This window comes from Lampris incognitus, chromosome 3 (genome assembly GCF_029633865.1).
Source record: "Lampris incognitus isolate fLamInc1 chromosome 3, fLamInc1.hap2, whole genome shotgun sequence".
In the NCBI taxonomy this organism is placed as follows: Eukaryota; Metazoa; Chordata; class Actinopteri; order Lampriformes; family Lampridae; genus Lampris; species Lampris incognitus.
Genome location: NC_079213.1, coordinates 81482750 through 81540898, shown reverse-complemented (window position 1 = coordinate 81540898; position 58149 = coordinate 81482750). Strand labels below are relative to the sequence as shown.

General features: G+C 45.6%; 1 protein-coding gene and 1 long non-coding RNA gene across 3 annotated transcripts; one reads left to right on the top strand and one right to left on the bottom strand.

Moving 5' to 3' along the window:
* Positions 1-4090: 4090 nt before the first annotated feature.
* Positions 4091-18633, top strand: LOC130110594 (histamine H3 receptor). The gene is made up of 3 exons (XM_056277752.1): positions 4091-4322; positions 16846-17012; positions 17809-18633. The coding sequence occupies exons 1-3, from the start codon at positions 4091-4093 to the stop codon at positions 18631-18633; spliced, it is 1224 nt and encodes a 407-aa protein (XP_056133727.1).
* Positions 18634-31627: 12994 nt separating this feature from the next.
* Positions 31628-45952, bottom strand: LOC130110634 (uncharacterized). 2 transcript variants are annotated; one of them, XR_008810050.1, is made up of 6 exons: positions 45402-45952; positions 45120-45211; positions 44866-44970; positions 44602-44715; positions 39194-39346; positions 31628-32006 (listed from the first exon to the last, which is right to left on the bottom strand). It is a non-coding gene; the product is annotated as an uncharacterized LOC130110634 (long non-coding RNA). The 2 variants fall into 2 exon arrangements; XR_008810051.1 differs by having other exon boundaries at positions 44607-44715.
* Positions 45953-58149: the final 12197 nt, after the last annotated feature.

The window sequence follows — 58149 nt, the reverse complement described above, 5'->3', positions numbered from 1 at the left end:
TGAATGGGTGTGTGTATGTGTGTGTGTGTGTGTGGAATAGGCTCCAGCATCCCCGTGACCCTGAGAGCAGGATAAACGGTTAAGACAATGGATGGATTTTCCAGGTCTGATGCCCCCCGCCCCCAGTTGTGCTCCTCTTTCCCATCTTTACAAATGCCCAGAAATAATACATTTCAGGGATTGAGTCTGTGCTACGCTTAAAATCAAGAAGAGGGGAGTGGTTGGTTGGTGATGTTCATTTTTACATGTGTCAAGTCTGTGGAAATAATTGCTTGGGTACATTAGCGTTTGGGACTGGACTGCATGCATATGGCAGATTTCAGGCAGCAGGGATACAATGCTGGGTGATTTATTCCAAGAAATGAGGTTATAATATTTGCATAGAAATGACAGGATTGAATGAAAGGATGTCCTACCTTGAAATTAAGCCCTATATTTCCGTAATCTTTCACTCAAAAAGGTGTGCAGTTACTTTATAAGTTTCACTCACGGTAACACCCATTATCTCTCCCATCCAAGTTTATTTAGTCAGTAGGACCATAATTGACAGGCTGTCACCTGCTGAACTGCATTGTGTGTCTTCTGAAAAACTCATGCAGCTTAATTTGTTCTCGTCACTCAACAGCACAATTAACCCATTTATGCGATATCTGAAAAGCCCAATTACCTTTCTTGATTCGATTTTTTTTTTTATCCATGCAACCCCGAGGACTGTTTATTCTGGTGACTGTAATACCTGGATTTGATGAGGGGAACAAAATAATACAGAAAACACTATACACACACACACATATATATATACAGTGCATCCGGAAAGTATTCACACCCCTTCACTTTCCCCACATTTTGTTATGTTACAGCCTTATTCCAAAATGGATTAAATTCCTTTTTTTTCTCATCAATCTACACACAATACCCCACAATGACAAAGTGAAAATGGTTTTGTAGAAATTTTTGCGAATTTATTAAAAATAAAAAACTGAAATATTGCACGTACACAAGTATTCACACCCTTTACTCAGTACTTGGTTGAGGCACCCTTGGCAGCGATTACAGCCTCAAGTCTTCTTGGGTATGAAGCTACAAGCATGGCACACCTATATTTGGGGTATTCCTCCCATTCTTCTCTGCAGATCCTCTTGAGCTCTGTAAGGTTAGATTGAGAGTGTCGCTGAGCAGCTATTTTCAGGTCTTTCCAGAGATGTTCAATGGGGTTCAAGTCTGGGCTCAGGCGGGGCCACTCAAGGACATTCACAGACTTGTCCCGAAGCCACTCCTTCGTTGTCTTGGCTGTGTGCTTAGGGTCGTTGTCGTGTTGAAAGGTAAACCTTCGCCCCAGTCTGAGGTCCTGAGCACTCTGGAGCAGGTTTTCATCAAGGATCTCTCTGTACTTTGCTCCATTCATCTTTCCCTCAATCCTGACAAGTCTCCCAGTTCCTGCCGCTGAAGAACAACCCCACAGCATGATGCTGCCACCACCATGCTTCACTGTAGGGATGGTATTAGCAAGGTGATGAGAGGTGCCTGGTTTCCTCCAGACGTGACCTTTGGCATTCAGGCCAAAGAGTTCAATCTTTGTTTCATCAGACCGGAGAATCTTGTTTCTCATGGTCTGAGAGTCCTTTAGGTGCTTTCTGGCAAACTCCAAGCAGGCTGTCATGTGCCTTTTACTGAGCAGAGGCTTCCATCTGGCCACTCTACCATAAAGGCCTGATTGGTGGAGTGCTGCAGAGATGGTTGCCGTTCTGGAAGGTTCTCCCATATCCACAGAGGAACACTGGAGCTCTGTCAGAGTGACCATTGGGTTCTTGGTCACCTCCCTGACCAAGGCCCTTCTCCCCCGATTGCTCAGTTTGGCTGGGCGGCCAGCTCTAGGAAGAGTCCTGGTAGATCCAAACTTCTTCCATTTACGAATGATGGAGACCACTATGCTCTTCGGGACCTTCAAAGCTGTAGAAAATTTTTTGTACCCTTCCCCAGATCTGTGCCTCGATACAATCCTGTCTCGGAGGCCCACAGACAATTCCTTTGACTTCATGGCTGGGTTTCTGCTCTGACATGCACTGTCAACAGTGGAACCTTATACAGACAGGTGTGTGCCTTTCCAAATCATGGCCAATCAATTGAATTTACTACAGGTGGACTCCAATCAAGATGTAGAAACATCTCAAGGATGATCAGTGGAAACAGGATGAACCTGAGCTCAATTTTGAGTGTCATAGCAAAGGGTGTGAATACTTATGTACATGCAATATTTCAGTTTTTCTTTTTTAATAAATTTGCAAAAATTTCTACAAAACCTTTTTTGCTTAGTCATTATGGGGTATTGTATGTAGATTGATGAGGAAAAAAGGAATTTAATCAATTTTGGAATAAGGCTGTAACATAACAAAATGTGGGGAAATGAAGGGGTGTGAATACTTTCAGGATGCACTGTGTGTATATATATATATATATATATATATATATATATATATATATATATATATATATATATATATATATAGGGGCCTCCACCAAATGTTCCCAGTTCACCCTCACTACACGTTTGGGTTTGCCAGGTTCTGGTACCAAGTACACTTATGAACTACCTTATGTTCGAACATGATGTTTGTTATGGCCAATCCATGACTCACACAGAAGTCCAATAACAAGGCACCACTCAGGTTCAGATCAGGGAGGCCGTTCCTCCCAATCACACCCCTCCAGGTTTCTCCATCATTGCCCGGGTGACCGTTGAAGTTCCCCAGCAGACTATAGAGTCTCGAGGCGGAGCCTTATCCAGGACACCACCCAGAGACACCAAGGAGGCCAGATATTCTGAACTACTATTTGGTGCATAAGCACACACAACAGGCAGAGCCTTTCCCCCAGCGACTCGCAGTCGTATAGAGGCAACCCTCTCATTCCCCAGGGAGAACTCCAACACGGCGGTGCTCAACCCGGGACTTGTGAGTATCCCACACCTGCCCGGCGCCTGTCACCTTGGCCAACTCCGGAAAAGTAATTAGTCCAGCCCCTCTCCAAGTGTTTGGTACCAGAGCCCATGCTATGTGTGGAGGTGAGCCCAACTATATCTAGTTGGTACCGCTCCACCTCGAGCACCAGCTCAGGCTCCTTCCCAACCAGAGAGGTGACATTCCACGTCCCGAGGACCAATCTGCGATGCCGGAAGTCGGCACGCCCCGGTCCCCATCGGGCCTGCATTGCACCCTACCCCAATGCTCATCCCCGCATGTGGTGGGTCCACGGGGCGGTGGCTCCATGTTGTTTTTTTGGGCTGGGCCCGACCAGGCCCCATGGGCCAAGGCCCGGCCACCAGACACTCGCCAGCAAGCTCCCCTCCCAGGTCTGGCTCCAGGAGGGGGCCCCGGTTTCCCTTTTCCGGGTGAGCTGCTTTTTGTTTAATACGATGACATTTTTGTTGCGGAAAAAAAAGTTTCTCGTTTGAATTCAAGTTGCAGCAGCAACTTTCAAAGAAAGCTTGCTCAGAATTTTTAAGCCATTTTGAGGTTGCAGTAAAGTAACAGGTGGCCATGTTCAGTGAGAATATAGTTTATAGGCTAGGCTTTATAATAGAGGACATCATCATCATTGTCATCAGTTCCGTAACCTAAGGAGGTCGTAGGATCACAGCTGATGCTTCAGCAAGTCTTTTCCACCGTTTATGGTGATTGAGTGTGGTTGAGTCGTCATTGTGTGTCAGTAGGGGGAGCACCTGGTGGTCCCTATCTTCTCTCCAGGTATGGATGGCTGTTGGTTCACAGAGGAATTCATCCGCCCTTTGACAGGTTTTGTTTTTAGTCCTGCTGGGTGTCCACACACCCTCCTCACAACAACCCAAGGCTTGAAGTGGGGGTACTGGTTTAGTCGCCGATGACCCGACGGTTGCAGTTTAACGTCGTGCCCATGACCAATAGAGGACACCGTCTGCAAAATCATGACGCCTGAAGCTGCTGCAGCCTAATCTCCAAATAGTTTGGTCTGCACGGACCACAGGTTGCAAGGGTAGTGTGTAGGGTAGTGGACCTCTTCGTCTGTACGGGCGCACCGCGGCGCTTCCCAGAGCAGTTTAAAGGCGGGAGTCCGGATGGCGGAGTCCGATTCAAGCGCCAACTTCACCCCGGTGTCTGCGGACGCCGCGTCGGTGCCCGTGACTGGGACCGGCATCCTGACGATCCTGTCGGTTCTTATGGTGACCCTGGTCGTCGTTATCGTGGCCGGGAACGCGCTCGTCATCCTGGCTTTCGTCGTGGACAAGACGCTTAGAAATCAAAGCAACTACTTCTTCTTGAACCTTGCAATATCCGACTTTTTCGTGGGTGAGTTGGGTTTCTGTCTGCTTTTCTGACTTAAAACGTGCTCAACAATCCCTCGTTCATTCATCATTCCCACCATCACCTTTCACTTGGCGAGGTTCAGGCGCTATAGCGCATATATATAAATATGTAGAGCCGAGGGAACGGAGAAGACCGTAGGTTCACACTTTAGCCGTGTAGGCAACTTTCTTTAATCAACGGTAAATCAGAGAGACAACAAAACCACAGTTCGACTGAGCGGAGGCGGCAAGAATAACCAGAAAACTGGCTGAACAACCATAACTTAACCCTGCGTTAACCTGCCAGGGCAACCCTGACTTATCCCTTAGTTCCTAGGGTAAATTCTATCCCCAATACGTGTCCACCACATGAAATATATATATAGCGTTTTTTCCCCGAAACCGTCAATGGTGTTATAAGTGCTCAACTAATGAGGAGCGGAATATCAACATAGATACAGGGGAGTTTAATACTCTGCATTGTATTAAAACTTTTTTCCTGTATATATATATATATATATATATATATATATATATATATATAGATATATATAGATATACATATAGATATATAGATATATAGATATATATAGATATATATAGATATACATATAGATAGATAGATATAGATATAGATATATATAGATATACACACACACATATATATATACATATATATATACATATATATATACATATATATATATATATATAGACATATAACTTTGTTAAAAGAAACACTAGGAAAGTGCTCAACATATAAGGAGCAAAATAATCCAGTGAGTCAAGTAAATTCTTTATGAGACAGTACAAATCAGGCTTATGGAATGAAACAGGCTTGTTTGCATACACACACACACACACACACACACACACACACACACACACACACACACACACACACACCAAAACATTATGACTACCTGCCTAATATGCCGTTGGTCCTCCGCGTGCCGCAAAAACAGCGTCGACCCCCCCCCCCCCCAGGCATGGACTCTACAAGACCCCTGAAGGTATCTGGCACCAAAACATTAGCAACAGATCCTTCAAGTCATGTAAGCTGCGAGGTGGAGCTGCCGTGGATCGGACTTGTCGGTCCAGCACATCCCACAGATGCTCAATCAGATTGAGATCTGGAGAATATGGAGGCAAGTGCAACACCTTTAACACTTAATCCATCAATCCATCCATTATCCGAACCGCTTATCCTGCTCTCGGGGTCGCGGGGATGATGGAGCCTATCCCAGCAATCATTGGACGGCAGGTGGGGAGACACCCTGGACAGGCCGCCACGCCATCATGTTCCTCAAACCATTCCCGGACAATGTGTGCAGTGTGGCAGGGCGCATTATCCTGCTGAAAGAGGCCACTGCCTTCAGGGGCCATTCATTTATTCATGGCCATTGCCATGAAGGGGTGTACCTGGTCTGCAATGATGTTTAGGTTGGTGGTACGTGTCAAATTGACGTCCATCCACACGAATGGACCGACCCAGGGTTTCCCAGCAGAACATTGCCCAGAGCATCACACTGCCTCCACCGGCTTGTCATCTTCCCACAGGGCATCATGGTGCCATCACTTCCCCAGGTAAACGGCACACAAGTCCTCCATCCACATGATCTAAAAACAAATAAACCAGGCCACCCTCTTCCATTGCTTCAAAAGGTCCAGTCCCGACGCTCACGTGCCCATTGTAGGCGCTTTCGACGATGGGCAGGAGTCATCATGCACGGTGTTGTGACATATTCATCCCATCACCATCATTCAAATGTTCTGTGACGTGTGCCACAGTCGACCTTTTGCCGGTTCGGACCAGATGGAATAGCCATCGTTGCTCTCGCACAACGATGAGCCTTGCATGGGCGCCGAACAGCCTGTCGCCGGTTTGTGGTTTGTCCCTCATCGGACCATTGTCGGTAGGTTCTCACCACTACTGACCAGGAGCACCCCACAAGCCTCGTCATTTCAGAGATGCTCTGACCTAGTCGTCTGGCCATTATAATTTGGCCCTTATCAAAGTCGCCCACGTCTTTACTCCTGCCCATTTCTACGGCACCCAACACGTTGACTACGAGAACTGATTTTTCGCTTACCATCTAATCTACCCAGACCTTGACATGTGCCCTTGTTTGGAGACGATCACATGTGAGTGGCCATAATGTTTTGGCTCATCAGTGTGTGTATGTTCATTCATTCATTCATTCATTCCATCTTCAGCCGCTTCTCCGGGGTCGGGTCGCAGTTAGTGTGTGTATGTGTGCATATAATAATAATAATAATGTAGTGGGAAATGCCTGGGGATGTACTTGGAATGTTGCACTGGGCTCGTGCAGCTAGAGGACCAATCACAGGTTAGCTCGCGCTGTCACAGACGCAACTATATTAGACACCGCGGGAGAGACAAAGCGCCAGAACTGTTTAGTAACCATATCGTAGACTGTCACCTTAGCGTGGGATAGAGCAGGGAAACCTAGCGTATCCTGGGCTAGACAGTAGATACGGTGGCTAGCAGTGGTAGTGTTAGCAGCAGACTGCCTCGGTACCTGTAGCTAGCTGACTACCCCCGAGAGCTTCCCCAGAGAGACTGAGAGAGACATTCACCCGGTCACACCGGAGCCAGAGTACAGAGAGAGAGAGAGACACGCACCCCGGAGAGCAGCCATCCATCTCCCGCCCCGCCTAGAGCTCAGCCGCCCTGTTCCATCACCAGCCCTGGTCCCAAGGTGAGCTTGCTAACCCATTAGCACACGGCTAACTAGCTAACTAGCAGGCTAGCCCTAGCATTGGCGCAGCTATCTAGCTAACGGTGGTGAAGCCCGGTTTGTCGCACCTAAAAGTCCCCGCCTCCATCCATAGTTATCCGGGCTATGGAAAAACCGCGACAAGTGGTGTCAGAAGTGGGATAAAAGGTTGGGATTCGCCATAATCTCAACACCGGAGGATCCTGCCCCGGTCACATGGCGGCATAATTCAGCCTGCACACTGTGAGCTAACCCAGCTAGCAAGAAGCCATTTTGTACTTCTTCGTGAAGTAGAACCCCAACGAAAAAAGTGAATAAGAAACTTCTTTATGAAGTGGAACCCAAACGAAAAAGTGAATAAAAAGACTCATTAGTTTCTCAACGCCATTCACACTGTGAGGATATTGTTTTTCACCGAGTTTCACCCTGAAAGTGCACAAAAGGACGTCCAGTGGCGCTAGCTAATTAGCATTGACATTCTGCAGCATTTCAAAGCAGCATTTAGCAGCTTTTTGGCGGCATCGCTATAGCTAGCTAACAACTGAGTGAGTCAGCCATTTTGTGAAGCACTGTAATTTCTTCAGTAGTCACGTAAATCAGTGGAAAAATAAAAATGTCACAGGACAAAGAAAATGTAAAAGAACAGTCTGAGTTGAGCTGGATGGTGCTGGTGTGGGGACAGAAGACCCCGGAGAGCACGCCTGGATGAAGCTCCTCCTGGCGAAGATGGAAACCATGAACCAGACCCAGGTTCAGATGCAACGCCAGATGGAAAACATGGAACGCCAGACCCAGGTTAAGATGCAACGCCAGATAGAGATGCAGATGGAGGCCCTCACAGCGCGTATCGATGGACTAGCGGAAGCGGTGGCTAAGCGATCTCGTCCCCCCACACCTCCCATTCAGCGCACCGATTGGGCCCGTCATCGTTCAGATATCCAAGGTGAGCCTCCCGGTTTGTCGCCCATCGCTCAAGTAGTGAAGCAAGGGGTTTCTCCTAGTAGCCCTCAAAGCGATAGTGGTGTAGGGTCGGCAGGGGCTGTGCTCGGAGAACGAACTAGCAGAACGGTGCAAGACATGAGCCTACTCTCGCAGTTCACCCCGGCCCGGGAGAACCCAGGGGCCAGACAGCGAGACGGCGCTGATCACCTGTTGCCAGCAGCTATGGCCGCAGTGGCTAACTTGAGCGACCGGCGCAACGAGGAGACGCCAGCCAGGCCGAGCAGCAAAGCGGCCCCAGCAGCCCTGCGCTATACAGGAAATGGACCCAGTGAGCCCGCACCACTTACCAGCACTCCGATCGGTCATGGTGGAAAAAATGGAGCGACTGCCGTACCACCCCCCGACGGGATGCAGGGTGGCCAAATGTCCCTGGACAGCAACGGCGGCCGAAACCTGCTGGATGACAGCGTTGGAGGGCAGGCAGGTTCCTCTAGAGGTCAACAGAGCCAGACAGGAGACCTTCAAAGTCGGAGCGGCAACCGAAGCTCACAAGGTCCCGACCGAGGACACGAAAATGACATCAAGCTCCTCGCCACTTTTGATGGTAAGGGCGACTGGGATAGTTTCGTTGGACCATTCGAACGGATGGCGAGAAAGAGGGGCTGGACCGACGAGACCTGTTTGGACGCCTTGTATCTCCGACTGAGGGACAACGCCATGTCTTTTGTCATCGCGCAGCCGGCTCCGATAAAAGATGACTACCACGCGCTCATCACCCAGTTACGCCGCCGCTACGGTAAAGAGCTGCCTGAGGGAACTGCGCGCCATAAACTCAGCGAGGTTAAGCAGGCCAGAGAGATTACCCTCTATGAGTTTGGCGAGGAAGTGAGGAGACTTGTCACACTGGCATACCCGCAGGTTGGTGTTACACTGCAGGAGGCCTACGCTGCAGAAGCCTTTCTGCGCGGGCTGAAGAACCAAAACATCGCGTATGAAGTCCTGGGGGCAGAACCCAAAACACTAGCTGAAGCAATCAGGAAGGTTGAGGCACGCGAGTATGACTTTAAAGCGACGCTGGGGCGAGAGGTTGAAGGAAAAGGGAGAATCCGGCGAGTAGCATGGGAAGACGAGCGGCGTCGCGATAGCTCTCCAAGTCCTCCGCCGGTAGGAGACAGCATGAGCACCCCCGAGCTCAAGACCCTGGCCAGTGGCATCGACAACATTAACAAGGTGCTCTTAAACATCGAGCGGTACATGGCCAAAGAACAAGTAGGAGTGGAACGGGGAAGGACGCTTGAGCGGGCTACCTACGCGCACACGGGGCAACGCGCGCAGCGGTCCCCGAGCCCAAGTTCCCGCAGCAAAGGGACCTGTTACCAGTGTGGAGAGGAGGGCCATTTCAAGCGAGAGTGTAACTCACGGTCACCAAGCCCGAGGGCTCCGAGGAAGGTCAGCGAGCAGCCATCAGTCAATCTCGGCCGAGCCTCGGGGAATGGACCCAGTCTCGTCATTCCCATCACCGTGAACAGCCTGCAGCTGAAGTGCATCGTTGACACAGGGGCCGAAGCCACGGTGATGTCCCGAGACACATTCCAACGATTAAATCTGGCCGACCAGCCGAGCGTCGGAATCGCCATTCTGCGTAACGCTGAAGAGGGTAAAGACATGGCTGAAACCCCGAAGTATAGGGTGATCATCCGCTTGGGCCCCAAGACCATCGAATGGGATGTGTTCGTCGCGCCCATCCGCGACCCCTTCCTCCTGGGCCTAGATCTCATGTTGGCCGCTCATGTCACTGTATCCGGGGGAGGCCAGGTCTACGTCGAAGGGGAGCCAGTGGCCACAGTTATCGTGGGTACGTCCGTGGGGGAGTACGCCGTCTCTCGCGTACTGCTGCAGGACTCTTTGACACTATCAGCGGAGAGTGAGCAGGACGTCTGGGGTGTGGTGGAAAGCCCCAAGGCAGGTATCTCCGCCGTCCTGGAGCCTGCTGGCCTCACCGAGGGAGTTTCATCTGGCAGTGTGTTGGTCAACGTTGCCCCACACGTCCCTGTGCGACTGTGTAACCTGATGCCGAAAGAAGTTAGGCTGAAGAAAGGAGCCTGCCTCGGCGTGCTAGTGGAGGCGGAAGAGGAGCTTCAGGCCCCACAAGAGGACGACATGAGCCGAAAAAATGAACCAGCCACAGTCCGACGGATGGAGTCGTCACCAACTATGGGTCTGCCCGACCATCTGTCGTCCCTGTATGAGTCCGCCAGTGAAGGGTTGGATGAGGATCAGCGGAGGGCCCTGCAACAACTCCTGATTGAACACCAGGGCGTGTTCGCGGCCAGTGACGCGGACCTGGGGCGCTTCGATGCGGTCCAGCACCGAATCAACACTAGCGAAGGCCAACCTGTCCGACAACCGGCTCGGCGCACGCCCCTGGGCTTTCAACAAGAAGAGGAGCGGCACCTGAAGAGCATGCTAGAGGCCGGAGTGATTACACCATCCACTTCGGAATGGGCCTCTCCAGTGGTGTTAGTTAGAAAGAAGGACGGAGGTGTGCGGTGGTGCATAGATTATAGAAGACTCAACGACCTGACTCTCAAAGATGCATATCCACTGCCGCGGATCGAAGAGTGTCTGGACACCCTCGAGGGGGCCACTGTATTCTCGACTTTAGATATGCAAAGTGGATATTGGCAGATTGGAGTGCACCCGGATGATCGTGGAAAGACAGCCTTTATAACACGCTATGGGCTGTTCGAGTACACCCGAATGCCCTTCGGGCTGTGCAATGCGCCCGGCACATTTCAACGTGCGATGGAGGTGGTGTTGAGAGGGTTACAGTGGAGACACCTGCTTGTATACCTCGACGACATCATTGTGCTGGGGCGTGGAGTCGAAGAGGGTCTGCAGAGCCTGGGGAAGGTCTTGGAGCGCATCCGGGCGTACGGTCTCAAACTCAAGCCATCTAAATGCCACCTGCTGCGGAGGGAGGTCCTGTTCTTGGGGCATGTCGTGAGCGGAGACGGAGTCAGCCCGAACCCGGAGCTTGTGAAGTCTGTGAACGACTGGAGGACCCCAAGAAACCTCACTGAGCGCCAGGCTTTTCTCGGCTTGTGTAACTACTACAGACGGTTTGTGCGAGGATTTGCCCATCTGTGCAGCCCCCTCTACGAACTTCAGAAAAAGGGGGAGGAGTTTAAGTGGGGCGACACACAACAAGTAGTCTTCGAGGAGTTAAAGGCAAGACTCACCACGGCACCTCTCCTGGCATACCCCACTCGAGATGGACTGTTTCTGCTCGACACTGACGCGTCCAACACATGCGTCGGAGCTGTCCTGTCACAGATGCAAGCAGGAGAAGAAAAGGTCATAGCCTACGCCAGTGCACATCTGCAAAGCACACAGCAGCGATACTGCGTCACACGCCGAGAGCTTCTGGCTGTAGTCCGCTTCACACGGCAGTTTCGCCACTACCTGTTGGGCCGGTCGTTCATCATCCGGACGGACCATAACAGTTTGACTTGGCTGTTTCGGTTCAAGAGCCCAGAAGGCCAGCTGGCGAGGTGGATCGAGGAGCTGAGCCAGTACGACTTCAAAATCGAACACCGGCCAGGAGTCAAGCACAGCAACGCGGACGCGCTGTCCAGGTCACCCAAACCCGCCTGTGACTGCTATCATGCTGGGGAGAGTCTGGACTCGCTGCCTTGTGGAGGTTGCTCCTACTGTCACCGTGAACACCACCATTGGGCAAGGTTCAGCGACGATGTGGATGATGTGGTCCCGCTAGCGATCCGTCGAACTGACTCGGAAGAGAACACCTCCGGAGCGGCAGAAGAGGGCGTTCCACCATCGGCTCCAGGAGGAGAGGCAGGAGGCCTAACGATGTCACAACCTGTCAATGAACATCAGAATGGTGCTGAAGAGAGTGAACCACCTGCTATCAACTGGTTAGCCCAGTATTCGACCAACGAGCTAGCGGAGCGCCAGAGGGGAGACGCCGTGCTAGCGAAGTTGCACCAGTGGAAGGATGAGGGGAAGCTACCGTCACAGGAGGAGATGGCGCTGGAAGGACCTGCTGCACGGAAGTACTGGTTGGTCTGGACGCAAGTAGAAAGGCGAAATGGAGTCCTGTACTACCGCTGGGACGAAGGAGCTGACACGCCATCCATCCTCCGTCTCATTGTTCCAACAGCGCTCCAAGAAGAGGTCCTACGTTTGTGTCACTGCGCCCTGCTGTCCGGTCACTTGGGCCGTGAGAAGACCTACCATCGAGTTCGCAGAGAGTTCTACTGGGTTGGTCTGACTGACAGTGTGAACCAGTTCGTCCGACGCTGTCCTGAATGTCAGGCGTGTAAATCCTCTGGAAGAACAGGCAGAGCTGCCTTGCAGATGTACCAGGCCGGCGCTCCTATGGACAGGGTTCACATCGACGTGGTTGGACTGCTCCCAGTATCCAAGATGGGGAACCGATACATCCTTGTGATGGTGGACCAGTTCACGCGCTGGGTGGAGGTGGCCCCGATCCCCGAGCAAACTGCAGAGATCACCGCTCAGAAGCTGCTACAGGAGTTCCTCTCCAGGTTTGGAGTACCCCTGGAGATCCACACAGACCAGGGACGCAACTTCGAGAGTGCCCTGTTTCGTGAGCTCTGTGAACTTCTCCAGGTGGCCAAGACCAGAACGACCCCCTACCATCCTGCGTCGAATGGTCAAGTCGAGAGATTCAACCGAACTCTCCTGCAAATGATCCGCTGTTACGTGGGGAAACACCAGAGCGAGTGGGACCAACACCTCCACCTCCTCGCCGGGGCTTACCGCAGCTCACCCCATGCCTGTACGGGTTACACACCAAACCGGATGATGCTTGGGCGAGAAGTCAACCAGCCGCAAGGACTCACCCTGAGGGTGCAGGAAGCCAACGTTCATCGCACTTCCCCAGCCGAGTACGTTGCTGACCTGGAGGCGAACATGCGGGACACCCACGAAGTGGCGCGCCAGCATCTCCGTGCTGCCCAGCTCAGGAACAAGAAGGACCACGACCTACGTGCTCGACAACACACATTTCACCCTGGAGATCTAGTGTATGTTCGGGACGACACCAGGAAGAAGAGTCAATCTCCAAAGTTGAAGCCACGGTGGAGAGGTCCCGGCCTCATCACAGAGAAGATGGGAGACGTCTTGTACAGAGTCCAGGAAGGTCGTAAGGAGAGAGTCCTCCACCACGATCGACTGCTACCCTACCTCTCAGACGACGTGCCGGTCTGGATTCAGCGGAGGCGCCATGCTCTGTTGTCTGCTCCAGCACCAGCCATAGGGCCGCAGGAAACACCTGAAGGAGGTCCTCCCGCTGCTGACATGGAGGAGCCGGGGGCGCAGAGAACAGAGGAGTACGAAGGAGTGACAGAGCAGGAGGAGATCGATGAAGACCTTGATCTCCGGCTGGAGGACCTGTTCCACGCAAACGACGATGGAGGACCCAGCACACCAGGCTCCCCGGCTCGGTTCCAGCCGCTCCAACACACTGCTGCCAGCTACTCTTCAGGCGAGTCGACAATCACCCAACGTCGTGGGACAGCAGCCTGTGCTCCGGGCGGGCAGTCCAACGCCCCTGACCCAGAAGGAGACGAAGCCGACGCCGCTGAGTCCCATCTCCCGTACACCACCAGACGGGGCCGGCCAGTCCGGAGGCCCGCCTGGCTCCTAGACTAACTTTGACGGACGTGACTAGTTGACTTGGGGGTTACTAGGCTAGTCACAAGAGTCCAGTATGGATAGCGACCACCCACATTTGTTTGACGCCCTTTGTTCCGGGCCTAGTTCATTTCCCGGGTGTTCTGTCCCGTTTATCATGTTAGATTAATCAGACTGATCTTTGTAGTCTGTTGTTCATTTATGTTGAAGGGACTCAACAGTGCTGGAGGGGGGCAGTGTAGTGGGAAATGCCTGGGGATGTACTTGGAATGTTGCACTGGGCTCGTGCAGCTAGAGGACCAATCACAGGTTAGCTCGCGCTGTCACAGACGCAACTATATTAGACACCGCGGGAGAGACAAAGCGCCAGAACTGTTTAGTAACCATATCGTAGACTGTCACCTTAGCGCGGGATAGAGCAGGGAAACCTAGCGTATCCTGGGCTAGACAGTAGATACGGTGGCAAGCAGTGGCAGTGTTAGCAGCAGACTGCCTCGGTACCTGTAGCTAGCTGACTACCCCCGAGAGCTTCCCCAGAGAGACTGAGAGAGACATTCACCCGGTCACACCGGAGCCAGAGTACAGAGAGAGAGAGAGACACGCACCCCGGAGAGCAGCCATCCATCTCCCGCCCCGCCTAGAGCTCAGCCGCCCTGTTCCATCACCAGCCCTGGTCCCAAGGTGAGCTTGCTAACCCATTAGCACACGGCTAACTAGCTAACTAGCAGGCTAGCCCTAGCATTGGTGCAGCTATCTAGCTAACGGTGGTGAAGCCCGGTTTGTCGCACCTAAAAGTCCCCGCCTCCATCCATAGTTATCCGGGCTATAGAAAAACCGCGACAATAATAATAATAATAATAATACATTTTATTTGTGGGCGCCTTTCAGAGCACTCAAGGACACCTTACAGAACAGTTAAAAAAACAAAAAAAAACAAGCAGCACTGTGTCAGACAGCATAAAATAAAAACAAAGCAGGGTAGACAATAAAAAGTTAATAGAACAAATAAGTATAAAATCATCATCAGCACAAAACTCAAAGAAGCGTGGATCAGACTAAATATTCTCCATCCAATATCTGAACCGCTTATCCTGCTCTCAGGGTCGCGGGGATGCTGGAGCCTATCCCAGCAGTCATTGAGAAGCAGGTGGGGAGACACCCTGGACAGGCCGCCAGGCCATCACAGGGCTGATACACACACACACACACACACACACACACACACACACACAGCGAAAAAAATACATAGATATATGTGTGTATATACACTACCGTTCAAAAGTTTGGGATCACCCAAACAATTTTGTGTTTTCCATGAAAAGTCACACTTATTCACCACCATATGTTGTGAAATGAATAGAAAATAGAGTCAAGACATTGACAAGGTTAGAAATAATGATTTGTATTTGAAATAAGATTTTTTTTACATCAAACTTTGCTTTCGTCAAAGAATCCTCCATTTGCAGCAATTACAGCATTGCAGACCTTTGGCATTCTAGCTGTTAATTTGTTGAGGTAATCTGGAGAAATTGCACCCCACGCTTCCAGAAGCAGCTCCCACAAGTTGGATTGGTTGGATGGGCACTTCTTTGAGCAGATTGAGTTTCTGGAGCATCACATTTGTGGGGTCAATTAAACGCTCAAAATGGCCAGAAAAAGAGAACTTTCATCTGAAACTCGACAGTCTATTCTTGTTCTTAGAAATGAAGGCTATTCCATGCGAGAAATTGCTAAGAAATTGAAGATTTCCTACACCGGTGTGTACTACTCCCTTCAGAGGACAGCACAAACAGGCTCTAACAGGTACTATTTAATGAAGATGCCAGTTGGGGACCTGTGAGGCGTCTGTTTCTCAAACTAGAGGCTCTAATGTACTTATCTTCTTGCTCAGTTGTGCAACGCGGCCTCCCACTTCTTTTTCTACTCTGGTTAGAGCCTGTTTGTGCTGTCCTCTGAAGGGAGTAGTACACACCGGTGTAGGAAATCTTCAATTTCTTAGCAATTTCTCGCATGGAATAGCCTTCATTTCTAAGAACAAGAATAGACTGTCGAGTTTCAGATGAAAGTTCTCTTTTTCTGGCCATTTTGAGCGTTTAATTGACCCCACAAATGTGATGCTCCAGAAACTCAATCTGCTCAAAGAAGTGCCCATCCAACCAATCCAACTTGTGGGAGCTGCTTCTGGAAGCGTGGGGTGCAATTTCTCCAGATTACCTCAACAAATTAACAGCTAGAATGCCAAAGGTCTGCAATGCTGTAATTGCTGCAAATGGAGGATTCTTTGACGAAAGCAAAGTTTGATGTAAAAAAAATCTTATTTCAAATACAAATCATTATTTCTAACCTTGTCAATGTCTTGACTCTATTTTCTATTCATTTCACAACATATGGTGGTGAATAAGTGTGACTTTTCATGGAAAACACAAAATTGTTTGGGTGATCCCAAACTTTTGAACGGTAGTGTATATATATATATATTTAAATATAGCGTTTTGTTTTTTTTTGGAAACTGTCAATGGTGTTGGTAAAAGAATATTTATCAAATATATATATATATATATATATATATATATATATATTTAACAAGATGCAGTCACACACCATCCCATTCATTTCTCACTGTTATATATATATATATATATATATATAATTTTTTGTTATTATTATTTTGGGAATTTGCCCCCTTTTTCTACCCAGTTGTATCCGGCCAATTACCCCACTCTTCTGAGCCGTCCCAGTCGTTGCTCCACTCCCTCTGCCGATCCGGGGAGGGCTGCAGACTACCACATGCCTCCTCCGATACATATGGAGCCGCCAGCCACTTCTTTTCACCTGACAGTGAGGAGTTTCGCCAGGGGGACGTAGCACGTGGGAGGATCACGCTGTTCCCCCCAGTTCCCCCTCCCCTCCAAACAGGCGCCCAGACCAACCAGAGGAGGTGCTAGTGCAGCGACCAGGACACACACCCACATCAGCTTCTCACCCGCAGAAACGGCCAATTGTGTCTGTAGGGACGCCCGGCCAAGCTGGAGGTAACACGGGGATTCGAACCGGCGATCCCCTGTGTTGGTAGGCAACGGAATAGACCGCTACACTACCCAGATGCCACTGTTGTAATTTTCTAACTGTCAGATGCAAGTCATCATTAAGTGGCTGTTACAGGTGCCTTCTGCATCCCTGTCTACATCCCCTACAACCTGACAGGCCGTTGGATGCTGGGCCGGGGGCTCTGCAAGGTGTGGCTGGTTATGGACTACATGCTCTGCACCGCGTCAGTCTTCAACATTGTCCTCATTAGCTATGACCGCTTCCTGTCAGTCACCAGAGCGGTAAGTGGGCTGCAGATACTCATAACTACACACACACACAAACACACACACAGAAAGAGAGAGAGAGAGCGAGAGAGAGAGAGAGAATTAGCCTATGTATAACACTGAAAATTTAGTTTTGGAATATGTCATTTTGTAACTAAAACAGTTTGCTGTATAGAGGGTAAATAGTACCTTATATTCAGATCTTCACTCCATTTTTGTGAGATTTAGCTAAGACAGTTTTGCATTTGTCATTTTGGTTGGCACATGTTTTGGATGCAAACAGCAGCAATTTATATCATCCTGCTTTTCAGTGATAGATTAACGCTGAAAACAAAAAATTTAGAGAAATCCTCTGGTTGATTTCAATTATTTACACCATCACAACTATTTTGTGAGCAGTACAGTGGTTAGCACCGTTGCCTCACAGCAAGACGTTGCTGGGTTCGAACCTCAGGCTGTCCCAGGTCCTTTCTGTGGGGAGTTTGCATGTTCTCCCCATGTCTGCCTGGGTTTCTTCTGGGTGCTCCGGTTTCCTCCCACCATCAAAAAGACATACATGTTAGGGTTAATACTCCTGCCTGTGCCCCTGACCAAGGCAATGGAAAGAAGAACTGGAGTTGGTCCCCGGGTGCTGCAGCTGCCCACTGCTTCTATACAATAGGATGGGTTACATGCAGAGAACAAATTTCATTGTACATTTACTTTTAAATTAGTGCATTTTTATTCTGATATCAGTTTCAAATCTATGTCATACATTTATCATGAAGCGTTCATTGTTGCTAATCAAACCTCTGCTATACTCTTCACACAGGTTAATTACAGGGCGCAGCGAAAAATGACACAGCAAGCTGTTACCAAGTTGGTCGCCGTGTGGGTGTTGGCCTTCCTCCTCTATGGTCCTGCCATCACCTTCTGGGAGCTGGTCGTTGGTCAAAGTATTGTTCCAGCCAGTGAGTGTTTCGCGGAGTTTTATTTTACCTGGTACTTCCTCCTCGGTGCTTCCACCTTTGAGTTCTTTGCCCCATTTGTGTTTGTGGCCTTCTTCAACCTGAGCATCTACCTGAACATTCAACACAGAAACAGCTTGGCTGTTTGCATCCAAGATGCCACCAAGATGCAAACGGAGAGAAAGACGCAGCGGGACGGGAGTGTCTGGTCCGTATTCTTTGTTAAGGCCCAGAAGGTATCATTCAGTGAGTCTGCCACCATTTCCACAGTCATAGAGGGTGACGAGATGCTTTCTCCCTCCTCCAGCAGAGAGCCAAATAGCAACCCTGCCTTCAGGCAGCAGAGCAAGTTTTCTGCTACGGCCACCTGCAATGCACCTGGTCGTAGAGCACAGGGATCTCATCTCTACCGTGACAAAAAGCTTGCCAAGTCTTTGGCCATTATTGTCTGCATTTTTGGGATTTGCTGGGCACCTTACACACTCCTAATGATTATTCGTGCTGCTTGCAGCAGTACATGTGTGGAAAACTACTGGTATCAGATTACCTTCTGGCTTCTGTGGTTGAATTCTGCTATCAACCCTTTCTTGTACCCTCTCTGCCACAGGAGCTTTCGAAGGGCTTTCTCAAAGATTTTGTGTCATAAAAGACAATCAGTTGAACCACAGATTGAGAATCAATCTTGCTAGATGAACTCAATTGCGTTTTTCATATTTTATGAATGCAGTAACTACTGGCAGTCAAATACTGTAAAAATCCATCGACTGTTCTTCCATCAGAAATATCACAATAAGAATATTTCAATGAGAGTTGAATTGACAGTCTGTTTTCCACAAGTCAAGTGTAATAATATGTTTGAAGGCAACACAGTGACAGCTAAACAGTCTTAAGGCAACTTGTAATGTGCATAAGAGAAAACGTAATCGGTGTTATAGTTTGTTGCAACTGATATCTTACTTGAAAGTCATGTTGTACTCTTTCTAAATGGTATACATCCTGTTTGGGTGGAAATATTATTTGAAAGTTAATCTTAAACTTCACAGACAGTCTGTATAATATTAATCAGGACAGGAGTGACAGTAGTCATGCTTTTATCTCCTGCCCCTGATTCTTCATCACCGAGAGCTGTGATGGGATGATAGTGTATTTTAAATCCAAGCAAATGTTTTTATGAGTCTTTTGTGACATTCAAGTTACATGATTATGTAACTTGATCCTATGACATGGGAAATTCATTCATTTTGACATCAGAGTCAATCCATGTGGGCGGAAATCCAGCAGAATGGCGATACCTTGTTGTTGTTTTTTTAAGGCGTAAAGCGACAGTGACACTATATAATATTTAGTCAGTAACACTCGGACTTAATCAATCAAACATTGTTAAAAAAATCAGTCACACCCTTGAGATTTTGCTCCGGCAGTAGAAACTGGGCTAATTTGCATAACCATTGCCCATAAGTCTCCCAGTCTAACAGGTTCATGTGTGAAGAGCATCATTAGCTTGCTAGCTGACAGAGACTGTGATGAGTAAATCTCACCATGCCTACTGCTTGATAGCTGCACACGAGTCAGCCAAGTCCTCGTAGAGACTTCTAAATCAGGCACGACTTTGAATTAGATTTGTTTAGTTAACTCTAGAAAATAATGCAGCAGCAAATGTCAGTGTGAATGACTGGTGTATATTCTCCTCACTAAGTGCTCGATTGCATCTTGAATGAAACCAAATGTGCTGGTTAATTGGCAGCATCGCTCTAACAAAGGCTATTAGTGACAACTCAGGAGCCAAGCAGAAATAGCTGATAGGTAAGCAATAGAAAAAGAATATTTGTTTTATGTGATGTATGATTTAAAGATAAAAAATGATTTACTATTTAGTTGTACATTATTGATTACTCTGGTTTGTCTCCAGCTGTGTTGAATTACAGAACGGAGTTGTGATTTGTTTTTGTTTTTTTTTTAAACCACAAGTCAGCAAGTTAACTACAGATCCACATGTGAACAGGTCATGGCTTTGGTGACCTAACTTGTCAATTGACAGCCTTTTGAGCAGTTTGCCAACATAAGACAGTAAAGTTAATGTTAACTTTCCATTTATGGTGAGCTGTTAGTCTGGCCTCGGGGCCAAACTTGCTTTTGCAAACTCCCCCCCAGTTCTGACTCCTCCACCGTCATGCTGGCATTTTAAGTAAGATAACTTGCAGCACTAACCTTCTGCTCTTGGCTTTTGAACCGGCTGTTTGACTATTCATCAGGATCAGACTGTGGCTCTCACACGTAGGTGATCTCACAGTATTACTCTGATCTCCTCTTTTCGGGCTGGGGAGGGGGTTGGCCAGGAAATCCTGAGTACTCAGGTCCAAAGTACTTAAACGAAGAAATGAAAGAAAATAATACATTTCTTTACGGACTACTGAGCGCACGTTCATCCCTGTAATATTGTTTTTATCAGAACAGTGGGACAGAAATGGGTGGGGTATAAAATGAATTTGTTTGCAAACTTTGAACCTGAACGTGGTTTTAAGTTGTCTTAGTTGAAGTACAAAAAAACCCAACAAAAAACAAAAACAAATAAACAAAGTTTCAAAAAACATTACTTTAGCAAAACAGATTTTTCTGTCACTGGTGTAAATATTTGTATTATCTAATTAAACATTCCCATTGGTTTATACTACACAAATAACAACTTGGGAACATGGTATCTAGGCTATGAATGTGTGTCAGAGCAAGCAGGGAAAAGCACAATGAATAAAACTGACTCTGCAATCATGTAGCTTTTGTCATTGCTTATCAAGGTAATCTTTAACACAAGGCATGGGAAGAGCAATAAAGCTTTTAATGGGGGATAAAGGTAGTTTGTTTTTCTTTAATTGAGGTTTCCACCTATGTCAAGATGAGAGATTGGCACAAGTGGGTAGAGTGCTGAACAAGTTTTCAGCTGATTTCATCTCTGAATGCAAGTGGTACTTGCATGTTGTTCGATGGTAAATATATTTCCTGGTCCTTCATATCATGTCATATCATTGTCTGTTTACTATATACATATACATATACATATATATATATATATATATACGTATATATATATACACACACACACACACATATATATATATATATATATATATATATACACACACACATATACACACACACACACATATATATGGATTATTTTGCTCCTTATTTGTTGAGCACTTTCCCTATTGTTGAGTATTTCCTTAACAAATATATATATATATATATATATATATATATATATATATATATATATATATATATATCACCAGGGGGACGTAGCATGTGGGAGGATCATGCTATTCCCCCCCGAACAGGCGCCCCGACCGACCAGAGGAGGCGCTAGTGCAGTGACCAGGACACATACCCACATCCGGCTTCCCGCACGCAGACACGGCCAATTATATCTGTAGGGACGCCTGACCAAGCCGGAGGTAACATGGGGATTTGAACCGGAGAGCCTCGTGTTGGTAGGCGGAACGGGGTAGATTGCTACGCTACCCAGACACCCCCCTGTTTAATATGTATTTATATACATTATTTATATGGACTAAAAAATGAAAATTTAAAAATGTATTGAAGTGTTGGTAATGTTTTTAGATGAATTCAACACAGACCACCAGAGAAGGGAAGAATTGGAATTGATATTTCCAAAAGGAACATCACTGCCAGAAAAAACAAGGAATACTTGTTTTTGGGAATGTTGTGAGGCTATTAATATCTGATGAGAGAACTCCTTCTTTTGGCTGCTCCCGTTAGGGGTCACCACAGCGGATCATCCGTTTCCATCTCTTCCTGTCCTCTGCATCTTCCTCTGTCACGCCAGCAATCTACATGTCTTCCCTGACCACATCCATAAACCTCCTCTTGGGCCTTCCTCTTTTCCTCTTCCCTGGCAGCTCCATATTCAGCATCCTTCTCCCAATATACCCAGCATCTCTCCTCCACACATGTCCAAGCCATCTCAATCTTGCCTCTCTTGCTTTGTCTCCAAACCGTCCAACCTGAGCTGTCCCTCTAATATACTTGTTCCTAATACTGTCCGTCTTCATCACTTCTCATGAAAATCTTAGCATCTTCAACTCTGCCACCTCCAGCTCCGCCTCCTGTCTTTTCATTAGTGCCACTGTCTCCAAACCATATAACATAGCTGGTCCCCACCCTTACAAACAGCACCGTGCCATAACAACCGAGCCAACCATCAGTTTCATATGCAAATTACTGTGAACATTAACTAGAGTTACAGTGGCCAAGTGTATTGTAAGATGATGACAGAGGTAATCTTAGCCCCCCCTCCACACATTGGTTCAGGGATGGCCGTTCCCTCTTCACATAGATAGCCTCTTTGATTCCCCGTTCGTTCCTCCCTATCAAGGATGTGCACATCCTTATCCCTGAAAGGGTGGCCACTGGCCTGTAGATGGGTGTAGACTGAGTCCTGGCCTGATGCGTTAGCTCTCCTGTGTTGTGCCATTCTTTTGGCAGGTGTCTGTTTAGTTTCCTTAATGTACAATTCACTGCAATCCTCCTGGTACTTAACACCACACCCTATATTGCTCTGTTTGTGCCAGGGGACCCGGTCCTTGGGCTGCACCAACTTCTGGCGCAGCGTGAAAGCAACTGAGACACGGTGTTTCTAAAATACGCATCTCAGTTTTTCCACCACTCCCGCCACATACGGAATTAACCACTGGTTTGTGCTTAGACAGCTGTTGTCCTTCTCCTCTCTTCGATAGGCTGGTGCACTGTTTGGGTGTCTTCGTGGCGTTGGCAAACACCCAGTTAGTATAACCACACTTAACCAGGGCCTGTTTAATGTGGGATTTCTCCCCTTCGCCGGCCGCTGTGTCAGTGGGGCCAAAGAATACATCTGTCGCCATCTTACAATGCTGTGATTGCAACTATTCCCCAATCCTCTGGAAATGGCACACATGGCCATCGAAACTCTAGTTAATGGACACACCCATATTTGCATATGAAACTGGTTGTTTCAATTGTTATACAACTGTATTGTACTGTATTGTTTGTAAGGGGTGGGGATACCGGCAGTCAGTGTAGACTGAAGCGGTCCCTTAGTTGAGTGATGAAACGTATCTGTCAATAAACGTTGTGCCCAGATGAACTGATTCAACCTTCTTTGATTTTCTTACCTGGATTATTGAGCATGCATCAAGACGTTGTTAATGGAGATGAACTGGCAACAGAAACAAATTATATGCCGAGAGGTGTGCCAGCCCCAAGGCCCAAACACACATCTTTTCGGACAAACATCACATACTGCCCACGGCCCGTCATGTTCTTACCGACATTTTAACCTGTCATTGTCTTTGCGTGGTTCCGACATCCTTTAAGAAAAAGCTTAGTGTGGCTGTATCCAAAAAAAAATCACATGTATCCTGTCTTAATGACCACAGACCTGTTGCTTTGGCCCCAGTAATAACAAAATGCTTTGAAAAATTAGTTAATACACATAACTCTTAACATTTCTGCCAACTTTGATCTGCTACAGTCTGCTTATTGGTCAAACAAATCTGTGGAAGATGCTCTATCATTGGGTCTGCATACTGTGTTAAAACACCGTGAAGGGAAAAAAAACCTTTGTGTCAGAATGTTGTTTATTGACCATATCTGCATTTATTACCAATGTACCATCTAAACTGGGTGTTAAAGCTTAGGGACCTTGGCCTTTGTAATTCCATCTGTAAGTGGTTATATGACTTTCTGACAGGCAGACCTCAGACAGTGAAAGCAGTTACCAGCTACTCATCTACCATAGTTATCAACTCAGGAGCACTGCAGGGGTGTTGCCTTAGTCCCTTACTCTGTTCACACATGACTGTGTTGCCAAATGTCATGACAGCATAGTGAAATTCCCAGATGACACCACAGTAATTGGGCTGATAAATGACAACAATCAAGATGCCTATAGAAAGGAGGCGAGGGACCTATCCATATGGAGTCAAGATAATAACCTCTCCCTAAATGTTGAGAAAACAAAGGAGATAACTGTTGACTGTAGGAAGCCCGAAATGGTTCAAACACCGGTTTACATCAATGATGTACCTGTTGAAATTGTGAAGAACTTCAGATTTTTAGGCATTCAGACTCCCTCTCCTAGTCTCTAAACACCAGTTGTGTCATTAAGAGGACACAACTGAGGGGCATCCAGGTAGCGTAGTGGTCTATTCTGTTGCCTACCAACACAGGGATCCCGGTTCGACTCTTCCGTGTTGCCGCCGGCTTGGTTGGGCGTCCGTACAGACACAATTGGCTGTGTGTGTGGGTGGGAAGCCGGATGTGGGTATGTGTCCTGGTCACTGTGCTGGTGCCTCCTCTGGTTGGTCGGGGCGTCTGTTCGGGGGCAGGGGGAACTAGTGTGATCCTCCCACGCACTACATCCCCCTGGCAAAACTCCTCACTGTCAGGTGAAAAGCAGCGGCTGATGACTCCAGAGGAGGCCCCTGGTAGCCTGCAGCCCTCTCCAGATCGGCAGAGGGGGTGGAGCGGCAACCGGGAAGGCTCAGAAGAGTGGGATAATTGGCTGGATACAATTGGGGAGAAAAAAAGTCGGAAAAAAAGACGGCACAACAGTGACTCTACTTTCTGAGATGACTTAAAAAATTCAGAGCCTGATCAATTCAGACTACCATAGATAGCACCCTTACTGGAAGCATACTGGTGTGGTTTGGCGACCTGACTGAACAGGACCACAAACAACCTAGAAGCATGGTAAAAATGGTTTCAGATTTCATAGGAACAGCACTGCCACAGCTTCAGGACATTTGCATGGTACTTAAGGAAGGCCTTAAGTAGCTACCCAGCACATGGTCTGTTGTCATTCCTTCCCTCAGAACAGTGCTTACAGAGCGCCAGAGCTCGGACCAGTCACCTCAAAGACAGTTTTTACCCAGGCAGTCAGAGTAATTAACAGTAGCCTCCTTACATAACTTCAGCGATTATTTATTTTGTGGGATTTCTGATTTCTTATTTAGTATTTTTGTTATTATTTCCTTATACGTAGTATTTAAGGGCCAAGAGAGCCAGGGCATATCCATTTCATTGCATTTGAAGGTACGTGGTACTTTTCATATTGATATGAAAATAAAGTAAAACCTGAAGTTGAACTTGATTATGGAATCAGTGAGAAAATCTTGTCTGCAGCATTCTACCAGCTTCGCCAACTACCACAAACAAAAGGGCAGGGACATGCTATCACCAGCACTCAGGAGTTACTATTCCTCATAAGGCTGTACTGTCTTGTCTATGCGTGTTTTAATATTTTATTTCTTTGATTTGGTGGGGAGCCTGTAGGCTGGAAGCCATGCAAAAGCCTGCAGGTTATCTCACTATTTTTTGTCTTGTCTGTGTTTTATTCATTTTATTTTATTTTTTGGACCCCCCCCCTTTTCTCCACAATTGTACCCAGCCAATTACCCACTCTTCTGAGCCGTCCCAGTCACTGCTGCACCCCCTCTGCCGATCCGGGAAGGGCTGCAGACCACCACATGCCTCCTCTGATACATGTGGGGTCGCCAGCTGCTTCTTTTCACCTTACAGTGAGGAGTTTCGCCAGGGGGACGTAGCGCGTGGGAGGATCTGTCAAGCACTGAACTAGAGCAGGACCCAGAATGCAAACACACTCGAGGATAGGGCAAAAATCAAGTCCTTTATTCAGCAGAAGATTCGGTACACAGAGGTCAATCAACTCAGCAAAGGTGTCCAAAAAAAGGCAAAGTCCAAAAACACTCAGGTCTGATCTAGAACACTCACAGGGAAAACACAAGGGAAAAAAGGCTGGAACGCTGTTACCCAAGGATGAAGACGAACTGGCACAGAAGACAGGGAGCACACAGACTAAATAAACTAGGGAGGGAGACAATTACAAAGGTGCAACACATCAGGGTGGGCGCAGGTAATCACACACAAGGGAAACACAGGAGGGCAGGAAGTGAAGGTATTAAGATTGACTGTGACAGTACCCCTCTCCTCTCAATGGCCGGCACCTGATGGCCCAGGATCCTCCGAATGAGAACGGTGGAAGTCCTGGATGAGATGAGGGTCCATAATGTTGCTGGAGGAAACCCAGGAACGTAACCCTCCCAGTCCACGAGGTATTGGTGACCTTGACGTCGGACCGTTAGCAGCGTGCATACTTGCAAACGGGTGGTGGGGGCCTGGAGGCGGGAACTATGGAGCTCTCTTTAACTGGTTTGACTTGGCTGACGTGGAAGGTGGGATGAACTCTCATGGACTTAGACAGTTTCAGTTTCACAGCACAGGATTAATAATTTTGGAAATGGGGACTGGACCAACAAACCTGGGAGAGAGTTTCTTGGATTCCACCTGCAGGGGAATGTCCTTGGTGGAGAGCAACACGCTTTGTCCACTGGTGTAGGAGGGAGCTGGGGTCTGTTATACCATTCAGTGTTGCGAAGAAGAGTGTGTCGAGCCCAGTCCCAGGTGCATTGATATCGGCAGACCATGGCCAAAGCAGACCAAATGCCCACCTCCTGCTGCTCGAGAGCTGGGAATAGGGGCGGCTGATAACCATGCACACACTGGAAAGGAGAGAGGCCAGAGGAAGCACAGGGGAGGGTGTTGTGCACATACTCGACCCAGGTGAGTTGTTTAGTCCATGTGTTGGGGTTCTGGGGGGGCCAAACAGCGCAGAGAAGTCTCCAACTCCTGGTTCAGCCTCTCCATCTGGCTGTTGGTCTGAGGATGATGACCAGATGAGAGGCTGACCGATGCTCCGGATGAGGGTGCAGGAAGCTTTCCAAAACTGTGCCATGGACTGCGGGCCCCAGTCTGACACCACATCCTTGGGGAAGCCATGTAGACAAAACATAATTCAATCAATCAATTCAACTTTCATTGAAATAGTCTCATTCCACCGTACACTCCATTTTGAGCTCTCCACTCAAAATACAGGGCTCCTGTGTGTACCCAAAGTTAAAAAGAAGTGAGCTGGTGGCAGGGCCTTTTCCTATCAGGCCCCGTTCTTATGGAATAACCCGCCTGCTGCTGTCAGACCATCAGTCATCTGAGTCCTTTAAATCCAAACTTAAAACTCATCTTTTCTCTCTAGCCGAATGATTTCTTCTCCTTTCTCTTCTCCTGTGTATGTGAATAGTGTGATGTGAGTCTCTCGTGTGCATGTGTAGTCTGTCCTTTTATCGGGTCTACATGGTGATGGTGGTCATGTGGCTCAGGTCCTAGGCTGTTGCGGTGGAATCTTGACACTGCTTGGTATCCTCCTCATCACATTCTTTATATATCATATAAATCCATTATAATTTTGTTTTCCTCTTTCAATGTTGTATTCTGTAAATTCTGTACAGACAACATCCTTTGCACATCTGTCTGTCTTGGGAGAGAGATCCCTCCTCTGTTGCTCTCCCTGAGGTTTCTCCCCATTTTTTCTTCCTGTTAAAGGTTTTTTTTAAGGGAGTTTTTCCTTATCCGACACGAGGGTCTAAGGACAGGATGTTCTGTTGCTGTAAAGCCATCAGAGGCAAATTTATAATTTGTGATAATGGGCTATACAAATAAAATTGACCTGACTATATTCCATATTGCATACAATTTGTCAGTGTTCCTAAATATGAAATGAAAATATGTGTATCATATGAAAATATGTGTATCAGCATCAAACTCCTGGAGAGGGGCTGGACTCATTACTTTTCCGCAGTTGGCCAAGGTGACAGGCGCTGGGCGGGTGTGGGGATACTCACAAGTCCCCGGGTTGAGCACCGCTGTGTTGGAGTTCTCTACGGGGAATGAGAGGGTTGCCTCTATACGACTGCAAGTTGCTGGGGGGAAGGCTCTGACTCTTGTGTGTGCTTATGCACCAAATAGCAGTTCGGAGTATCCGGCCTCCTTGGAGTCTCTGGGTGGTGTCCTGGATAGGGCTCCGCCTCCGGACTTTATAGTTCTGCTGGGGAACTTCAACACTCACATGGGCAATGATGGAGAAACCTGGAGGGGCGTGATTGGGAGGAATGGCCTCCCCAATCTGAACCCGAGCGGTGCCTTGTTATTGGACTTCTGTGTGAGTCATGGATTGGCCATAACAAACACCATGTTCGAACATAAGGTAGTTCATAAGTGTACTTGGTACCAGAACACCTTAGGCTGAAGATTGATGATAGACTGTGGTCGTATCATCAGATCTGCGGCCGTATGAGCAGAGCCGTAGGAGCAGAGCTGTCAACTAATAATAATAATAATAATAATAATAAAAAAATCTTATATAGCACTTTTCTAATACTCAAAGTCGCTTTACAATAAACGGGGTGAAACAAGACGACAGATAAACATAACACAGACATACAGGGGTGGATGGGAAGGAGGGGCTACGAGAGGGAGAAGCGGCAGCCACACACGACGCCAGCAACTGATCACCACCTGGTGGTAAGTTGGATGAGATGGCGGGGAAGGCTGCCGGACAGACCAGGCAAACCCAAACTTGTAGTGAGGGTGAACTGGGAACGTCTGGCGGAGGCCCCTGTCCATGAGGTCTTCAACTCCCATCTCCAGAAGAAGTTCTCGTGTATCCTGAAGGAGGGTGGGGACATGGAGTCTGATTGGGCCATGTTCAAAGCCTCAATTGCAGATGCGGTAGGCAGGAGCTGTGGTCATAAGGTCATCGGTGCCTGTCGAGGTGGCAACCTAAGAACCCGCTGGTGGACACCGGCGGGTTCCTTTCTGCCCCCAATCTTCTCAAACTAGTTATTCTAAGATACTGAAATAAAATTTTATATTGCTGATTTCTTGAGTTCTTTTGTGGAATGTCTATTAAGTCCAAGTTTACATCTTTCTTTCTGAGGCTTTGAATCAGATTCCTTCTTTCTTTCTTTTTTTTTTTGCCCACAGTAGTCACATCTGCCTGTATTGTTTGCCTATGTTGAATAATGTACCATTTAGTCCAGTGTGTCCTAATCAAAGTCTAGATATTATTGTCTCCTCTCTCCTGTTCCTTCCCGCACTCCTCGTTTCTCCCACTTTCCTGTGAACTCTGTAAAACCATCGTCCTTTCCTTTCTTCCTCCCATTGCGTTTGCCACCTTTCCTTCAATCTCTGCTTAATAATTCTCTTGATTTCTATCTTGCCGAATCTAACTGGTAATTTGATGTGTTTATTTTTTGTAGCCTCCTTTGCAACCTTATCTGCCATTTCATTTCCTTTGACACCAATATGCACCATTACCCATAAAAAAAATTTACCGTCAGAGCCATTATTTGAATTCTGTATCATATTTGTTGTAATTGTATTAAAATAACTAGTCTGCTATCTGAATGACTGTACTGTAAACTGACTAGTGATGAGCTTGAGTCTGCGCAAATGATTGTGCTCAATGGTATTGTTTCTCTATCCACTGCATTGCTAACAATATTGCAATAATTTCGCCAGTGTAGAATGATAATCCCTCAATAATCTTTTTTCCTAATTTGATATGAAAATCTGGAACAATAAATTCTATTTTATCTACTAAACTGTTTGATGCATCTGTGTAGATCTGGCCGTAATGGTGGGAACCATCAATATATGCTTGTGTATGGTATGTGAATTAAAAGGGAACTCCCTGTCTGTTCTTCTTTTCTAATAATGTAAAATCTACTGTGATGTCATAAAGTATCCAATGTGGTATTGCAGGCAATGGTACTATTTGGCTGTTTAATTGAGCTAGTGTAAGTTCTTTCTATGTCATTGTCCATCCAAAGCTTTTTGTCTCTTTCCTCTACTTTTCCCAACAAGGTTTTAAAGTGTCTTGTGTCAGGTGATCTTGACTATGGCCCTATGAATTAACCCAGTAATTCAGTGATAGCTGCATCCTTCTCATGGCTTATGGCATTTCTCCCATTTCCACCTGTAATGCTGCTGCTGGGGTTGTCTTAAATATGCCTGTGCATAATCTCAAGGCCTAGTACTGAATCTATCCTTTGGAGAGATCTGCTTGCAGCTGACCCATACACCACAAAACCATAATCTAATACTGATATAATTAATCCACTGTATATGGCCTTTAAGCAGTTCTTTCTGCCCCCCCCCCAATTTGCTTCCAACTGAACACCAGTTCATCTGGATACGTTTATTGACAGATATGTTTCATCACTCAACTAAGTGACCTCTTGTCTGGACCCATTCAGGCACCCCTAAACCAAGTAAATGCATCCTGAACATTGCTGTGCTACAATAAGCAAAATTAAATTGGCAGGCTGACTGTGCAAGGGTAAAAATGAGGCTAGAAACATAAAATTTCACTTTCTCTTTTTAATGCATATACCTCAACTAAATTGAGACCATATCTTCTGATCTTTGTTTTACCTGTGATACGAAACATCCTGACCAATCCAGAAGTAATCAAAGAACAGAGGGGCATATTGACAAAGCTAGTCTATGAATTAAAGGGGCCTGCAGAAGACAGCCCATCTCTACCACCAGCAACACTTCCAACTGCAACCCTTCAAGGTCTGCAGGTTTTGGAGGTGCACCTCAAAGCAAGCAAGTTTATTTATATAGCACATTTTGTACACAGGGCAATTCAGTGAGCCTTACACAAATAAAAACAGAAAAGAAACAACCATATAAAATATAATTAATAGAGTAAATAAAAACAAATAGGTACAATCATATATAAAATATAATTAAAAGAGTACAAAGTACATAAAATGTACTTTGAAATAGTAATTAAAAAGATTAATATAATTAAAAGACAGGTAACATAAAAAGAAAATACAAACTACAAAAAACATGGAATAAATATAGTCACTTACCCGCCAGGAGTGACTAGTTTTAATGCTCAATAATAGGCACAGGAAAAAAATGTTTTTAACCTAGAATTTAAAAATTGCTATAATTGGGGCACATCCAAGATCTTCTGGTAGCTTGTTCCTGTTGCATGCAGCATAACAGCTAAATGCTGCTTCACCATGCTTGGTTTGGACTCTGGGCTGAACTAAGTGACCTGAGTCCATGGATCTTAAAGCCTTACCCGGTTTATACTCATCAAGCATGTCAGTGATGTATTCTGGACCTACACCAAGATTTCGGACTTTGTCTGGTTTTTTAGAGCTCAAGACTTGGGTTGTTCATTTATAATAGTTCTATTCTCTGTTGCCAAACACAGTAATCTCTGTTTTTTTCCCTTGTTTAACTGAAGAAAGTTTTGGCTTATCCAACCATTTATCTGCTTCAAACAGGGACACAGTGAGTCTATTAGGCTGAGATCATTAGGTGAGAGAGCCAGATATATCTGATTATCATCTGCATAATTATGGTAATCCATCATCTGCATAATTATGGTAATCCATGTTGTCGCTCTGAAGAATTTGGCCTAAAGGCAGCATGTACAGATTAAACGGTACAGGTCTGAGAACTGATCCCTGAGGGATTCTGCATGTCATAGTCACTCTTATCAGATTCATAACTGCCAATGGTGACCAAGTAACTCCGGTCTTCTAAATAAGACCTGAACCAATTAAGGACTGCTCCAGAAAGTCCTACCCAATGTTCCAGCCTGTCCAGCAGTATTCTGTGATCTACAATGTAAAATGCTGCACTGAGATCGAGTAAAACCAAAACGGATATTTTTACCTGAGTCAGTATTCAGCCGTATATCACTTAACACTTTCATAAGAGCTGTTTCAGTACTGTGGTTAGGTCGGAAACCTAAATGATATTTGTCAAAATGACCATTTGGGTTAAAAAAAAATATTGCTGAGTTGATTAGAAACAACTTTCTTAAACCACTGGAAAAAAGCCAATTGTTAACAGAACATTTAGAAATACTTCAGGGACCACCCTCTCCCCATAAAACCTGAGTCCTTACAAGTTCAAATGTGAGTGCTTGCTGTGTCGCACAAGCAAACCCAAGACCCTAGGCTCATTAGGCCTTAGACTTCATTTTCTGGGAAGGCCCGTTCCACTTCCCAGCCTCTTGGCAAGAATAGCCTTCTGCACGTCTGGGATGTAGCTGTAGTTCTTTGTCCTCTTCATGGTGCAGACACTCCAGCTCTTGGATTTCTTATTGTAGTACCGCCCATACCTTGGAGAGGAAATGCAGTTTGTATTACAGTTGTTTCACAATTTCCCAATTGTTTAGGTAACAACTGTATGATTTCTTTTGGGTAGTACACAATGCGGATGCAATGGCACATGGTATGTTGTCGAACCTTTCGGTATGCCCCCCACGGTTCAATACACACACACGTGAAATGCGGTATTACGATATGCCTGTCAGTTTCCTATTATTTCCACAACTTGATTATTGCACTGCAGACTACACAGACATTGTACATTCAGATCCACAGAACATCTCTGGAGCCCATCAGAATTTCCCTGGAGCCTATCAGCGCTCTGTATGCAAACATGAGCTGGAGAAGAGAGGGGAAACTACAAACAAATATTTTCTCAGCTCCAACGTGACAATGGTGAGTGCTAGAGAGACAAAGAGAAGCAAATTTGAATAGGCAACATCGTCTTTCAAAGCCACTATGTGGGAACATTTTAGATTCAGCGTTCAATATGACGATGAGGGTAAGAAGACCGTAAATGAACAAAGTAGTACATTCCGCAAGCATTGCTTTGCCACTGTTGGCCACTCTGGCTACACTGTTGGCTACCCTTCTAACATGATGTCTCATTTACATCACCATCACCCAGCCACATCCCTTGCAGGTGGAGCAAGGAGAGTCCACTCGTTAGCAAAAACATAACAATCTCTCATAAACTGTTGTTGCCTTCTAACAATAATTTATGACAAATTCAGAAAAACATAAAGAAGTAAGGAAAGCAGTGAGAGTGTTCATAGCCAAAGATTTGCAGCTGTATTCGGTGGTTACCATCTCTGGAGTTTGTCGACTAATAAAAAAAAAAAATTGAACTGCATTACAATGTCCCCTCCCACACACATTGCAGCAGCAAAGTAATTCCTGAACTATATGAAACATGACAGAGAGAAACTGTCAACAAATTGACAGACACCCTATCTAGCTTTGACCTCTAGAGCAGGGGTCCCCAACCACCAGGCCACGGACCGGCACCGGGCCGCAAAGCATTTGCTACCGGGCTGCAAGGAAACATGATATACAATATTCAAATAAAAGCCCGGTCTGGACTGTGTAATGCTAGAGGGCTTTTAATTTGAAATGGATACTTACAATGTGTACAATGATGTAATTTTATCACTCATTCACTTTGAATTCAGCAGACAAACCGTAACTAACGTCATAACTCAGAGACACACTCAGTCAGCTCGCTACTAGCAGCTAGTTAGCTACCATGAGTACCAGTAAAAAACAAACGTCGCTTAAGAGTTTCTTCGGAAGAGGTAGGGGAGATAAAAGGTCTAATGACGATGATAACGCAGAGACAGAAGAGGCCGAGACAGCAACAAAAAAAAGAAATAGAAAAAAAAAGCTTCCTTCAATAGGAAATATGACGAGTCGTACCTAAAATACAGCTTTATTGCGACCGGTGACTCACATGCTCAGAGCCCCCTATGTGTGATATGTAGAGACAAGCTGTCTAATGAGGCAATGAAGCCCTCGAAACTGCTTCAGCACCATGAGTCCAAGCACCCTGCACTTAAAGACAAACCCGTGGAGTTCTTTGAGCAAAAACAACACAAGCAAGAGTTGGCCAGGGGAGATCTCTGGCCAGGGTTTTTGAGTTAAGAGAGCCGCTACAGAGATTTCTTTCCGAAAAAAAGTCACCACTGACAGCACACTTCAGTGACAAGGAGTGGATAACAAAACTTGCTCATCTGTGTGACATCATCAACCTCCTCAATGAACTCAATTTGTCACTTCAGGGGAGAATGACAACTGTCTTCAAGTTGGTAGATAAAGTGTCTGCATTCAAAGCCAAACTGGAACTGTGGGGATGGCGAGTGGACAGGGGCATATTTGACATGTTCCAAACATTAGCTGGGATTCTGAGAGACTGAGGCTGCACCGTCCTTCTCCCAACTGGTGCGCGATCATCTGGCTTCACTGTCGACAGAATTTGAGTGTTACTTCCCAACCGCAGATGACCCAAGAAATGTAAAGGAATGGATCCGTGACCCCTTTGTGAATGTCCCCGGAGAATCGTCCATGTCAGCGCGGGAAAATAATAATAATAAATTAAACTTATATAGCACTTTTCTAACACTCAAACTCACAATAAATGGGGTGAAACAAGAAAACATATAAACATAACACAGACATACAGGGGTGGATGGGAAGGGGGACTACGAGAGGGAGAAGCGGCAGCCACACACGACGCCAGCAGTACTCTCCGACTTAGACAGACACAAAAGGGGAAGAAAAACAAACATCATAAATCACATAAATCATAGATGAAGTCTGAAGAGGTGAGTCCTGATTAATGACTTGAATGTGGGCAGATCGCAGCAGTGTCTGATGTGCTTGGGGAGGGAGTTCCAAGAGGAGGGGGCAGCAGGTTCAGCGCTCGGTCCTTAGTCTGCCTCAGATTAGGGGTAGATGAGAGGACGGGGGGGGGGGGGGGCACGAGAAGCCAATGGAGAAGAGGTGTGTCTTGAGACAGGATTGGAAGAGTGGGAGGGATTCCGAGTCTCTAATGATTTGGGGGAGTGAGTTCCAGAGCCTGGTAGTTGCCCTGGAGAAGGCTAGGTCACCAAAGCCGTGGAGATTGGACCTGGGGGTAGAGAGAAGGGAGGCTGAGGTAGATCTGACGGACCGAGAGAGTTGGTAGGGGGAGAGGAGGTCAGTGAGGTATTTATTTATTTTATTTTATTACTTTATTGATCCCCGTGAGGAAATTCTTCCTTTGCATTTAACCCATCCTAGCTGTGTAGCTAGGAGCAGTGGGCAGCTGCTGTGCAGCGCCCGGGGACCAACTCCAGTTAGTCTTGCCATGCCTCGGTCAGGGGCACAGACAGGAGTATTAACCCTAACATGCATGTCTTCTTGATGGTGGGGGAAAGCAAAGCACCCGGAGAAAACCCATGCAGACACGAGGAGAACATGCAAACTCCACACAGAAAGGACATGGGATGACCCCCCAAGGTTGGACAGGTATGGGGGAGCCAGTTTGTGAGGGGCTTTATAAGTAAGAACCAGGATTTTGTAATTGATCCAGTGGGAGATGGGTAGCCAGTGGAGGTCTTTTAGGACTGGGGTGATGTGGTGCCAGGATTTGGTGAAAGTTAAAAGCCAGACGGATGCATTCTGGAAAAAGATCAACTCCCTGAGCTTGCAAATGACGGTGGGCTGAGAAGTATGTTTGACGTAACATCTCTACTGACATTCTGGATCAAAGTCAAGGCTGAATATCCTGAGATAGCCACGAAAGCGCTGAAAACGTTGCTTCCATTTCCAACATCGTATCTCTGTGATGCGGGGTTTTCTCCAATGAATGAAACGAAAACAAAATTGCGGAATAGACTGGACATAAGAAACACCCCTCAGGTGTCGCTGTCTCCCATCACCCCTCGATTGGACCTTCTTGCTGCAGGGAAACAAGCCCAGGGCTCCCACTGATTCAGTGATATTGACGAGTTGCAATGTTGTTATATGTATGTTATGTTAATGCGAGGAAAATATACGCTGTGTGTTTAATATCCAAATGTTACTTTAAATGTTATGACACTATTGATTTATAAGCCTAACCTATATTACGGTCATTATTAACCCACCCCCGCCCCTCCCCCGGTCCGCCAGAATATTGTCAATATTAAACCGGTCCAAGGTGCAAAAAAGGTTGGGGACCTACCCCTGCTCTAGAGCAACTGAAAGCTACCTCACTGTTACAGTTTATTATGTACTTGAATGGGAGTTGAAGAGCTACATGTTAACTCGTCCGCTTTATGAGAATCATACAAGTGCACACTCAGCCCTTGAAATAATGAATGCTGTGAGTGAGTGGAAGCTAGAGAGACCAAATTCACAATCCCAGTCACTATAGTTAACGCACAAAACATTGTGAATGCCATCTGTGAAGCTGATGGGTTTGGGCCCCAAAATGGATGTTTTGCATACATCTTGAACCTCACAGTCAAAAGGGCAGTCTCGCTCAATGTAAGGGCAGAAAAGTAGTTACTTTTTTTCACAAAAGCATCACCGCTAACCAAGTTTTGACAGTCAAGCAAGAGATGCTAGATATACCAAAGCACATATTAATCCATGATGTCACAACCTGTTGGAATACCATACATGATATGCTAGAATGTTGTGTGGAAAAGGAAAGCGGCCATCTACTCTGCTGTATTGGACAAGGCTGTGAAGAAGTCAGTCAAAGACATAGCCAAGCTGACTGACAGTGAACTGAAGCTGGCAGAAGAACTTACCCAGCTTCTCAATCCCCTAAAATCAATGACAAATCTCATGAGCAGTGAAACAAGTCCCACCTCATCAATGATTCTCCCTCTAAAGACAATGATTCTGAAACGCATGGCACCAGGTCCTGGGGACAGTGCAACCATCAGGGAGACAAAGGCAGCCATCACTCAGGACCTAGAGAAAAGATACACAGATGAGGCTCTTCAGTCAGTATTGTCCTTTCTATGCCCGCTTCGACAAGGACAATACTGACCCAGCCACAAAAATCCCCAGCCACCCAGAAAACCAGGTGCTCACTCTATCAGTCGCAGAGGTCAGAGAATCACTGCGCAGAGTGAACACACGGAAGGCTGCCGGACCAGACGGCATACCGGGTTGGGTCTACCGGGAATGTGCTGACCAGCTGGCTGAGGTCTTCACACCTGTATTTAACCTCTCACTGTCCCAATCTAAAGTCCCGGCATGCTTTAAGACCACCTCTATCATTTCTGTCTCCAAGAAACCAACATCCACATGTCTGAATGACTACCGACCCATAGTACTCACCCCCATTGCCATGACGTGCTTTGAAAGACTAGTTCTGGCTCACATCAAAAACATTATCCCCCCCACATTCGACCCACATCAGTTCGCCTACCGTCCCAAAAGGTCTACTGTGGATGCCATTGCCACTGCCCTACACATTGCTCTGACCCACCTTGAACTTAATAACACATACATCCGGATGCTGTTTATAGATTACAGCTCTGCCTTCAACACTTATCATTCCCGCCAAACTAACCACCAAACTCCTCTCCCTTGGCCTCAACCCCTCCCTCTGTAACTGGATCCTGGACTTCCTGACCAACAGACCTCAGTCTGTTAGGTTAGGTGACCACTCCTCCTCCACCCTGACCCTCAGCACAGGTGCCCCTCAAGGCTGTGTTCAGAGCCCCCTCCTTTTCTCCCTCTTCACCCACGACTGCCTGCCAACTCACCCCTCAAATGTTATAGTTAAGTTTGCAGATGACTCCACAGTCATTGGCCGTATCACCAACAATGACGAGATGGCCTACAGAGATGAGATTGAGCACCTCACATCATGGTGTACTACCAACAATCTTGTCCTTAATGTGCAGAAGACAAAGGAGCTGATTGTGGACTTCAGGAGGTCTAGAAGCTGCAGCCACTCCCCCATACACATCAATGGGGTGGAAGTGGAGCGTGTTTCCAGCTTCAAATTCCTTGGAGTCCACATCAGCGAGGACCTTTCGTGGACATTAAACACCCAGACCCTTGTGAAAAAGGCCCAACAACGCCTGCATTTCCTGAGGAAGCTGAGGAGCGCCCGTCTACCCCCCAAAATTCTCACCAACTTCTACCACTGCACCACAGAGAGCATCCTGACCATCTGCATCTCAGTGTGGTATGACAACTGCACCACAGTAGACCAGAAAGCTCTGCAGCGGATTGTCAAGGCAGCCCAGCATATCACCGCTACCCAGCTCCCACCCATAAAAGACATTTATCACAAACGCTGCCTTCGAAGGGGTCTGAGCATCAGCAGAGATCCCACCCACCCCAACCATGGACTGTTCTCCCCCCTGTGCTCTGGGAGGCGCTACAGGAGCCTCAGAGCCCACACTACCAGGCTCAAAAACAGCTTCTTTCCACAAGCTGTTGCCCACCTGAACCTGGCTACCCACTGAATGTCTGTAGATATTTTTTAAATATTTTGTACTCCAGCTCTTTTTTAACTTATTTTTAGCTTTTGGTCTTCATGTGTGTATATCTTATACTGTGTTTGCTGTGTTTGTCTGTGTCTGTCTTGCACTGTTTGGTGAAGCCACAGCCCTCATTTCATTTTTAACATGTGCCTACACATTGTTTTTAATGACAATAAAATTGAATTGAATCTTTTCAACAACCTTCACAGAGCTACAGCCCTTGATCCAAGGTTTAAATCCCTGCCTTTCCTATATTAAGCCTGCTGTGACAGATTCTACAAGGATCTCATCAAAGAAATTTTGGAGCATGAACATCAGGTATTTGATCCATTTTTAAATGATTTTCATGATTTTTTTGTTGTTTTTATCATGTTTATTTTAACATATGTAAAACATCTTTGAGTATTTTGAAAAGCGCTGTACAAATACAATGTATTATAATTATTATTATGTTTGCCATTTTTCTTGCAGTTTCAACCAGTGGAAACAGGGTCATCCAGAGGAAAAAAAATCCATCCTCATTATCCCCTCCTCAAAAGAAGTGCACCATGTCAGAGTTATTGGGGAGCTTTTCAAAGCAGAGGAGGAGACCAAGCCCTTTTCCAAAATTGTTGAGGAGGAGGTCACGTCATAAAAGGCAGCAGATTGCCTTCATATGGATGCTGATCCTTTTGTGTGGTGGAAAACAAACCAGTCAAAGTTCCCCCACACTGCAAAACTTGCACAACAGTGCTTCAGTGTCCCAGGAACGTCTTCTCATCTTGCTTCAGACAATGTTGACATGCTCACCTTTTTACAGAAGAATTTCAAAATAAAGGAAAAGATATTTCATATAGGGTACCAACTTGATGTTGTACTTTATGTACATTTAATATTGCCTATACAAGTATGTACCCTGTTTACTTAAAGTACAGAAGGCAAAGGACCTACAGGTTGTCAAAGCTAAGCAGCACTTAATTTTTTGTTTTTCCTCCCCTTGATTTTGTACAATAGACAGAAACCAGGCCTAGACAGTCATGCTGCCATTTTTCTGAATGGAACGTTTTATTTGTCTATAGGCAAAATAAAGAGTTAATTGTTTAAAGGGTAATGTGTTTTTATTTTTTTCTAAATGTAAAAGATACTGAAACCGTACCGTGGTCCAAAATCTGCGATACATACCGAACCGTGGGCCCACTGTACTGTTGCATCCCTAGTACACAACTGTTATACTAAATACTTACATCTTGTGTCCATCATGGCTACGTGCAGGAAGGCGGTGGTTGTGATGATTGTAATCAATTGCTGTACACAAAGTCCGTGTTTTGTATAAAGGTGGGCTGTAGGCAAACCGCTTTCCCGCATACATGAGGATGTGGTTTTGGTAAGTCTCCAATCTGAAGTTGCCATTATAAAAAAAGAAAGAAGCAAAAGCCAAAGAAGCCCTGTCAGTGACATACAATATGATACCACAGGAAAAGCATCAGATTAGGCTTCATTTCAAACCTCCTCTCTTACTTCCACATGCAAATGAATCAGAATCAGAAAAACTCTTTATCCTTGAAGGGAAATCACTTTGTTACAATTGCTCAACACATAGTTAGGAATGAGGAAGGTAAATAAGTACAAAAATTAAAAACTACAATAAATTTGTAATAATAATAAATGCACAGTAAGTGATAAGAAAAATGTACAAATGAAAACGTGCAAAAAGTAATGTGTGAGGTAAGATTGCAGTATGAACACAAGTGCAAAAATGGAAACGGTAGATCAAAAGTAATTTACCATAATATGCAAAGGTAAACGGAATTAAAAGTGTTATGTGGGTCAACAGTAAATTAACAGTAGTTTAACAGCTGAGTACTGATGGAGATGTGCAGAGATGATTTATAGTAATTTAAATGTAAGTTAACAGTAGTGGCAGTAGATAGATTGTGGAAATTGTAAAGTTGTAAAAAAAAAAAAGGTTGGTTCAAACAACAATTCGAATGTGCCAAGCAGACAGGCAGGCCCAAGCAGTAGATTTTGCACACAAAACAGGAACATGGAAAATCGGCTTGAGTGTTATACTTCAGTGTGTGTGTGTGTGTGTGTGTGTGTGTGTGTGTGTGTGTGTGTGTGCGCGCGCGTGCATGCTAGTTATTTCATAAATATTTGGTTTGTAATGTTTCTACAGGAAACTGACAAAATCAAACATAGAAGTATGAGAAAAGCACTCATGTGTATGTATAAAAATATGGCAAATACTAGCATTTGTATGACTAGAGAGGCATACCTGAAGATGATGAATTTATTTACGTCCCTCAGTCAGTGTTTGTGAAGAACGATGGCAGTAAGTGCCTGGTGAGCTGCTATATAGTGCATCCGGAAAGTATTCACACCCCTTCACTTTCCCCACATGTTGTTGTGTTACAGCCTTATTCCAAAATGGATTAAATTCCTTTTTTTTCTCATCAATCTACATACAATACCCCATAATGACAAAGTGAAAAAAGGTTTTGTAGAAATTTTTGCAAATTTATTAAAAATAAAAAACTGAAATATTGCATGTACATAAGTATTCACACCCTTTACTCAGTGCTTGGTTGAGGCACCCTTGGCAGCAATTACAGCCTCAATTCGTCTTGGGTATGAAGCTACAAGCTTGGCACACCTATATTTGGGATATTTCTTCCATTCTTCCCTGCAGATCCTCTCGAGCTCTGTAAGGTTAGATGGGGAGCGTCGCTGCACAGCTATTTTCATGTCTTTCCAGAGATGTTCAATGGGGTTCAAGTCTGGGCTCTGGCTGGGCCCCTCAAGGACATTCAGACTTGTCCCGAAGCCACTCCTTCATTGTCTTGGCTGTGTGCTTAGGGTCGTTGTCATGTTGAAAGGCAAACCTTCGCGCCAGTCTGAGGTCCTGAGCGCCCCGGAGCAGGTTTTCATCAAGGATCTCTCTGTACTTTGCTCCATTCATCTTTCCCTCGATCCTGACTTGTCTCCCAGTTCCTGCCGCTGAAAAACATCCTCACAGTATGATGCTGCCACCACCATGCTTCACTGTAGGGATGGTATTAGCAAGGTGATGAGAGGTGCCTGGTTTCCTCCAGACGTGACCTTTGGCATTCAGGTCAAAGAGTTCAATCTTGGTTTCATCAGACCAGAGAATCTTGTTTCTCATGGTCTGAGAGTCCTTTAGGTGCTTTCTGGCAAACTCCAAGCGGGCTGTCATGTGCCTTTTACTGAGCAGAGGCTTCCATCTGGCCACTCTACCACAAAGGCCTGATTGGTGGAGTGCTGCAGAGATGGTTGTCCATCTGGAAGGTTCTCCCATCTCCACAGAGGAACGCTGGAGCTCTGTCAGAGTGACCATTGGGTTCTTGGTCACCTCCCTGACCAAGGCCCTTCTCCCCCGATTGCTCAGTTTGGCTGGGCGGCCAGCTCTAGGAAGAGTCCTGGTGGATCCAAACTTCTTCCATTTACGAATGATGGAGACCACTGTGCTCTTCGGGACCTTCAAAGCTGTAGAAATTTTTTTGTACCCTTCCCCAGATCTGTGCCTCGATACAATCCTGTCTCGGAAGTCCACAGACAATTCCTTTGACTTCATGGCTTGGTTTCTGCTCTGACATGCACTGTCAACAGTGGGACCTTATATAGACAGGTGTGTGGCTTTCCAAATCATGTCCAATCAATTGAATTTACTACGGGTGGACTCCAATCAAGATGTAGAAACATCTCAAGGATGATCAGTGGAAACAGGATGAACCTGAGCTCAATTTTGAGTGTCATAGCAAAGGGTGTGAATACTTATGTACATGCAATATTTCAGTTTTTTATTTTTAATAAATTTGCAAAAATTTCTACAAAACCTTTTTCACTTTGTCATTATGGGGTATTGTGTGTAGATTAATGAGAAAAAAAGGAATTTAATCCATTTTGGAATAAGGCTGTAACATAACAAAATGTGGGGAACGTGAAGGGGTGTGAATACTTTCCGGATGCATTGTACCTGTAACCACATATCCAGAGGTGCACATAAGTGGTGCGCAGGTGCGCATGCGCACTTAAAATATTCAACGAGCACCAGATTCAAGTTTTTTACTGCGCATTTGCGTACCAAACATTTTGCAGTGCAGAGTATGAGCCACTGCTTTTAGCCAATGCTATAGTATGAGCCACTAATTTCTCCAAAATGTCAAAGAAGCAAGCGACATTGAGTCATTTCTTTGGTGTTCCTCCACCTCCACCAAAGAAACGCCATACTGAACCAGAACCAAAGTCAAAGCGTAAGTTTTCAGAGAAATGGCTGCAGGACATCGGCTGGCTTCAAACAGATGACGCCCGCACTGAGATGTGGTGTAAACTATGTCGGGAAAATCCCACATTAGCGGATAGAAACTGCCACTTTTATATGGGGACGAAAAACTTCAGCCATCCAGCTTTTGATAAGCATGCAAACAGCAGAGAACACCAGAAAGTAGTGGAAGCTATTGCTAACAGGCGCAGCCAGGACGAGAGACCCAGCGGCCCGCTCGACAGGTGACAAGGCAGACTGTCAGAAGAACAACATCAAGCACTGACAAACATGTTCTTGTTGGCCTTTCACAAAGCGAAACATGCACGTCCTATGCGTTCATACGAGGAGGATATTCCGCTTCTCAAGAGGTTAGGAGTTAACGTCGGGACTGCTTATCATTCGCGAGAAGGGGGATCCCGCATCACGGAGAGCATCGCTCAGACAATAAGTTCAGAGTTAAGTGAAAAACTGAAAGCAGCTGAATTTTGGGGTGTGCTTTTCGATGGATCCGAAGATATAACAAAAACGGAGCAGGAAATTGTGTACATTGTTTCTGTGTCCCGCAACGGAGGATACAGCTCAGACTTCCCTGGATTAATTAATCTGGGGGCCAACCGAACAGCACAGGACATAGTGGATGGACTTGTGCAACTGTTCAATGATTGTGGTTTAGCGGAGTGGAAGGCAAAGTTGGTGTCGGTATGCAATGATGGAGCAGCTGTCAACGTTGGAGTTTACAACGGGGTTCGTCCCAAATTACGTCAGATGGTGGATATTGGGGATTCCCTTGTGCATATCCTGTGCACCGCCCACACGTTGGAGAACTGCGCTAAATCAGCTGATCGTGCGGTCCCATACTGTGAGTCATTTAATAAATCTGTCATCACTTTGCTAAGTTTTTACTTAAAGAAAGGGGGTGCAAAACGAATTGCACAACTACAAAAGATATGTGAGGAGAAAGACATTGATTTTGTCAAACTAGGTAAATTCCACAACATCAGATGGTCTGCATGGAGACAACAGACTCTGTTTAAAATATGGAGAATGTTACCAGCCATTCAGATCCAAGTGGCAACAAGTGATGACAGTAGCCTAAAACATATCAGCACAGAGCGATTTCGTTGTTTCCTAGCCAACATGCTTGATGTTGGGAACATTTTACAGTTCACCTCCCTCAGGTTCCAGAAAGACAATCTGACTATTGGCGAATGCAAAGATGAGCTCATGGTTGCTATTGGACAGTTGACGCTACTGATGGGCAGTGAGGGCAAGTACAGGGAGGAGACTGTGGCACATGCTGAAGCTGACAGGGATAAGATTGATGTGTTGAGAGCTTTAATTCATGAATTTGAAAGCAGATATGAATCCCTCAAGTCATGCGATCACTTTTTGATTTTTGATCCTACAACTTGGCCTAATGAAATGAAAGACCTCCACGGTTTTGGCAACACAACACTTAGTAACATCCTTGAGAAATATGAGGCCAGCATGCGTGTTGACAAAGATTCAACTTTAAGAGAGTGGATGCGTTTAAAGCAAGCTGGAAAACGTTTGGCAGCCTCCTCTGTGCATGATCTAGTCAATGTAGTGAACACCAGCAACCCAGGCAGTTACTTCAACATTCAGAAAGTCCTTCTGCTGTCTCTTACACTGCCCTTGAGCAGTGCTGCGTGTGAGAGGGGATTTTCACACCTGAATATAATAAAAAACAAGTACAGATCCTGCCTGTCAGACTATCGCCTCTCATCTCTAATGCACTTATCTAAGTTCACAACAGAAACCTTTGACCCAAAGCCAGCAGTAGACTTGTGGATGCAAACAGCTAATCGTAGGCTGAAGCAGCGAGAAAGGAGCAGGCCTAGTACATCTGGTGTTTTTGAAATAGAGGAAGACAGTCTGGAGGGGAGTGATGAAGATGACGATGATGTCCTGTGGGATAACAGAACTTTCAGTGCTTTAAATAGCAGTATCTGTTGTGAGTTTGATTTGGTTTTCAGTGTTTGAAAAAGCAGTCATTTGTATATTTAGTTTTCAGTGCTTGAAGAGCAGTCATTTCATTTGAAAGTCACATGTATGGCACTTTAAAGAACAGACATTTTGTTGTAACCTACTGCTTTTATTCATTTTCAATTGAAATTAAATTACATGTAATGTTATCCACGTATCCCTCATACTTTGTTCATTTTGTGAGGTGGGTGGGTCATGGAAAAATGCATTTAAAAAAAGGTGAGCACCAAGCAAGAACCTCAGGTGCTCCTTTGAGAACCAGACCAAAAAAATTATGTGCACCCCTGCACATATCATTGTGAGTAGAATGACTGAGTTCATTCACAGCAACAGAACACACCCCAGATATTTGGTTTAAATTACCTTACTTTATCTATGGCTTTTTTGGCTGCTGTCATCCATTGGCTCATGCTTACAGCAACCAGATACCCACATGTCTTGACTGCAGACATGATGTAGGACATCATGCCACATCATCTGCAAAAATAGAACATTAAATACTCAAAATAAATACATATACTGTCCTGAATACAGACACAATCTTTACATTTCAGCATACCAACCAAAATAAAACGGCAGTATTGTTTGGGTTTACTGCTACATTATACACATTTTCTCCCGACATACCTTGAACTGCTCATCGGTTGTTGCTTGTTTGCAGCAATACCAAAAGTGGTTCACAATGAGTTTGATCCACGCCATGATTGCAGATTGGTCCTTTACTGTGCCGGTCTGAATGCAAGATACACGAGTGTTAAACAGGCACTGTCAATGTGCTGTTGTAAACGGTTATTATTCTTGCTAAGACAGTAAGGCGTTGACATGTGAAAATCCAATTAACCTTGTTTGAAAGTGTAAAATAAGTTTGGAAAATGGCATACCCGTCGTAGCTTTTTGCCCAAATTCTACGCGGCATGTCTGATGTCAAGGGAATGTTGGAGAACCCATGCCTTATATTTGCCACGCCCTCGATCTGTAACAAACAGCTTTTAGAATCAAACAGCTACTAAGACAAAGTCAGGAATCCGAATAATACATCCGAGATGTTCATCTGTCGAAATGGGTTGATTTGGCTTGTGATCAATCGACAACTTTGCTAACGCAGCCAAACATCAAGCAAGTGCAACAACATAAGACATGGCAGGCCAGCTAATATTACTTACAAGTCAAACAGCAAGAGGGCCAGCCAGGCGTCTGTCTTGCAGCCTTTTATTTCACGAATCCCTCGCCAACTACTAAAAGCCAGCCCGAGATTTCCTCGTCTTGCTTCTGTGTCGGTCACTTTTTTTTTCTTTCCTCTCTTCTTGGCTTCCTCCGTCAACATCCTCTTCGGTCTCTTCGCTACCATATTTTTTTTCGTATTGAGAATTCCGGCTTGACTTCATGCCGTAAAGCGTTGCACCCTTGTCGTCGGAGATTGTACCCGCTCGAACCAAGTTAGGCTGCCTTCGGATAAATATGCGTTTCACTCACCGCGAGGTAGGGCGTAAAGCATAGACACGGTGCAGAGGCGCAGCGCAGGTATAGGTAATCAAAGTTAAGCTAATTTTAGCATTGGATTTCGCTAAATTCGTAAACATATATGCCTATTCACGGCAGCATCATCTGACTGCTGACATTTCGCCATAAATTACTTTTCCGGCCAAGATCGTGGTATGTTTTTAACGAGTTGCAGAGTTCGGTAAACTTGTTCTTCCATCGCTCCATACCTCCCTGCTTGTACGTGTCGCTTCTGGCTACGTCACAAACAGCTGTTATGTCATTGGTTGCGCTTTGAAAGGTCAGCGGCAACTGAGGTCAAAGCTGAAATAATTTGAACGTTGCCAAGCAGCGCTCGGTGGCAATTTGGAGCGGTGCGGCACGCCAAGGGTAGCGCTTCCGCCTAGTTAGGCGTCACCGCTTTCTCTATACAGGAAACAATGGCGCAGCCAGGAGAGCGGTGAGCGTAGTGCAAGAACAAGCGTTCCGGGCGTAGGGTGTCAACGAAAGAGGCACCATTCTCCCTATAACAAGTCAGTGTACCATCAAAATGATTTTGAAGCTGTTATTTAAGGTCAACAGTTACCTAATCTTGTTTTAATTTAAAAAAAATGCTTGCAACCGCTGCCCTTTTGAAGATGAACCGCAACAATAGCGTGTAGATATTTTTTGAGCGTCATTACCCCACGTAATGACTCCTTCCACTATCGGAATTTGATCCATTTGGTCCTATAGCATTTGGAAATTCTAGAGCCAAACAATTAAATTATTTTATCCCATTCAAGTTAGCGGAGGAAGGCTAAACAGGAAGTTAGCTGACTGGCCGGCAGAAGTCTAGTGCGCATGCTATATAGACGCTGGGGGATTCCCCAGGCTTTGGGTGGGTGACTCGAGTGACTAGAAAACCCGACTCTCTTTAGTGAGTGACCCATACAAACTCGACTCGGTAAAAAGAGTCGAACCCCCATCTCTAATACCAAGGACAGCCTAAAAAAACGGATTCAGTCAGGCAGGATTTCATACGTCACAAACACAAGGAAGCAATCCCGTTAATGAACAGGGTGGTGTTTTATAAATTATTATGTGAACCCGCTTTGGCGATGCGAGCCAGAGGGGAGCCAGGTGTAGCTACTTATCGTCATTTTAACAGCTATAGGTTTCACTACTTTCGAAACGATGGCAGAGACGTGTTTTGTTTTCGGCTGCAGATTTACAAAAGGAAAACCAGTGAGCCTTCATTTATTACCAAAGGATCTGAAAATCCGAGAGAAATGGGTGCAGTTTATTTGGGAAAATCGCAATATCCCTTTCAAAATTCCAGAGAAAACGCGAGTTTGCAGTAGTCATTTTCAAGAGCACTGTTTTGAAAATTTATCTCAGAAACAGATGGGTTTTGCCACAAAACTTATATTGAAGCCCGACGCTGTGCCATCCATTTATCCTGGGGACACAGCGAGTACGAGCCAACATGTTGGTCAACCGGTAAGTTTATTTTTCTTTCTTTCTCCAGAGACTTTATTTTTACGAGGTAAACAACTTGTCAGAGCTGGCAAGCGGGACCAAGGTTTATCTAACATTAGCAACACATTATTAGCTGATTGATGACGTAGTCAAGCCAAAGGCTCATGTTACCTATTACCGTTGTTTTTCTAACATTGTAGAGAGTGATACATAAATTCATTACCGTTCTGATACGTCCACTTGTACACGACCATGTCGAATTTGCGCTTCCTCTTCTTTGGAATCGGGGGTCCGGTTCTAACCACGTGTGGCTGAATTACTCCTATATTACCACTTGCCACTGTGTAGTATACAGTAGCAAGAAACACAGAAAACAAGCAGACTTTACTGTTTGATTAGCAGAATCGACGGTGAGCAGGTATGCACAGCAGGCGAGCGGCGGAGGGGTGGGGGTTGGGGGAGAGTTGAATTGAGGGCGAGTACAATTTGCATATTCATAGATTTTGGGTTTATTTTTAAACGAGGCAAAAGTAGATGTAATTTAAAGGATTTGAACAAGATTTTAACAATTGTGGCGGCACAGTGGCCCAGTGGTTAGCACTGTTGCCTCACAGCAAGAAGGTCCTGGGTTTGAACACCAGGCCGTCCCAGGTCCTTTCTGTGTGGAGTTTGCATGTTATCCCCGCATGTTCTCTTCGTGTCTGTGTGGGTTTCCTCCGGGTGCTCTGGTTTCCTCTCACCGTCAACAATACATGCGTTTTCGGGTTAATACTCCTGCCTGTGCCCCTGAGCAAGCCAATGGAAAGAAGAACTGGAGTTGGTCCCCAGGCGCTGCAGCTGCTCACTGCACCTATACAATAGGATGGGTTAAATGCAGAGAAAAAATTAATTGTAAGAATACAATTTGTTGTGAGAATACAATGCCAAATAAAGTGGCTTTCATTCATTTTCAAGATAATTGTAACTTATTTTGCAGAAAAAACACATCAGATTATTATACAGAGCATTTTATGTCTTAAAACATTAATAGAGGGGGTCTTTAAGGGGTGATAATGAATACAAGAATTCTGTTCAGCCTAAACATCAGAGTAATTCTCCCTCTAAGACCAGGTGTCCGTTACCGAACATCCGTAGGAGTTGAGGTCTGGATGAAACAAATGCATGTATTAGAGTCTCTGCATCAGCCATAGACAGGAAAGACCGAATTTTATCTATGTTATGTAAGTGGAAAAAAGAACCCAGTCACTGAGGATGCACAAGCCAGTGCATTCTTAGTGCTGGTCCCAAGCCCGGACAAATGGGGAGGGTTGCGTCAGGAAGGGCAACATCTTTGCCAAATCAAATATGCGGATCATAAATAAGATTTCCATACCGGATCGATCGAGGCCCGGGTTACCAACGACCGCCACCGGTACTGTTAACCAGCAGGGTGCCAGTGGAAACTATGCTACTGTTGGGTGAAGGAGAAGGAGAAGGGGAAGGCATGTCCAGAGGCAGCTAGAGAGGAGGAAGGGTAGGCGTGTGGAGGTGAGAGTTGGAACTTTTAATATTGGCACTATGACTAGTAAAGGGAGAGAGCTGGCTGATATGATGGAAAGAAGAAAGGTAGGCATACTGTGTGTGCAAGAGACCAGGTGGAAGAGGAGTAAGGCCAGGAGTATCGGAGGTGGGTTCAAACTCTTCTACCATGGTGCGAATGGGAGGAGAAACTGGGTAGGGGTAATTCTGAAGAAAGAGTATGTCAAGAGCGTGCTGGAGGTGAAGAGAGTGTCAGACAAAGTGATGAGTATGAAAAAACAAAAAAAAACAAAACGTGGTACAGACACGAAACAGCCTTCCAACTGAAATACAGTTATATTTCGTGCTGATCAGCACATTTTTTTTAAATGTGTTGCACAGCACAAATCCATAGATTAATCATTCATGACTATGACACGAAAAAACATGATACTGGATTGTTCTGCGAAGACATCCTACTGCATCCTACTCTGCCTCTGGTTAGCTCTGACCCTGATATTCTTACCCTAACCATCTCTCACATCATGCCTAAACCTAACCAGTCTAACCAACGAAGGACACAAGTACAAGCCAATAAGAGGCAGAGCGGGGCGGATCGTCATGGAACATAGATGGCAATAAATAAATAAATAAATTAAGGCATGTCACCTCCCGGGCTCCGTAGGCATGCATTAAAACATATCGGTATTTAAAAATGAACAGAACTATTTTTTTTTCTTCAAGAAAAATGCTACGGTGCCCGTTACACCTGTCCCTAGCCGTAAAAAGAACAGCCCAGACCCGACATCATTGACGGATGGGCGTAGGTTTGATTTCAACATTGGTAGGACATTTTTGAATAGTTTGTTGGACTAACAATGTGCATTCCCACCCCCAACCTATCAAATCTCAATAGCAAAGCCATGATAGGTAGAACACTAACAATAATTCAGGATCCTACTCACCCCCTTAACCATAGGCGCTGCTATTAAGAGGACGGGAGCAGCCGAAAGTAGTAGTAGTAGTAGTAGTAGTAGTAGTAGATAACTGATTTCCTTGGCAATCTCCTCTTTCTGTTCTTTTTGTTCTTTAAACTTGTGTATATGTCACTGTTGTTTGTCTGAATGTTATCAATAAAGTTTTGAGGGGAAAAAAAATCAGTGACATTGTTGGTCCCCTGATCCAGTGGCCCAGTTGTTAACATGATCCCTCTGTCACTCTAAACACGATCAGTCAGTCCCTCTAAACATGATCATGTACAGACATTTGCGGTTGTAGGGCTGGCCCCGCTGGCTGGTATATGGCATGCCAATAATTGCATTTTCTTAGCCAGTATTGTGTGTTTCACTTTTTTTTTTTGCTTATATAAATTCTGGTAACTTTGTGGTTGACACGACAAATACAATAATGGCAAACTTTCCTTTTCAGTCCAAAATGTTTAGAGATATGGGGTGCCAGACCAAGGTAATGACTTTCGACGCTGAGTGCCAGACTGAACTGAGTGAAAATGACTTGCAGTGGCAAACTTCTTCAGGTGACTCATCGCAGGCTGACAAGAAGCTATCTAGAAGACGTAAGGGTAAGATTAGCACTAGAACGACCGGGATTTCACTCCTACCTAAAACGACCATGGGCGTTCAAAATGACCCCCAGTTTTTAAACTCGATATTCTGTCAAGATTAATACCCAATTGAGATATTAATGCATTGAATATGTTTGTATATATGTTCGGAAATGACTGACACCAAAATTAACATTTTAACAACTATAATACTATTTTTAAACAATATAAACTTCAGAGAGACATGGTTAAACTTGAATAGCAAAATTGAAAAGTGAAAATATTACCTGAAAAACAAACTGAAAACACATCTTGCTAATCTAACAAACATAGCAAGGCCTATAAAACGTGAAATGTAAAAAAAAAGAAAGAACTGAAAATAAATATTAAAACAGTCCCAAACAATGACTGGGACTTAAAAACTACTAGAACTACCGTAGGCGGTCATTTTGACCGCCACGGTTTTAAAAATCTATATTCTGTCAAGATAATTACCCCAATGAGATATTAATGCATTACATATGTTAGTATGTCTGTTATGAAACTGACACCAAAACTAACATTTTAACGAATTTTAATACTATTTTCCAAGCAATTTAAAATGGCTGCTGTCCAATGTCTGTAAATACTGCACCGCATCGGTGGTGTTGTATATGCCCTCTGGCACACTGTTAACATATATTTAATAAATAATCACAGTGGCTTTTCTATTAACTGTGCGAACTTTATTTATCCAGATTGTTGTCCCCAACTCTTCTGGGACTTCTCGTTACCCAGCTCTATAGTGTCCTGTAATGCACATGTCAATTTGGCTTTGCAAATGAGTATGTTACAGGTGGTAGTCATGGTGTGTCTGTAACAGTGTCTGTAACCAGACATGTTGGCAATAATTAAAAATCAAATTTAGACTATTTCGCTGCAATGGGGAATGCTAGTCTGGATGCTAGCCTGGTGCTAGCATACAGGGCAGTGAAAGGAACAGCTCCTTCCTATCTCCAGGCCATGGTCAAGCCCTAAACCCCCGCCCGACCACTTCGCTCTACTGCCTCGGGACGCCTGGTTGCCCTGTTGCTCACAGGCCCCTGCTGCCGATCGACACGGTCATGGCTCTTTTCTGTCCTGGGCTATGAGAGGGAGAAGCAGCAGCCACACACAACACCAGCAGTACTCTCTGACTTGGACAGATACAAAAGGGAAAGAAAAACAAACATCATAAATCACAGATGAAGTCTGAAGAGGTGAGTCCTGACCAATGACCTGAATGTGGGCAGACTGCAGCAGTGTCCGATGCATTTGGGGTGGGAGTTGGGGAGGGAGTTGAGGGAGGGAGCAGGTTGAGCGCTTGGTCCCCAGCCTGCCCCAGACCAGGGGTGGACGAGAGGACGGGGGGGGGGGGGCATGAGAAGGCAATGGAGAAAAGGTGTGTCTTGAGACGGGATTGGAAGAGTGGGAGGGATTCTGAGTCTCTAATGATTTGGAGGAGTGAATTCCAGAGCCTGGGAGCTGCCCTGGAGAAGGCTCGGTCACCAGAGCCGCAGAGGTTGGACCTGGGGGTAGAGCGAAGGGAGGCTGAGGTGGATCTGAGGGACTGAGAGGGTTGGTAGGGGGAGTGGAGTTTGGTGAGGTATGGGGGAGCCAGTCTGTGAAGGGCTTTATAGGTAAGAACCAGGATTTTGTAATTGATCCGGTGGGAGATAGGTAGCCATTGGAGGTCTTTTAGGACTGGGGTAATGTGGTGCCAGAATTTGGTGAAAGTTAAAAGTCGGGCGGATGTGTTCTGGACCAATTGGAGTCTCTTGATGGAGCTAGCACTGATGCCATAGAGGAGTGAGTTGCAGTAATCAAGGCGGGAGTAGATGAAGGCATGGATCAGTATCTCAGCAGCAGGACGTGTGGGAGAGGATCTTATTTTTGCAATGTTGCAAAGGTGGTAGGAGGATTTGACCATTTGGCGGATATGTGGCTCAAGGGAGAGGGTGGGATCAAGGGTCACACCAAGGTTGCGAGCCTGGGAGGAAGGGGAGACAGTAGTGCCATTGATGGTGAGTGCAAGGTTGTTGATTTGGCTGAGAGTGGACTTGGAGCCAATGAAGAGGAGTTCAGTTTTGTCACTGTTGAGTTTGAGAAGGTTTTGCTGCATCCAGACTTTAATTGGAGACAGACAGGAGTCGATGTGAGAGAGGGGTGGATTGTGAGGGGATTTGGTGCTGAGGTATATCTGGGTGTCATCAGCATAACAGTGGAAGTCCAAGTTGAAATGGCGGAGAATCTGACCAAGAGGGAGAATGTAGATGATGAAAAGGAGTGGGCCGAGTACAGAACCTTGGGGAACACCTTGTGTGACACTGGATGGAACAGAGGAGTGGTTGTGAAGTGAGATGACGTGTGACCTGTTGGAGAGGTAGGACTGGAGCCAGCTGAGTACGGTGCCTTCAATACCGATATCTTTCAATCTGGTGAGCAGGATGTTGTGGCTGACAGTATCGAACGCTGCACTCAGGTCGAGGAGGATGAGGATGTTAAGGGCTCCAGTATCAGCAGAGGTGAGGAGGTGATTAAGTACTTTAAGTTATGGATTGGGGGGGTGTACTCCTTCAACTCCATGGTGAGCAGTGGAAACCTGTTTCATATTGCTCTAGATGCCTCACAGAAGTAAAAACACACTATGCCCAGGTAGAAAGGAATGTGTGGCTGGTGTTGGGCATGCGAGAAGTTTGACAGATACCTCAATGGACCGGGGCAGTTTAAGCTTGTAACTGGCCACAAGCCACTAGTGCCTCTCATTAACAGGCGCAGCCTTAACAATGTACCTTTACGATGTCAGCGTCTTCTCATGAGGTTCATGAGATTTAATCCAGTTGCAGAGTATGCTCCAGGGAAAACTTTGATTGTTGCAGACACCCTGTCACACAGTCCACTGGCTAGCATGTGCACAGAGACTGACACACTGAGGTGGCATGCTATGTGGCTAGTGTAGTGAGCAGATCCCTGCATCTACAAGCAAAATGGATGAAATCAGAATGGCGACAGCAGCTGATGCCGAACTGGTGTCTGTCATGAAGCTCATAAAGACTGGATGGCCTGAACACTTAAACAGTGTGCCTGAGGATGTGAGAGAGTACATCCAAGCGAAATCAGAGCTGTCAGAATACAATGGCGTTGTCCTCAGAGGAAGCAGGATTGTTGTGCCAAGGTCAGTGAGATGTGAGATCCTTCAGAAAATTCATGAAGGGCACCAGGGCCTATTTAAATGTAGGGAGAGAGCGTGTTCATCTGTGTGGTGGCCCGGACTCTCTATGGAAATAAACAAGCTTGTGACATCATGTCAGGTGTGCCATGAACTGGGAAGAACACAACAAAAGGAACCTCTCATCTCTACACCACTTCCACTTCCGGAGTGACCCTGGAAGAGAATTGTAATGGACCTCTGTGAGCACAAACACCACAGCTACCTGGTAATCTCAGATTATTACTCCAGGTTTATAGAGATACTGCACCTGCCCTCAACAACGTGTGTACAAGTTATCCTAAACCTGAACAGTCTTCACCAGGTTTGGCATTCTAGATGAGGTGATGAGCAATAATGGACCCCAGTTTCAAGTGCGGCGTTCCAGGAGCTCACGAGGCAGCAGAAGTTCTGCTACACATATCATTTGCATTTCATATTTAGGAACACTGGCAAATTATACACAACATGGCATATAGGGAGATAAAGCGGAAATTACATCACTGATTGACCAGCCACTAAGTTGCTAGGGGCTTTTCCCATAGACACAAGGAGGACATGTATTATAAAAAGTAAATAAAGCAATTATTTTCAAATCTGCATGGTAGCACCATCTGTATACAAGCTAACATAACATGTACCCATTTATTACACTTCTGGGGGAAAATACAAAGGTACAATACTGTAGTACTTAAGATGCAGTAAACACAAACTACACCATAGGAACATAACAAAAAGTACCACCAAATTGCTTCTTTGCTTTTTTACTGTGTATGCTAATTGCTATCGGTTATTCCATAAATGTCTTGCTTTGTCCCCAATAGCAATGACTGCAACAGAAAAAGCACATATGCTTTTAATCAATTTCTAAAGGATGATAAGGTGAGGGAAAATGAATCTGTTTGATTAATATTTTTGAGTTCCTGGCCTTTATTCAGAAACATTTGAATTTATCGTGTAAAACTCTTGATGAGAGACCAAAAATAGAAGCCCATTGATTCCTGTATTTGTGACTTGATGAAGAAAATGTCCAATTCAACATTTGCGCTACTGTAAGCTATACGTATATATTTTCTTCCGAGTCATAAAAATTGTGTTTTCTGTGCCTGTTCAATAGAAAAAAAACAAACTATTTTTTTCTTTATGGAGCGCTGTATCATAGCAGCTGCACGTGAAAGCCCCATCCAGTGAGACAGTGAGGTGTGGCTCATTAGCTTTAGCAGTTCATCAACTCTACCTATGAGACCAATTTATGATAATAACAATGGAAATTTTATTTACAAAAGCACTTTTTAAACCAAGCTTACGAAGTACATTAACAATCAAATAAAATGGACAAAAATATTAAGATGGAAATACTGTGTAAAAACCATATAATGGTAAAAACAATACAAGACCAAGACATCTTATGAGAGTAAGTTTGCAAAGATTTAACAAAAGTTCTTTAAAAGGTGATACTAGTTCTACCAATCTCTAATTCTTAGGTCACTTAAGAAACATGGTATCCTGATGGCAAAAAGATTTTTTTTTTAATATCTTTTGCTCAGTTGAGTTGAATTCCACTTCTGATCTGGGAACCAGAATATACCATCAGAACAGTAAATGAACATCTAGGGCATGCAGAAGAATGAGCTGCCAAACGGGAAGATGTTGTTATTTTGCCACTCAGGGGAGTCTCATTGTGAGAAGTCTGTCTAATATCCCACTGTGTGTGTATGAAACACTGAGTGTAATTTTATTTCCTTTTTTCCCAGGTTCTCCTTCTACATTAAATGGTGATCGTGACTGGAAACCCCCTGTTAAAATGGAATACCAATCAGAATGCCAGGCAGAGTTTGAGCAGTACAAGAGAAGCAAGCATAATGTAAACACACAGTTAAAAGGTAAAAAAAAAAAGCACTGCAATAGAAATTACTGTACTAACTACACCAGGTGTCAGCAACCTTTTGGATGTCCCTACTACTACTACTACTACTACTACTTTCAGCTGCTCCCGTTAGGGTTTGCCACAGCGGATCATCCGTTTCCATTTCTTCCTGTCTTCTGCATCTTCCTCTGTCACACCAGCCACCTTTTATGTCTTCCCTCACCACATCCATGAACCTCCTCTTTGGCCTTCCTCTTTCCTGGCAGCTCCATATTCGGTATCCTTCCCCCAATATACCCAACATCTCTCCTCCACACATGTCCAGGCCATCTCAATCTTGCCTCTCTTGCTTTGTCTCCAAACTGTCCAACTTGAGCAGTCCCTCTAATATAATCATTCCTAATCCTGTCCTTCTTTGTCACTCCCACTGAAAATCTTAGCATCTTCAACTCTGCCACCTCCAGCTCCGCCTCCTGTCTTTTTGTCAGTGCCACTGTCTCCAAACCATATAACATAGCTGGTCTCACAAACATCTTGTAAACCTTCCCTTTAACTCTTGCTTGTACTCTTCTGTTGCAAATCACTCCTGACACTCTTCTCCATCCACTCCACCCTTCCTGCACTCTCTTCTTCACCTTTCTTCTGCACTCCCCGTTACTTTGGACAGTTGACCCCATATTTAAACTCGCATGCCTTCGTCATCTCTACTCCTTGCATCCTGACCATTCCACTGTCCTCCCTCTCATTCACGCATAGGTATTCCGTCTTGCTCCTACTGACTTTCATTCCCCTTCTCTCCAGTGCATACCTCCACCTCTCCAGGCTCTCCTCAACCTGCACCCTACTCTTGCTACAGATCACAATGTCATCCGCAAACATCATCGTCCACGGAGACTCCTGCCTGATCTCGTCCGTCAACCTGTCTATCACCATTGCAAACAAGAAAGGGTCAGAGCGGATCCTTGATGTAATCCCACGTCCACCTTGAACCCATCTGTCATTCCAACCGCACACCTCACCATTGTCACACTTCCCTCATACATATCCTGCACCACTCCTACATACTTCTCTGCAACTCCCGACTTCCTCATACAATACCACACCTCCTCTCTCAGTACCCTGTTGTATGCTTTCTCTAAATCTAAAAAGACACAATGTAACTCCTGGCCTTCTCTGTACTTCTCCATCAACATTCTCAAAGCAAACATCGCGTCTGTGGTGTTCTTTCATGGCATGAAACCATACTGCTGCTCGCTAATCGTCACCTCACCTCTTAACCTAGCTTCATTACTGTTTTCCATATCTTCATGCTGTGGCTGATCAACTTTATACCTCTGTAGTTGCTACAGTTCTGCACATTGCCCTTGTTCTTGAAAATCGGTACCAGTATACTTCTTCTCCACTCCTCAGGTATCCTCTCACTTTCCAAGATTGTGTTAAACAATCTAGTTAAAAACTCCACTGCCATCTCTCCTAAACATCTCCATGCCTTCACAGATGTGTCATCAGGACCAACTGCCTTTCCACTCTTCATCCTCGTCATTGCTTCCCTCATTTCTGCCTTGCTAATCCACAGCACTTCCTGATTCACTATCCCCACCTCATCCAATTTTCTTTCTCTCTCATTTTCTTCATTCATCAGGCCCTCAAAGTACTCCTTCCACCTTCTCAGCACACTCTCCTCGCTTGTCAGCACATTTCCATCTCTATCCTTGATCGCCGTAACTTTCTGCACATCCTTCCCAGCTTGGTCCCTCTGTTTAGCCAATCGGTACAAGTCCTTTTCTCCTTCCTTAGTGTTTAACCTGTCATACAACTCACTATACGCCTTTGCCACCTCTCTCTTCACTTTACGCTGCATCTCCTTGTACTACTGTCTACTTTCTTCATCTCTCTGACTATCCCACTTCTTCTTTGCCAACCTCTTCCTCTGTATAATTTGCTGTAATTCCTCATTCCACCACCAAGTCTCCTTGTCTTCCTTCCTCTGTCCTGATGACACACCAAGTAGCTTCCTAGCTGTCTCCCTCACTATTTCTGCAGTGCCTGCCCAGCCATAGAACAGCTCTTCACTACCACCCAGCGCCTGTCTTAATTCCTCCCTGAATGCCACACAACAGTCTTCCTTCTTCAACTTCCACCATTCGATCTTCGGCTCTGCCTTCACTCGCTTCCTCTTCTTGGTCTCCAAAGTCATCCTACAGACCACCACTTCTCCCGTCACCACCTTGCAGTCTCCAATCCCGTTTAGATCACGCCTTCTATAGTCAGGCTCAGCGTTTTCGGTTTTTACAGATTTTCACCGAAAAATACCCAGATTTTTAAACTGATTTTCACCCAGATTTTATGTTTCCACAGATCCAAAAAGTTGTTCCTGTTCATGTGAGGTTATGTAACAGTGTCCTCTTGTGGCAAAATTCAGTATGCTGGACGGCTTTGAAAAACAAAAACCGAAAACGCTGAGCCTTGGATATAGTCCACCTGTGTGCACTTTCCTCCACCCTTGTACGTCACCCTGTGTTCCTTCCTCGTCTTGAAATATGTATTCGCCACAGCCATTTCCATCCTTTTCGCAAAATCCACCACCGTCTGTCCTTCCACATTTCTCTCCTTGACACCCATACCTACCCATCACCTCCTCGTCACCTCTGTTCCCGTCACCAACATGTCCATTGAAGTCCGCTCCAATCATCACTCGCTCCTCCTTGGGTACACTTCTCCACCACGTCATCCAACTCACTCCAGAATTATTCTTTCTCTTCCATCTCACACCCAACTTGCAGGGCATATGCGCTGATAACATTCAGCAATACACCTTCG

Bases quoted from the DNA above. Each gene is read 5' to 3' on its own strand.
- LOC130110594 (XM_056277752.1), top strand. From the start codon at position 4,091: ATGGCGGAGTCCGATTCAAGCGCCAACTTCACCCCGGTGTCTGCGGAC. The intron at 4,323-16,845 runs GTGAGTTGGGTT...TGGCTGTTACAG, and splicing joins AATATCCGACTTTTTCGTGG to GTGCCTTCTGCATCCCTGTC. The intron at 17,013-17,808 runs GTAAGTGGGCTG...CTCTTCACACAG, and splicing joins TCCTGTCAGTCACCAGAGCG to GTTAATTACAGGGCGCAGCG.